Source organism: Miniopterus schreibersii, assembly GCF_964146895.1.
Source record: "Miniopterus schreibersii genome assembly, chromosome: 4".
Taxonomy (NCBI): domain Eukaryota; kingdom Metazoa; phylum Chordata; class Mammalia; order Chiroptera; family Miniopteridae; genus Miniopterus; species Miniopterus schreibersii.
In genome coordinates this window covers 9,151,420-9,223,350 of record NC_138105.1, presented here as the reverse complement: position 1 = coordinate 9,223,350, position 71,931 = coordinate 9,151,420, and the positions used below count along the sequence as shown (strand labels likewise).

Below are 71,931 nucleotides of genomic sequence, written 5' to 3'. Positions count from 1 at the left end.
GTGGGCGTTTTCCCATCTTAAACTGTGATAGTACGAAAACGTAGCTGCAAATATCTACTTAATACCACTGTAATTATTACTGTGATTAAACACATGCCTCTGATTTGACCTGCCAAGAAGCAAAAAAATGCATGATTATAATAGCTTATTGTGTGGTTTTTGAGGATATAGTGGGTGAGGGGATAGCATACCCCCCTCTTTGTTGGTATTTTATGTGTAGAAAACCCACTCAGAGCACAGTCTGTCCCAAAGGTGTCACTTGGGGTCACTGTTAACAGTGGAGGCTGCTTAGGCCAGCTTGGGAGGCAGTGAGGGTTAGCTTCACACATCTCCTTTCTCTGTATCCAGGCTGCCTCCTGTCCCCAAGCAGACCCCAGTCCCTTCCTGTTGAAGCCATTTCTCCGCTGGTCTCTACCTGCCCAGGAAAAGTGGAAATCAGAACAGGTTGGGGCTTTCGAGATACATGGACCTGGTTCAGATTCCTGCCATGTCACTAGTGGTATGACCTGGGCAGGGGACAAGGCAGTAACGACCTGGAGAGGAGTGGTCAGCGCAGCGCACACGGTGCGGCTCGGCCTGTGTGCAACCCCCCTCGTCCTTCCCTCGCCCGTGGCCACCCCAGTTTATCGTGTACGTCCAGTAAGCGCGCTTCCTCTACGGAAACCCTCCTGAACACCGAGTTCAAAACCCCGACGGGCCACAAAGGTCCAAAAGAAAACCCCGGGCAGGGATCTGGCATGTTGAGACAGACAGGACCGCCTGACAGAGATGGAACCAGCCGGGCGGGCCGCCTACCCTTGGCCAAAAGGGGCCGCACAGGGCTTGCTTCTCTCGGGGCTCCTGGTGCTGGTCTGCTGGCACCCACACCTAAACTGTGCATCCCCCGTCTACCCGGCCATTCGCATGCATGTCTTCCCATGGAGTAACAGTGGGGGGTCCTTCCTGGAGCCAGCTCCCCCCATGTGTCGGGCTGCTCCCAGCTCAGGCGGAGTGCTCTCTAGGACGAGGGCCTCGCGCCCCTGCATCTCCTGTCCCTGCTTCGCAGCCCGCAGCCGCTGCTGGGGCTGGCGGTCTCCCTCGCACCTTCTGGCTTTAAGAAACGATCCAGTTCCTCACCTGCTTGCATTTTACCCCACTCTCCTTTTCGAGGAAGCCCCTGTTGCCTGAATGCGTGTTCAGATATTTCCTGTCGTAAGAGTTCAACGAGATAGCGCACTTGAAGGCTCGAGCAGGGTCGGACACGAGCAGTGCTCAGTAAGTATCCCGTGGGAGGAAAACAGTCTTGCTCCACGTGTTAGATCCACGAAGCCGCTATTCCTGAAAACATCATGGAGTAAAACAGCCAGATGCCTCCTGAGTTTCTGCTCTGTCATCTTCCGTCACGGTCCCTCTGAAGAGCTGTCCTCACACATGCTTGGGCTCAGTCTCTGACCCCCTGGCCTGCTCTTAGCTGGTTGCTGACCAACCCCTACCGGTCACACAGGCATTAAATAACTGCGAATAGCTTAGGATCTCTGCTCCTAAGTGGAGAAGCAGGAATAGGTCATCGTTGCTTCACCCCAGAAAGCCCGGGGTTGGGAGTCCCCTCTTCCACCTCCCAGCGCTGCTTATTAGCTCAGTAAACAGTGAGACTGTCAGAAATGACCACACTGATAAGCTGCGAGCAAGATGGAGTGTGGTGGTGTATTTTCTTCGAGGCAAAAATACTGAAATCTGAGTTTAAATCACAAACTCGGACACTTCTGATATTTATGGAGCATTCTAAACAGATCAGACAGAGAGTAGGGATATATAATTATTGCTGTTTTTAGTACAAAAATAAAAACTGAGGAATGAAAGGTTGCTTTAAAGATGTTTTTACTTTGACTTTTAAAAATTTTTATGTCTTTAAAGCAATGCATGCCACTGAGTCAAAAAAATGAGTTTCTCACCAAAGTGTACAAAAGTGAATTAATGAGCCATCAGTTTGCCTTTGGTCTTGAGCCTCATAGAAGTGAATTGAGTAAGCCAGGGAGAGGGTGTTCCGTTCTGAGAGGCTCATTTTAGGATTGTGTCTTTGGATCCTCAGACATGCTGAACTGTTAATCAGAATTTTATCAAACCTGAGCCCCATTTGTTGAAAAATCAGAGATGATGTACTCGTGGCAGTTAATTTCTTCCCATGGAGTGGAAGAGGCCCTGGATTTAATTTCTGATTGCTCTTTCAATATTCCCCACCATTTCAAGAATACTGGAAATATAGTGTAACTCTGATTAGCAGCTTCTTTAGGAATGAAAGTCATTTATCGAAAAAGTTTAAAAAACAGTTCAACTCAAGATTAATCCGCCACTTAGGCACAGTTGCAGAGTCTGCAGGCCTGAATGGGCCTCACACATGTGAGCTAGATGCAGCTGTAATTTTCACATTTTATCTTCTGTTTGTACATTTTCTTGTCTCAAATTTTAAAAAAAATTCATTGCCTGGTTTGATTTCCTCAACTTTCCTGCGGTAAAATCGGGAAGGTTCTGACATCAGTCATTCAAACACAGGCCTTGATTTCCCTTTGCTTTCTAATTCTACACATGTGTTGGCACCTGCAAGCAGGATGGTTTTTGCTGGGGGCGGGCGAGACCCAGGGTATCACATTTGTACTGTTAGGGACCAAGTACAGGGGCCAGGGAGCAAAGCTCTGCCCCTTTGGGATTTGAAGGCTCTTTCCCCCTTCCTCCTAGGTGACCTCCCAAGGCCTTCCCGACTCACCTCCGAGCAGGGGGGGCAGTGGGGTGGGGCAGGAAGGGGTCTGGGGCCACACAGACCTGGGCTTGCGCTGGGTCATGAGACTGGTTTTCTCAGTTGGAAGGAAAACAACCCTTTGTGACTTGAGACATGGGGAATGTATGAAAGGCCTCTGACATGTTACAATAAACATTACACATGATACAGACAGCCCTTCCTGTGACGCATCTATTGCCCCAAGGTCACCAGCTCACATTTTCTGTTTCCCAACACACTTGACGTTAATTTAGTATTTATGCACCTTTTCTGGACCCCTAGAATGCAGTATAACCCAGTAGTATTTTACCCCTAGTAGTTAAATTTCTGATCGATAAATATATCTTTGGGGTTATCTTTTTCATGAATAGAGGCACAAATGTACTCACTATCCTAAAACATCTGTCAATTATCTGAATTCTGCAAACAACAGATCTTGCTGTCCTGAGCCGCAAAAAGATGACAAAGTATCTTTTAGGAAGAGAGATGAGAAGAGGTTCTAGATTGTAGAGCTTAGGGGGATGTCTTTTTTTTGTTTTTTTAAATCCTCACTGGAGGACATTTTTTCCATTGCTCTTCAGAGAGAGTGAGGTGGGGGGAGAGAAGAAACATTGATGTGAGAGAGACACATCTAGTTGCCTCCTGCACTCGCCCAGACCTGGGCAGGGGATCGAGCCTGCAACCGATGTAAGTGCCCTTGACCAGAATCGAACCCAAGACCCTTCAGTCCACGGGTCGATGCTCTGCCCACTGAGCCAAACCAGCCAGGGCGAAGGGATGTTTTAACGACACGTTTGCCCCGATGTAGAGACGCAGGCCAAGGAGCCGAGCTGCCTGCACTTCCAGAGCCAGCTGCCGGCCGGCCCGACTCTGAGCAGGGGCCGGAGCCAGGGCCGGGACCTGCACGGTCCTGTCCACCGCAGGTTCTTTTCCGCTTTAGCTGCTGGAGGAACATTCCAGAGAGATCAAGGGGGAGGTGGCTCTAGTCCCTCTCTGACCCCACCTGTGTTATGTGCTCCCAAGCCCCACACAGACATCCTCCGCCGCCTTGAGGATCCAAGGCCCACTTCTCTGCTTTGAGAAGACGGAGAAGTCGGTGGGGAGCTGCGTGTTTCGCCTCCCCTGGCCCCTGGCGGCCTCGATGACTCGCTCCTTCAGCCAGTGTCACGGCACGTGGGGGGACTCGCGAGCGGGGGCGTGTTCGTCTTGTGCCAGGGCTGGCTCTGCCTGCTTTATTTTTACTCTTACTCCTGGGCTGCCAGGTCTAAACTGCTCCCCCGTTTCTTCTAGGGATTCTGCAGAGAGCACAGCTGCTTCCGAAGGCCGGCGACACTGGGCGTGCTTTTTCCCTTTTTCTGTTCATATTGGGCTGTCGTGTACTGTAAGTCTGACATTTAGCTCAAGAAACAAAAATCTCTTGTAGTTCACGAAAAAATCAAGTGCAGTGAAAGAAACCTATTACTATGAGGTGACCTTTCTCCCCCGTGACCTTATTTCTGTGTGATGTCTGGATTTAATCAGAAAACAAGATCGCTGGACTTGATAAGTTGTTCTCATCCTTGTCCCGACGACAGTGACTGGAAATCGGTGTAATTTTGTGGAACTTGGATCTTCAATCCCATTGAACGAATGGGTTATCATTTATAATTGGGTTATTTAGTAAATCACAGCCTCTAAAAGTAATTTTGTGCATCCATTCTATTAGTCCTAGGATAAACACTTGATAAAGAAATTATAGCTTGACCAAAAGTTTATGAAAAAATGATTGAAAAAAGTTAAAACTCCAGCCATTTTATGCTCTGACTGAATCATTTCTTTACACCGAGGAAGTGCCCACGTCCAGCAGGCGCTGTAAGCCCCTTCGTCCAGCGCGTTGAGGACACGATTCTAAAGGGGCGCCGAGTGGGGACCTCCCGGCCAGCCCAGGCTCCAGTGTCTCCAGGCTCTCGCTTGAACATCACTGGTTCTCATTTTAACTGCTCTCAGTTTACAGGTAGCAGGTGGGTTATTTTATAACTTTCTGTAAACACGAACTCAAAGCTTTGAGTGGAAGAACCACTCAGAGTGAAAATTAAGTACTAATTCTGCTCAGTGGTGCCTCCCAGGCTGCGCAGCGTCTCCATGGAAACCCTCCTTCCCGCAGAGGAGAGGAGAGGAGAGGAGACTGAGCCCCGGTCTGCGTCGTCTGAGGTTCGTTACAGGCGCACGGAATCTTTGAAATCTGACCCCATGTTCAGGAATTAAGTAAAAACTTCTTATAAAATTTTTCAATTAGTTATCACCAGGAAAAAATCCCCCACAGGTGGAACAGGGTTCAGCTGGCTGTGCACCCCGCCTAGACCTGCTCATCTGTGGGTGGTGGGAGGGTGGGCTCGGCCTCGGATACGCCAGCCTGACCCTGGCTTACAACCAGACCCATCAGCAGAATACCCCATTGAGGACAAAGGACATTTCTTTTTTAAATCCTCACCCAAGGATATTTTTTCCATTGCTTTTCAGAGAGAGTGGAAGGTAGGGGCAGGGAGAGAGAGGGGAAAGGGGGGGGAGAGAGAGAGAGACATCGATTCGTTGCCTCCCACACATTCCCCTACTGGGGCCAGGGATTGAGCAGGCAACCAAAGTATGTGACCTTGGCTGGAATCGAACCCAGGACCCTTCAGTCTGCGGGCTGACATTCTCACTGAGCAAACAGGCCAAGGCAAGGATAGAGAACATTTTAACTCACCGGCAGTGAGAATACTGGCAGCTCTGTGACACATTAATTGCTGCGAGCAGGGAAAATTAAAAATGAACTTTTATAAATGTCGGGCTCAGATTAAACACTAAGTTGCCAGCATCCCTGTGTTCACCCAGTTTTGAAATGACTCATTATGTAACCTCGGCACCTCCATTTTTAGTAGGAATGAAACATAAACTCTTCCAAATAGGGAGGAGTCTCTGTTTTTCGACTGAATCCCAGGAGAAAGGAAACTGGTAAAAGACATAAAAAGGGGGGATCGACGAGAGCTTATAGTGAACACATGTTCTCTTTTCCGAGGCAGAACTTACGGGGCAACCAGAGTCACCACTGAAATATTTCAAGCCTCCCTAAAATATTTTGGATGCCCAGATAGTTGAAATGACAAATACACCTGCATTTTGAATTATATAATAACCTCAAGTTTTCATTTCGCTTCATTTTTCAGATCACCACCAAATGTCTTATTGACAAAAAAAAAGAGAAGGGGAAATGAGGGGGGAAATTGCCTATTTATTTGCCTGGCAAGTTCAAGATTAAATTAACAGACAAGTAAAGAAGAGTATTTCCTAGATTAGAATGCCTCCATTGCTACCCCTAAATCTCTTGCCTCTGTCTTTCTCAGGAAGCCATTCTTTCATTAATTTATTGAACAAGTCATTTTGAAGTGTTTATGATCTTTCAGACACTGCTGTAGGTACTGGAGAAACAGGTGTGTAAGACAAAACCCCGGCCCCTCAAGAAGTGAACCTACCAGGGCAGGAAAGGGCGCGTACGCCACCAGGTAGTGATCAGTGCTGTGGAGAAAAACAAGGCAGGACAAGGTGACGGAGTCCCGGCAGGGCTGTTCAGAGAGAGCAGCGCCCCCTGAAGACATGCTGTCCTTGACATCAGTCTTGGCAATGATTTCACGGATTTGACCCCAAAACTAAGGCAGTGAACGCAAGAATAAACGAGTGTGACTACATCAAACTAAAAAGCTGTGTACGGCAAAGGAAACCATTGATACAATGAAATGGCAACCTACGGAATGAGGGAAAATATTTGAAAATCACATCTGGTAAAGGGCTGATGTTCAGAATATATGAAGAACTCCTACAACTCTAGCAAAACCCCCCAAAGAATCGGATTTTAAAATGGACCTGATGATCTGAATAGACATTTTCCCAAAGACATACAGGTGGCCAACAGGTCTGGAAAAGCGCTCAGCATCACGAATCCTCAGGGAAATGCAAATCAGAGCCACAGTGAGACACCTCCTCCCGCCTGTCAGAAGGGCTGTTATCAAAAGACAAGAAATAACAAGTGTTGGCGTGCTGTGGAGGAGAGGGGTCGCTTGTGCTTTCCTGGTGGGAATGTAAGTTGGTGCAGTCACTGTGGAAAAAGGTTCCTCAAAAACTCAGAAATAGATCTTCCATAGAACCCAGCTACCCCACTTCTGGTGATTTACTTGAAGAAAAAAACAACACTCTCTGGAAAAGATACATGCACCCATGTTCACTGCAGCGAGCACTCTTCCCAGTGGCCGAGACGTGGCGACCACCTCCGTGTCCACGGCAGGTGACTGGAGAGAGGAGATGTGGTGTGTAATGTACAATGGAACACTATTTGTTTGCAAAAAAGGAATTCTGCCATTTGCGACACATGGGTGGACCTTGAGGGCATTATGCTAAGTGAAATAAGTCAGACAGAGAAAGATAAATACTATATGATCTCACTTTTATGTAGAATCTTAAAAAAGAACCCACTGAATTCATAGAGGGTTGCCAGAGGTGGGGGGAGGGTAGAGGGTGGGCAAAATGGGTGAAGTTTCCAGTCCAAGTTTCCAGTTATAAGTCCTGGGGCTATGATATAAAAATAAATGAAAGGACGTGCTATTTGAGCAGCAACCTGATAGGAGGAGAGAACCTGGGGCACGTCTGGAGGAAGGATGTTCCTGGCCCTGGAGATGCACCTGGTGTAGTCAGGAAGGGAAAGGAAGCCCTGTGACTGATGCGGAGGGACCAGGGAGCCGGTGGCAGGAGATCAGCTTGGGGGTGGAGGGGGGCCAGGCCCTGTAGGGCCTTAGTGGTTTTTGGTGAGGACTTTGGATTTTGTTTTAGGTCTGATGGGAAAGTTTTGGAGAAATTTGAGGGGGGGGGGGGGGAGATGTGGTCATATTTACATTTGAGATGATCACTTTTTGGAGACTGGAGAAGGGAGAACATGAAGTAGGTGTGCAGAGTCTAGATAAGGTGGTAGCTGGAACGGGACTGGAAGCTGTGACGATGGTGGGAAGTGGCTGGATTTGGGATGGAAGCTGTGTCGATGGTGGGAAGTGGCTGGATTTGGGATGGAAGCTGTGTCGATTGTGGGAAGTGGCTGGATTTGGGATGGAAGCTGTGTCGATGGTGGGAAGTGGCTGGATTTGGGACTGGAAGCTGTGTCGATTGTGGGAAGTGGCTGGATTTGGGACTGGAAGCTGTGTCGATTGTGGGAAGTGGCTGGATTTGGGACTGGAAGCTGTGTCGATTGTGGGAAGTGGCTGGATTTGGGACTGGAAGCTGTGTCGACGGTGGGAAGTGGCTGGATTTGGGACTGGAAGCTGTGTCGATGGTGGGAAGTGGCTGTATTTGGGATGGAAGCTGTGTCGATGGTGGGAAGTGGCTGGATTTGGGAGGTATTTGAGTGTAGAGCCCACAGATGAGTTGTGTAGAGGGTCAAATGGTGGCCCCGATAAAGATACGTCTACCTCCTAACCCCTGTGACCTGTGACTGTGACCTGGTTTGGAGCAGGATCTCTGCAGGTGTATCTGGTTAAGGATCCGTAGATGAGATCACTCTGGATTGCCCAGGTGTGCCCTAAATCCAGTGACGTGAACCTCTAAGGGACAGACGACACAGACACGAGAGGAGACGAGTGTGAGGACAGAGGCAGGAGGCGACACTGGAGATGCAGAGCCACAGCCACGGCCAAGGAGAGAGCTGGGCTCCGCAGGAGCCGGAGAGACGAGGGAGGATTCAGACTTGCGGCCTCCAGACCCGAGATGCGGTGCCTGCTGGTTTAGGCGACCAGGCCTGTGGAGAGGGCCCAGCGGCCTCACAGGCCGGGAAGCAGATGCGGATTCCGCGGCGCTCGGGGGCGAGGCCAGGGCGGCGGCCGCTGCAGGAGCTCCAACCGGACTGCAGGACAGCCGCCCCGCCAGCGTGCACGCGAGGGACCAAGCAGGAGCATGTCCCTGACGCTCAGGAAAGCGTCCGAGAGCGCGCGCAGCAGCCTTGAGAGCCCTGCGGGAACACTGAGTGAGACGGGGACAGGGACTGGACCATTGTCTGCTGAGGTGCAGGCACTTGTGGTCTTGACAACGGACGCTGGTCTCAGTGGTGAGACAGAAAAGCATTTTAGAGACTCCCACGGTCGTCCAGCTGAAGGCGTTGCGGGGCTCAAAGAGACAGGAACATTGAGCGTGGGCTCCCATGTGCTTTGTCCTGCAGCTTTAAAAGGGGGGTGCGCACAGGGGAGGTGGGGTAAAGTTCCTTATCCAGTCTGCGGGCATCGTCGTCATCACTGCCCTTTACTGAATGCTTACTATGTGCTAACCCCTGATTAAATGATAAAAAAATATATGTACGTAATTTTATTATTCCATCAAGTTTGAGCAGTAGGTTTTATTCCCATTTTTGAAAAGAGAAAAAATTATAGTCAGAACCTCTATCATCAAACAATTCCCTATCTAAGATCTGAGGTGCTCTGGGTTACTTTTGGTTAGGACATTGTTACAGGATCTTTTGCTGGAGAGACAGAGACAGAGAGACAGAGAGACAGAGACAGACAGACTTTACTTTCCCCATCTCCATTGGATTTCTGTAACTCCAGAGCAAAGGCATTGAAATTCAAGGTGCGCCTGACATTTGTGCGGCTCTACTTGGCAGGCGGCGCCCTGACAAGATGCTAAAACCCACAAGGAGAAAGTAACGTTTTGGACTGATTATTACGTACCAGACACTGTGCAAGACATTTTACATGTGCGAATATAACCAGTGCTCCGTGGGGCCTGGAGTGTCGGAGTGATTTTGCTCAAGGACCCATGTCTAATAGGCAAGACTGAGATCTGAATCCACTGTGGGCTAGTTGTAAATCCATCCCCTTTACCACAAACTACTTACGCACCCTACACATGGGGACACTGCTTGTTTCCATGGAGAGGGCGCCGACTGGGAAGGGAACGCATCCTGTACAGGCCTCGTCCCACCTTCCTAGCTTACGTACATGCTCCCTTACATGTGCCCTCGATTTAGACAAATGCCTTACATTTTCCTGCCTGTTATGCTTTGCTTACCGTCATTCCCTTTGTTTTAAAATTCTGTTTGTTCTTGAAAACCCAGTGTAAGTGTCAACTCCTGCCCATGGTCTTGTCCTCTCAGCGCTGGCCTCCCTCCACGGTGCGTCACCCTCTTACAGGAGTCATCCTAAGTGCCCAGACTGGCATTGTCTGGTTTTTTTGTTTTTAAATCTCTTTTCTGGTTCATAATGTCCTTCAGAGGCAAAGCCTATTTTCTTGATATTTGTATATTGTCAGTAACGATGTCTTTCATTTAAATGACACTCAATTTGTAGACTCCGTGATTCTGAAAAGAAATTCTGGCTCTTAAGTAACCGTGCACCTTTCTTACGGGGTTGACCAGAGTCAGCTGTTTCAAGAACAGGCGGCACCTAGTGCCTCTCAGGTTTCCATGGCCCAGGAATCCACAATGGATCTTGTTAAAGCGCAGGTTCTGATTCTGCGGGGCTTGAGTCTGCATTTCTAACAAGCTCCGGGGGCGTCAGAGCTGCGGTGCCCAGACCGCAGTGTGAGTGACGAGGGGTTTCATCCCAACGGAGGACAGTAAGTCACCGTTGACAGTCAGGGCGTTGCATTTACCCAACGGCGTGATAAACACCCTCCCTGCAGACAGGCTGAGCGAGCTCCCTTGGCTCCCGAGGCAGCGGGCCGGCCACGGAGGAGGACCGGGTGCTGCAAGCCCGGGACTCCCGCAGGGGCCGCTCTTTCTCTAGGGCCCGGCCCCGGCCCCTCTCATTTCCGCGCCCACCCCATTTTCCTCTTTAGAATAAGAGCAATCAGTTCAGTTTAGAAATTTTTTAAAATCTTGGATTAGGGTTACTCATAAAGTTTTATGAGTAAAAAGGATTTGAAATTTAAAAATTTACAGTGTTCTGTGATAGACACTAAGTAATACATGTTTCTCAGTTTTAATCTTGGAAAAGGCATAAGTGAAGTTTTTAAAAGTTTACCTGAATACTATAATGCTTTTAAGACCATGCTGTTTCGCTAGGTTATCCTGACAAATGACAGCCTTGCTCAGGAAAGGGGCAGGTTTCTTCACCCTGGGGCTTCTAGGAGGGGACTGACCAAGGCATTTTGTGCTGCTCAGTGAAATGCAACAATGTATCTGTACAATGAACAGAAACCCAGACAACATTCAGGGGAAATATATGTCTCTCTCACTTCTGTCTTAATTTCCTCTATTTTAAAAAAATTTCCCTGGGAGGCATCTAACCCAAAGATATTCTGGGAACATAATTTTTCCTGGTTCTTAAATATGAGGTTTTTTCCCTCTCACCAAAGGTTATTTTTTCCACTGCTTTTCAGAGAGTGGAAGGGAGACAGACAGAGAAACATTGGTGTGAGAGACACATCGATTGGTTGCCTCCCACACGCGCCCTGACCGGGTACTGGCGATCCAGCCTGCAACCCAGGTATGTGCCTCTTGGCTGGAATCGAACCCAGGACCCTTCAGCCCACAGGCCGATGCTCTAACCACTGAACCAAAATGGCCAGGGCTTAAATGTAAGAGTTTTAAAATATATTTCCAATATATAAGACTGTTTAAGATAGCACTTAAATATCAAAAATACATAAAGACATAGAATTGTATCATTTCTATCTCAGATTTGTGACTATGAAGGCCTTACTATAAGATAAAACAGGATTAATTATAGATGCCTACATTTGAATCTTCCTTTCTCTCTCCTCTCTCAGACAATAGCCTATAGCCTCAAACTAGGTCACTTGCAGCATAAGTAAGGAAACACGTGCTATAAACTTTATTTTCAAAGGGGAAACAGTTGTCCATGCGCAGTGGAGTTGGCTCTGGAGGTGAGAACCCAGTGAAGGCACGTAGGGGATACATAGAAGGGGGAGTGGGTGTGGGGCTTGGGCTGGGTGAAAAAAGGTGAAGGCATGAAACAAATTTAAAAATTAAAAAGGATTTTTAGGCTTGCTCAACAGCATGCCAATTCTCAACACATAAATTTACCAGAATTATACAAATAGCAACAAGCATTTTTTCTGGAGCTAGAAAAGTTGACTTAGGGGAGAGACGTCAGTGTCCTGGCCGCGTGAGTTGTGCCTCTTATTTTCCCCTTTTATAACCACTAGTCGGACACCCACAGTTGAACAAGAATGGGTCTGTGTGTTAAACAGGACACCCGGAGCCTCCTACTCACGTGTGAGTCTGAAAGGGTGGCCAGACCCTTGGTGGGGGCTGCTGGCCCAGGGAGTCAGGAGCCTGCCCCGCCCCCCTCGCTGTGATGGGGGAAGGGAACCTGCAGAGTGGAAAACTGGATGGATACCTATGGGCAAGAGAGATGTTTAGAGGTCCAGCCTCTGCCTGCAGGGAGAGTCCAGTAGGACAGAGACAAGTTTAGACACATCAGACACAGAGAGGGAAGAGCTCGCCAAGGAGGCCCCCGCCCAAGGCCACACTGCCATGTGCAGGACTTTTGGCAGCCATCTCTCTGGCAGAGAAATAGAAAATGAATGTGGTAAGTGACTGCCTGGCTTCCCAGTTGTGCAAGTTATGGTGGGAGAGACCTGTTTTCTCTCCAGCTGCACCTGGGTTTCTGCAGAGGGGCCTCCCTGACTGAGGGGAAGGAGGGGAGAGGGAAGGAGGCAGATAAGAATATCGAAGGACATAAAGAACACGATTCCTGTTGTCTGTTTCAGGACCTCTGGGAGTGCCCCACAGTAGGAGCCCCTGCTGGGCCCATTGGCACCCCGAAAGCCCCAGGTGCTGAGCCCACATCTCCCCCTTTCTGCTGCCGGGTCTTTGTGTGCATTCCCAAGTATACTCCCAAGAGCAGCTCTGGGAGGAGAAACCACAAACTCAAGCTTTAGAGCTACTTCTGGAGTATAAAAGAAAAGTTTCTAATAGCACGCTGCATTCTAAGAACCAAAAGATGTAAGACCTTAATTAAAGAGGTGCCTGCTACTTCAGGTGCAAAAGCAGAAGCATATACCTCTGAACACCAAAAAAAAATCAAGGGAACATGGTATCAGGAAAAGAAAATGATAATTCTCCAGCAACCGAACTCCAAGGCATGAAATGCTGCGATCTGCCTGGTAAAGAATTCAGAATAGCTGCAGTGAAGAAATTCATTGAGCTACAAGAAAACACAGAGAGGCAAAGTCAGTGAGCTCAGGAATGAAATTAGTGAACAGAAGGTGTTCTTTACCAAAGAGACAAATTATGAAAAGAACCAAACAGAGATTCTGGTGAAGAATTCAGTGAATGAGATGAAGAATTCAATAGAAAACATGGGTAACAGGAAGACCAGATGGAAGAAAGAGCAAGTGACTTGGGGGACAGGAACATAGAAATAATTCAATTAGAAGAGGAGAGAGAACTAAGATTTTTAAAACATGAAGAAACCCTGAGAGCTATTAGAGTCAACCGGAAAGGCAAATATAAGAATAAGTGTTGTACCAGAAGGTGAAGAGAAGGAGAAGGGGGCAGAGAACCTATTTAAAGAAACAATAGCTGAGAACTTTCCAAACCTGGGGAAAGAGACATACAAGTCCGTGTGGCTAATAGTACACCCTAGTATCACAGCACAAAAGACCTTCTCCAAGACACATTATAATAAAACTCAAAAATTAATGATAAAGCATCTTAAAGGCAACCAGGAAAAGGGAAGTACTTACAAAGGAACTCCCAACTGGGCTGTCAGCTTATTTCTCACCAGAAACTACAGTCCAGGGGAGTGAGAAATGACATTCAGAATGTTGAAAGAAACACACAGGCCAAGAATACTTACTCCAGCAAGGCTATCCTTCAGATAGCAAGGAGAAATAGGCTTTCCCAGACAAAAGCCAGGGGAGTCCACCACCACTAGACCTGCTTTGCAAGACATGCTGAGTGGATTTCTTCAAGCTAAAATGAAGAGATGCTAACCAGCGACAAGAAAACACAGGGAAGCACACAACTCTGCGGTAAAGGTGAAACAGAGTTAGACATCAATGCCTCTATATTAGAATGGTGTCAAAAGTAGTAAAAACAAGTACAGCTACTATAATTTGTGAAATATGCAACATAAAGAAAAATGTGATATCAAAACTATAAACAGGGAAGAATAAAAGGGTGGAGCCTTTTATAGGGAAATGAAGAGAAGTTGCTATCAGCATAAAACTGACTTTTCCTATCTGAGATGTTTTATATAAGCCTCATGGTTACCAGAAATCAAAAATCTAGTGTAGATTCACAAAACATAAAAAAGGGGGAGACTAAGCATACCCCCAGGGAAAGATAACCAATTTACAAGGTAGGTGGGAATAGAGGGGAAAAACAGGAGATATAAAACAACTGATAGGCAGACAATAAGATGTGAGTAGCAAGTCCTTACATATCAATAATGGGGGGCGGGGGCTGGGTGAAAGAAAGTGAAGAGATTACCGAAAGAACATCTATGCATAGCCCACAGACACCGACAACAGTGTGGTGCGGGCCAGAGGGAGGGCTGGGGGAGGTGGGAAAGGGGGAGAGGAAGAGGGGGACATCTGTAATAGTGTCAACAAGAAAAATAAAAAATATATATATAAGTATAAAAATATTTTAAAAGTCACTCTAAATGTTAAAGGGTTAAGTTCACCAATCAAAAGTCACAGAGTGGCTGGATGGATTCAAAACAAAACAAAAAAGACCCAACTATATTGCTGCCTACAGGAAACACTCATTTTAGCTCCAAAGACACACATAGGGCTCAGAGTGAAAATATAAAAGTAGGCATTCCAGGCAAGTGGAAAGCAAAAAAAAAAACAACACAAAAAACAGGGCTAGCCATACATCAGACAAAACAGACTAAGCAAAAAATGGTAATAAGAGAAGAAAGGTCATTATATAATGATAAAGGGGTCAATACATCAAAAAGATTTAACAGTTGTCAATTTGCACACACCTAACATTGGAGAATCTAAATATTTTAAGCAAATACTAACAGATATGAATGGAGAAATAGATAATACAAAAATAGTAGGGGACTTTAACATCCCATTGTGAGCAGTGGATAGATCATCTATACAGAAAATCAAGGAAAAGTTGGAATTGAACCATATTTTAGACCAAATGGACTTGGCATTTATATATATGTATATATTGTATATATACGTGTATATATATATATATATATATATACACACACACACACATACATATATATGTACACACACACATACACACATACAAGAACATCCTATCCAACAGCAACAGAACACACTTTCTTCAAGTGCACAGAACACTCCAGGATAGATCAGACGATAGGTGACAAAGCAAGTCTTAGCAAATTTAAGAAGACTGATATCTTTTCTAACCACATTGGTGGAAACTAAAAACCAACAAAAAGAGGAAAGCTGGAAAACCTCTAAATGCATGGAAACTAAAAAGCACACTTCTGAACAGCCAGCATGTCAAAGACGAAATCAAAAGGGGGAAAAAAATTTCTCAGAACAAAGGAAAATGGAAACGACCATGTCAAATCCCATGCGACGCCCAAAAGCAGTTCTGAAGGGGAGCGTTCATAGCGATAGATGCACGTTAAGAACTAGGAAGGATCCCAAATATGCAACCCAACTGTACACCTTAAGGAACTAGGAAAAGAGCAAATTAACACCAAGTTAGCAGAAAGAAGGGGAAAAAATCGGATACAAATGAAAGACCAGAAAAGCAATCGGTCAAAAACTTAAGGGGTGGATTTTTAAAAAGATAAAACTGACAAACGTGTAGTTAGACTAAGAAAAAAAGAGAAAATTCAAAATTAGTAATAAACAGAAGATATTACAACTGATATGACAGGAATACACAGGGCCATAAGAAACTATGTACTGTGAACAATTACATGCCAACGTACTAGGGACTCTAGAAGAAAGAGATGAGTTCCCAGGAACACGTAATATTCCAATACTGAGTTCTGAGGAAATAAAAAAATCCTAACAGACCAATAATGAGCACCGAGATCGACCCTTAACCAACAACCTCCAGACACAGAAAACCCCAGCACCAGCTGGCTTCACTGGCAAATGCTACCCAGCACTTAGAGCATCCATGCCAGTCCTTCTCAAACTTCCAAAAATCTGAAGAGAAGGGACCCCTTCCACTCATTCTGCAGTGCCAGCGCCGCCCTGGCACCAAAGCCAAGGACTCTGCAAAGGAAGGGAACCAGGAGCCCTGATGAACAGACGCAGAGCTCCTAGCAACCGGTTAGCAAACCACACGGAGGGCCTGTGACCGGGATTCTCCGCCAGGAGCGCGTGCCCGGCCGCCTCCGGAGCGGCCTGGCTCCCGGGTGTCGGTCAACGTGTGTCCCGAGCTGGGAGTCCTCATCCTTCCTCAGAAAAAAAGGGGGTTTGAAACCGAACGACGCTTTCCCCGTCGTCACCTAAGGCACGCGTTACCACACGGTCCCTGAAAAGTTCAGGGTTAAGGACGTGGCCCCTCAGCAGAAGGCCACCAGCCTCTGCGGGCACTGAGGGGCAGTGTGGCATCGGGGGCGCCAGCAGGCGAGGCATCAGCTGCCATTCCGGCCGCTGGGCTCGGACCGGCACAGCCAAGAGAACATTCCCACGAGGCTGCAACCTGAAGGCAGGGCGGAGGAAGGGCCGCGCCTGAAGTAGTTTCTTACGGAGCAATGTGGGGGTTCCGACCAAGGGGGGGCCTGTGCTAGCCGCCAGCCCGTGGGAGCAGTGTCGCTGCCAATGGGGCTGGTTCTCAGAGGTCATGTTGGAAATTTGATATGAAAGAAACTTGAAGTCCAGAGGGACTGTTCGGGAAACGGGCAGTGCTCAGGCCCACAAGCTCACGACAGGCCCACAAGCTCACGACAGGCGCCCTGAAGCCCACTCAGGATGGAAGCATCGGCCCGGGCAGCTCGGAGGCCTGTGTGCAGACGGAGCGGCGGACCTGGACCCCCGCGCTGCTCGCCGCCGGCTCCCAGCTCGGCCTCTCACCCCGAGCTCGCGCCCCTTACTGGGTTCAGCAGTTTTACTGTCTGCAAGTAAACCCTAAAGTTTTGACTCTCCCGGCCACAAAGGGGCCTCCTGGGCATCCTCAGTGGTTGGAGGTCTGCAGGCCCCAGGACTGAACACCGGACACTAAGAACACCTACAAAACCAGTAAAATAACTGGAGTAGCAGGAATCAATTGTACTATAACAGAAACCAAGGTCACTTCTTTTCTCTGAGTTTTCCCCAAAAAGGAGCTCAAAAGTCTGGTAATTTTGTGGGTGAGCGTGTGCACACGTGTGCGTGTGCGCACCCACAGGAAGGTTTTAAGGATCTGAAACTGCCATGCCTTGACTGTTCCAGCGTGGACATCATGAAATGTGACTTTTTCTACTGATTTGTTCACCTTGGAGACCCCCTGGCCTGAACCCCAACCAGCGCAGACGTATCTTGGCGAGAGCCAACCCATGGGAAGACTCACTGGCTTGGCTGGCCTGGGGATACGGCTTCAGCCTTCCAGAATGATTTGCTTGGTTGCCCAGCTTGAAGAATGGCAGAGTTAATATTTTGTGTTTAACTTAATTGGATTCTTAATATTTGTAATTTTAAGATTATAATGGAAATTCAAACTTTATATAGAAGTATACAATTTCAAGTAAAAGCTTTTCTTTACCTCTTCCTCATTCCCACATAGGAGCAATAATTGCTAATTTTTATATAAAGCAATTAAAAGTAAACATTAAAATTTAAACAAAAATATACTACAGCTAGAACTGAGAAAAGAAGTGTTTGAAAATTACCGAATTAACTCTGTACTTTGTAAGTAGAAAATCATCTTTAAAAACAAATATATCCAGGCCCTGGCCAGGTAGCTCAGCTGGTTAGTGTCATCCCGATAGGCCAAGGTTGTGGGTTCTACACCTGGTCAGGGCACATGCAAGAATCAACCAATGATGCATAAATAAGTGGAATAGCAAATCAACATTTCTCTCAAATCAATAAATAAAAATTTTAAAAACAAAACAAGAGTATCCATGCATATATAAAGAAAGAAATTAGCATTTGGGAACTCAAATGACGAAATTGGGAGAGGTACTGTCAACTTGTGTTGAGACCCATTTCCAGTAATTACTGCCATTTCTAGTCAGTCAGTCTCTGGGTCTTAATTTCCATAATTTTACATAATAGCAGCTAACACTTGCACAAAGACTATATGAAATAACTGTATCCTGTGAGGCAGGTACTAGTAATTTCTATTCTGTGATGAGGAGAGACAGAGATAGATAACAATCTGCTCAAATGTCACAGTAAATAAGTGGCAGCCGAGATCTGATCCCAGGTGATGGGACTTCACACCCTTTATGACTATGCATGAAAAGGCAGAGAGTGCCTGACAGCCTCCTACCAGAACAGATATGAAGACAAAAAGAACAGTGCGTGTGAAAGCAGTTCCAACACTGAATTCAAACAATTCAGGTACTGCAGAAGATGCTGGGTGGACATACGCAGGAGCTGGAAAATGTCAGTGAGTGCTGGAGAGCAGAGTTTGATCACTGTGTTCCAAAATACCCTTTGAGAATTGAGGCATATTTTTAAAATCCTCACCAGAGGGTATGTAGTAAGGGAGGCAGGGGAGGGGGGGAAGGGGAGAGAGAGAGAGGGAGGAGGGGGGAGAGAGAGACGTGTCAACTGAGAGAGAAACATCAGTTGCCTCCTGTATGTGCCCTGACCGGGAATTGAACCTGCAGCCTTTTGGTGTATGGGATGCTCCAAGTACCTGAGCCACCTGGCCAGGGCAAGGCATATTTTAAAATTAAGCTGATATACATATATTTTAATATAAGTATGTGCATAAAGCCTAGAAGCTAATACATCCACACAAGCTTGCAGTGTGCTTTTAGATACTCACATTTGATAATATTAGCTGCTTTGTAAAATTAAGTGAAACATAAAATTTGGATGAAAACATGCTCTGGTGCAGATATTCTCCACTGTGTTATTTCAGTCCATACAGATGATCATTCTCTAAGAAAAATGGGGATCTGTCCTTTCGGGTGAGGACGGTCGGTTTCTTTGGGATTTGGAAGCAGAGCCACGAGCATGACACAAACAAGAATATGTCCCCTTCCCGTTGTTCCTCCAGTCATTCCCACAGCAAGAAAATGGACAATGGATAAAGATCTAAACGGGACATTTTGCATGTAGACAGTAACATTTAATGGATGGGTTAGGCGATCGAAGTGTCACGCACCTCCAACAGGCCCGACTGCACCCACCTCAGTCCCCTTCGGGATAAACTCGGCTACCATCGCGTGGCCACCCTGAAGCCGGCTCGGGCCCGGGAGTCATGGGCTGTTTCAGTAAGGTACCATGTGTTTTATTAATGCAATCTCCATTTTCTAGGTGACTTTTTTATTGGTTTTTTATCCTCAAGAGAGTGGAAGGGGGGGGAGAAACATCGATGTGAGAGAGACACATTGCTTGGTTGCCTGCCTGCTGCACGTGTCCCAATAGGCTGGGGAATGAACCTGCAACCCAGGTACGTGCCCTTGACGGAGAATTGAACTCTTGACCCTTTGGTGCGTGGGCCGGCACTCTAACCACGGAACCATGCTGGCAGGGCACTGACTTTTAATTCAAATCCACCCTGCAAGTGTAGCTGGAAAGAGAAGAGCAGAGGGAGAAAGGGAGTCCAGTCTGGTGGGGTGGGGCTCCAGGCCAAAAGCTGCTCTGGAAAAGTCCCTAGAAATCCTGGGATCTGTGTGGACTCGGCGTCTAATGACACTGGTATTGCACATGTTAAAAAGCCCTCAGTGGGAGGGTGTCCCTTGCTTATGACACCAGAACCTATGGCGCTGCTTGAGTCCCCTTCCAGCTCTGCAGACAGGCGCACCCCCATGAGGATCCTTAGCCGTTTTCTAAGAGAGGGTGTCAGCAGTGTACTAAACCCACTGAGACAGTCTCTGTAGCCAGGTAACTAGGGCCCTCGAGGGTGGGGGAGCAGGATGTCCCAGCTCCATGAACCCCACAGCTGAGCTGCAGACCCAGGAGAATTTGGGTTTCTGCATCTATTCGGTATAGAAAAACTGTCCCCCTGTGACAGTGAGGCCCTAGTCACACGGATTTTCCTTAGTGGACACTGACCAGGACCCATAATTGAAAAAGTCATCTCCACCCTGAGCATTGTTAACCCCAAAAAACTGAGAGAAGCTTGGGCTCCTGCGATTTGCTGCCTTGGCAGCCTGTGAAACAGCTGAACACAGAACCTCAAGCAAACTGGCAAACCTGCCAGCAAACGCCAGGGGCGCCGAGGGTGGAAGGATGAATCCCAACTGCTCTTGGCTCTTCTAGAAGCCCAAGAGCGTCGACTTACAGCCTGTTTCCCGATATGAGAGTCCTGGGCACATGGCACTCTCGGATGCTTAAACTGCCTCCCTGCCAACCCACCCCCCTCAGAGTGGCTCCTGTGGCAACCTCCTCGGTCAGGCAGGAAGATCCTGGCAAACTTGCTTCAGAGGAAGCCCTGCTGGTCTCCTTCCCTCCACCTCTGAGGCCGGAGCTGGGATGCCAGTGACCAGACAGGGTGCTCCCGCTCAGGGACCGCACAGCATCACAGGACTTCCCGATCCCAGGTGCATCAGAGACCCCCTTATTGAAGACACGTTTCTACAGCAGTGTGAAGGCAACCTTCTGGCTGGCTTACAAATACAGATTTTTTGAGAGAAGGTACTTTGATGCTGTTTTTTTATGAAGAAAGTGCCGAGTGCCCCTAGCAGGTACCTGGCAGAGGCAGGACTCAGTCCTGGGCGCGCTGCATCGGCCGCGCTGTGCTGCCCACTCTGACATCAGTGACTCTGTGGTGGGACCACACGTCTCCTCATCCACGTGACACGAGGTCACAGGCAGGTGACAGGCAGGTGTGGATGGCCCCCACCTGCTCGCCAAGGAGCTGGCCCAGCTCTGACCGATGCCACTGAAGGGTCTTCCCCGCGCGGCGCCTGGCCCTGCCCGCGGAGCCCGCACGGATCGCCGAGAACTTCCCCGCGCTGTCCATCCCCGCGCTGTTCTCCCCTGCACGCGATCACGAGGCAGCGTGCAGTCCGTTTCTTCCCTTCAGAACATGCCGCTTCCTTCCAGACCGCTGCAGGGAATCCTGCTTGCCGCCCGCTCGCCCACCTCGGCACTCTGACCCAACACCGTGTCGCGTGCTGCCTGGTGGCTGTGGCCGCCCTGCAGTCATCAGATTCTCCTGAGCTAACGAGCAACACACACTACTCTCCCTTTGGCCAAAAGAACTATTTGTTCCTCAGACTCTGAGGTGAAACCAGGTTTCCCACTGCGTGACCCTCTAGCGTCTCCTGGAAGGTGCAGCCTCAGTAACTAACACACACGTGCCCTGGGGAGGATCTGTGTAAACCAGCAGCACGCAGGCTCCACGGTCATGGGGGCGTCAGCAACTGTGTGTGACCTCGGTCATCAACCAACCCAGGACAGGACAGCAGGGGTTCACCCACAACTGAGTCGAGAGGACCTGTCCCCTGTGGGTGGGGCTCCCCAGAGTCGCTCAGCCGATCCCTCGCTCCAGCGACTTGGCGATTACTGCTCTGCACGATTTTCACAGTCACCCTCACATACGAGAATCAAAACCAGCAGTATGGACGCGGAGCTGCCACTTCCCACGTTGGGGTCACCGGGCCAACTCTTCCTAGTGGGTTTTGCATCTGCAGTTTGATGAGTGTCATTAGTGGAGAGATCTGACTTACATTAAGATGATCTATTTAAGTAAATGAAACTCCCTAATTAACGTGGGGCAGTTGTTCTTTACAGTAAGGATTCTCAGACTCGGTTCCGACTTAGAATCTCCCGGGGAGCTTTTACACCGGACGCCCATGCTGCACCCAAGTCAGTTACATCACAGGTCCCAGGGGTCCTACGTCGTAAGGTCCCCCATCTGAGCCTGAAGCCGCTGACTCACAGAGGAACACTCACTGTAGTGTGCCTGCTCCATACTCAGTCATTGAGTCCTCCCCACGCCCTATGGCTGTGTCCTTACCGCTGTGTCACAATCCATGGGAATAAGGGACAGAAATGAAGTGACTTTTCCAAGTCACCCTGTTGTATGTGGCAGAGTCAGGATTCCTGCTCCATCAGTTTGGCTCTTAACCCTCATATTATTCTGCCTCTCACTGTGTTTTTGTTTTTAAATGGAATAGTTGAGGCGGGGCAGCTGAAAGTGCTTCACTCACAAACACACCGATAGAACGCAGGTTCCCGAATAATCGCCGCTCTGACCAGTCACTGCTGGATCTAATTTCGATTTTTATTGCTCGCGTCTCTGGACCAAGCTCTTCTCCCAGTGCTTCTGCACCTGAAGTTAAACCACATACTACATACTGGGGACTTGAACTTACAACCATTTAACACCGACAGTGTGCACAGCTATGGAACTCTCGTTCATATAACCACCCTGCCTCTCACTCTCTTAAACAAACAAGCGAATCTCCCCCAAACAAGCCAACAAGCCTCCTCGGGCCTCCCTGCTGCCCACCGCCAGGGACCCTGTGAGAGCCCCCAGCCCTCTCCTTCCAGCAGCTGCTCAGACCCCATGCTGTCTTCCAAAACATTCCTGATTTACCCCCTTTCGGCTTTCTTGACCTCAGCTCAGCAAAGAAACAAGGTGCTCCCGAGTCCACAAGACGTAGAGGGAGAACCTACCTTTGTTCCTGAGGTCTGGCCAGAGGTGGGGGCTCTCCCAGCCGGGCATCTGGCTGCTTCCTCCTGCTTGGACTGTCCACGCTGCCCGGTGATGACCGCCGGCCGGCTGGTGGGGGCCCTCGGGCGGGCCCTGCAGATCCAGCCACTTACCTGCAGCTGCTGACGAGGCCTGGCCGCACCTCCTCAAGGGGCGTCAGCAATCCTGCTGTGAAGTCAGAGAACACAGTCACCATCACAGTCGGACCTTTAGTCAGCTATCAGTTAGGCTGTGGATGCATGTCCGTGAGCACATCCCTCTTAAACGTTAGTTTTAAGAACTGTGTCTGTCTTTCCCTTCTCCTCACTTACCTTCCCATCCCAGCCTCGGAAGCAGGCCAACCTGAGAAAGTGGCCATTTCCAATTCCCTTTCACCCTGTGGGATGTGGGGGTCCATCCACCTGCCCCCCAGGTCTCATGGACACCACAGCTTTTGTGGCCCCAGGCCTGTTGACACACCTCTTGGAATCAAGGTGCAACCTCCCCGATGTTTTCTCCTTTATTACTAACTGCTGAGACTTGCCCCAGGACCTTCTCTGGCCCTGGGTTGTGGGGTGTTTCTGCTCACTGGTCTTTCGTAGCCTGACCTGTCCCAAGTGCCATCTGAGCCCGAGGTCTGGCAGCCTTCGCTCCACTGGAGCTGGGGTTTGTGATGAATTACCTAATATATGCACTTGTTTTTACCAAGCAATGTCTCAGGATGGCTGGCACAGATTGCTCCCTGTTTAAGGGTCCAAGTCCTTCTTAGTAAAACATTGAAAACCCACCTTGACACAGGGCACACCCCAAAGCGGGTGCACAGTCGTTTCTTAGGGCACCACTGGGGCTCCCTCCTCCCAGCTGCTCCGGTCATCTCTGTCCAGCCTCCACGCAGGCTCCTCCCTTCACCCCTGCACTACCCTCTTCACACCCCTCATCCAGCAGATTCCCCACCCCCTCTTCAGGCTGTGGCTGCCTCTGAGCGTCACCTGAATCACCTTTTAATTAAATCAGGATCTGATCTGCACGGGGCCCTGGGCAGGTGAATCTAATGTGCCTGGGAGCCCGAGAACTTCTGACCTGGGAAAATTGGGTTTCTGTTCTCTTTATATGAAGGCTAAGAGTCTCTGCCACCAGGTTTACAATGTCTCTCAGCTATCATTTTATTCCTGGAACATCACACAGTATGTAGCACATTCCGGGAACACTGTTTGAGGAGTAAATGGATGGATGTTCTGATAGTCTTTTTCCTAAGGCTGGAGGCTAAAATATTTCAACAAATACATTCCATGTGTGTTCATATCCAATCATACAAACTTTGGATCTTGACATTCCTGGTTGCTCTATTTTTTAAATTCAGAATATATCTTCCTCATTTATATATATTCCTTGTAGGAAAACCAAAAACTGCTTATAACCAAAAGAAAGTAAGTAATAAAGTCTGTTCTTATGCCACCCGGAAATAACCCGTTTACCCCCTACCATTGGCCCGTGTGCTCCGCACGTGCACCCTCGCATGCGTTCAATTCAAGCATACCTTATTCGCTCGGGAGGCAATAGGCTGTGTGAAACCTTAGTTTTATTAACACAACTTGTGGACAAGTCAGCTAACATTAGGGAGGGTAAAACTGAAGTGTGAACGCTCCCAAAGGCCTCTCTAATTCTCAGCTCCAGAATCACCCTTGTGTGTGAATCCTTAAATAACACTTGTGTTTCGAACGATGAACCTCAGGAGGCTGTGAAATAGGGAAAATTACTCTCCAGTGGCTACGTGTAGGGACAAAAAAAAGTTTAATGGAAATGAGCACGTTTCCTGAGGGTTTCAGAGGTAAGACTCCTAACAGGCTTTTAAACCCATGCTTGCTGTTTCCACCCCAGGAAATCACAACAGCTAAAGTTTATCAACCACTTTTTGTTGGGCATGGTGCTAAACAATTTACTTGATTTTCTTTTAATTGCTTACAATAGAACCATTAACGTCAGGTAGTTACTGAAACGGCAGCCTAGAGGGCAAAGACAGCCAGCTGGGACCCGGGGCAGACAGGTTACCCCGACCACCAGTGCCCCTGTCGGTCCAGCAACATCTGTAAACAATGTGCCTTGCCACAACTTCTCACTAGGAACCTGTGCCGACAACCTCCCTCTCCTTATGAAGTCCCTCTGGAATTGTACTGGTCTTCTACCCCCACCCCCGTGTGTGGTCTGAAACCCACATTTGCCTTCTTGGGGAAATTGACAATTTACCCACATCTAGCCCACACTGTTTCTCTCTGTCTTCTGATTTCCTAAAGATTTTCAGGGGCAGCTCTTCGGCCACGTGTTAAGCTAATTCTCGGGCTGTACAGTTACACAGTCTGTTGCTGAACTAGTCGGAATTGGAAGGGTCCACCTGAACAGCAGACCATGCAGCTGAGCCCCTTAACGTTGGAGTGACAAATCCACTAACTGGTGGATGCACGTGTCCAGGACATGTGATCTCTTATCAATCAACTGCGGAGATGACCTCATTTATCCCAATGTGGAGCCGTATCTGCTATAGCCCCCTGCCCAAAGCCTGACAATGAGGTGGAGGGCTGGTCTTTGTGAGACACAAATGGTGATAACATCCTAAGCTTTCTCCCACTGAGTTGAATCACGGGAAAGCAGCACACCTATGTCTCATTCCTCTGGCTCTTTGTACAGATCATTACACAGAGCTGGACTGGAATGATGCCATCAGCCAGCTCCAGGCTTTCTGTTGTGAGCTGCACGTGCAGAATGCTCACTGCTACTGAACACGTCACGCATTGCGTACTTCGGCAGTTCTTATAGTAAAATGAAGGCGCTAAATTCCTCCTCGAGTCCGAGCCGGAAAGAGCTGGTCTCTGCTGACACACCAGTTTGCTCCCTCTCTGTTCCAGCTCACGAGGACTGCGCTGCTCCTCGATATTTGTCTTTCGGCCCCGACTCCCTAGTTGTCAGGAAGCCGGTAGTTGGATAAGCCACCCCTGGCTGTAACCCAGGTTCGCTGGGACAGAACACCTGCCCCCAGGGCCTTCATTATCAGCCTCCTGCCTCCAGGGCCCCTCCTCCTGTTTGACTTGTCCCACGGGTTTACACTCTTTGCTTTGTAATAAGGACAGCATGGGCTTAAGAGTCTGATGGCCTGGAATTTTGAGAAACAAACTAATGTTTTTAGCTGTGTGACCTGAGTGAGTGTCATATTCTCTCTGCCTCCCCTTTTCCTATATATAGAAAGGACAATGAAAGCACCTGCCTTCCATGTTCACGTGAAAATGAGAGAAAAGAATGCCAGTGACGCATGGTTCGAAGATATCATCATTGCAGTCCTTTCCTTTTTGAAGAAATTGTGGTAAAACATACAGAACATAACATTTACCACCTTCACCATTTTTAAGTGTGCAGTTCAGTGGTAAGTATGTTCACGTGGTTGTGGGGAACTCTGCCCTTGCAGATCCGCAGCTCTGCCCCGGAGACAGCAGCACCCCAGGCCCTGCTCCCTGCAGCCCGGCAGCCACATTCCACTTCTGCCTCCAGAACCTGCGACTCCAGGTGCCTCAGGGCAGTGGAGCTGCTCCGCGTGGGGTTTTGTGAGTGGCTGAGGTCACTGTGTCCTCAGGGCTCATCCACGTTGTGTCCGCAGTTCCTTCCTTTGGAAGGCTGAATAGCGTTCCACGCGTCTAGAGCGCATTTTGCTCATCGGCTCGCCCACCCGGCCGCTGATGGCAAGTGGCCTTTGAGAGGCGCGCGGCCGGGCGCGTGGGTGCCCGTGGGCCCGCGTCCTCCCGTGTCCCGGCCCGCTGCTGTGTTCTCGCTGTGAGACTGCCGCTGGGCTGCGAGGAATTTCAAGTTTAGGGCGTCCCCACCCTCCGCAGGCAGTTTCTGTTTCAGGAGCTCAGGCCGAGAGGTCAGATGGGCCTTAAACAACATCAGCCCCCGTCCTCGCAGCTCAAGTCCTCGCAGCTCAAGTCCCTGACCGCGCGGAGCGGCTCCCGCCTCACCTGGCACGCGGAGCCGACAGCAGTCTTCCCTCACGCTCTGTCACTCCCACCTTGGCCTCGGCTCTTCCCACGCGGGCCACGACTGAAAACAGAATTCCCCCTCCGCCAGGTACTTCCTCCTCCCGGGACAGACTTCTCAGCAAAGCGAAGAAACCGTCTCCCGTACATTATGCTTTTAGGTCGCCTATACCTTCGGCCAGGGTCCAGTCGACCCCCTTCTCTGACAACTTCGTAATCGAAGACTCCGCACCCCAGCAGAGCAGACGCTGGGACACCCCGTACAGCCTCTTCCTTTCCGGTCACGCAAATCTGTCCTCCCACATTCCGGGCCTCAGCCCTGGAGGGTGGGGCGCGCCTCAGCCTGTTCCTTTAGCAAAAGGGGCCCTTTTCCCCTGTGCGCCTCGAGTCATGAATATTGGCCACAAGCATCAGACGCCAACCCGGGTCCCCATCCCCAGAGAGCCATTTCTACATCCGCACCCATCCTGAGCCCGCTCTCTCTGCAACCTCTGTGACCTGGCTGGGCTCACATTTCCAGAACATGCCTTTTCTGTGCACGGATGTGGCCCTTCCCACCCTGCGCTGGGCTATGGATATTTGTGTGCACCTGCCTCTCTGACTAGGTTGGGGGTTGGCAAACTGTCCCTGCAAAGGGTCAGGTAGTAAATATTTTCCGCTGTGAGGGCCACCTGGTCTCTGTCACAGAGATGCTGCTCGGTCACTGGAGCAGGAAGCCACAGGCACTGTGTTAACCAACAGGCAGGGCCATGTTTCTCTCAAACTCTTTATTGTTATAGACACTGAAATTTGAATTCCATAAAATTTCCGTAGGTCATGAAATATATTCTCCTTATGATTGTTTTTCAATCATTTGAAAATGTAAAAACCATTCTTTGCTCACGGGCTGTACAAAAACAAGTGCTGGGCCCTCCCTGGCCAGGCTGTGGTTTGCTGGCCCCTGAGGGCCATTGTGAGCTGCCCAAAGGTGGGGCTGTGCTTGTATATCCTTTTGTACAGGCCTCGGGGTGCTATCGGGTACCGCTTATGGGCAGAGCTGCTGTGTAAAGCTGCCTCTTCTCCAATGACATGATTGTCTATGGAGAAAATCCCAAGAAATTTATTTAAAAACCCCCAAAACCAAGCTTTTCCTAAAACTAATAAGGGAATTTAACCACATGATAGGTTTTAAGATCAGCACACAAAATAAATCACATTTCTACACACTAGCAATGACCACATGGGTCCGAAGATTAGAAATACAGTACCATGCACAAATGCAAAAAAAAATAGTAATACTTAAGTGCAAATCTAACAAAACATATAGGACTCGTATGCTGAAAACTATAAGATGCGGATGAAAGAATTCAAAGAAGATCTAAATAGATTCACAGATTGGAAGACTCAGCATAGGGAAGATGTCCATTCCCATCACAATCCCAGCAAGGCTTTTTGTAGACAGGCATGTGTTTTTTTGTTTTATTTGTTTATTTGTTGTTGTTTTGTAAAACTTATACAAATAGGCCCAGGCTCTAAAATGTCTAATCTTGAAAAAGAGGTGGGAGCAATCTCTCTACTGGGTTTGGGTGACAGTGTTGAAGACCGTGTGGTGTTGGAGGGCAGAAGCACAGGTCAGTGGAGCAGAAAAGAGAGCCCAAGATGTCAAACGTAAAACCATAAAACATTTAGAAAAAGACATAGGAGAAAATTTGGGGAACATCGGACTTGGTGAAAAAGTTAGACTCAAAAGTGTACTTGATAAAAGGAAAAACTGATAAGTAGGACTTCATTGAAATTAAAAACTTTGGTCTATGAGACTGTTAAGAGGATAAATAAGGTAACGGAAGAAAATATTTGCAAGCCACTGATCTGACAAAGGACTGATATCTAGCCTATAAAAGGAACCCTCAAAACTTAAGAGCAAATAAACCAAACGATTCAATTTGAATACAGGCAAAATACATCCAAGACACCCGGGATGGCAAATGAGCACTCCAGATGTGCGACACCATTGCTATGAGGCAAAGGCAAATTAAGATTCAACGGGAGATCACTACACACTTGGAACAGCTGAAACAGAAACAATGGCAACATGAGATGCTGGCAAGGCTGTGGAGAAAATCTCATACATCCCTGGTGGGAATGTAAAACGGTACAGCCGCTCTGCAAAGTGATTTGGCACTTTCTTAAAAACCTAAATATACAAACCATAGACTCGACAACCAAACTTCTTGGTATTTCCCAGAGAAATGAAAACTTATGTCTACTCAAAAAACCTGGACATGATTCTTCATAGCAGCTTTATTTGTAATAGCCTCAAACTGGAAACCCCCAACCTGTCCTGCTATCCGTGAATGGCTACAGTTCATCCTCAGCAAGAAAAGAGGGAACTATGGATACATCTAACGACTTGGATGGACCTGAAGGGCATTATGCTGAGTGGAAAAAAGCCAATATCCAAATGTGATCTACTGTATGGTTCCCTGTACATAACCTGTCAAAAGTAGAGCTGGGGGACAGTTTGGTGAATGGAAGGGGTTGGGGGGCTAGGGAAGGACTGGGGGAGGCAGGAGGGAGGTCTTCCTGGGTTCTACCTTGATTTTGGTGGTGGTTCCAGGAATCTCCACTTGGGATAAAATGACACAGACACCCCTCACCCCCCCACCCCACACACGTGCACCCTGTACCAGGGTCAAGTTCCTGGTTCTACACTGCCCCGCACTTGATGGAATCCGTGGGAGAAACCAGGTGAGGGACACACGGGACCTCTCTGTTAACGATGATTTTTTAACTAACAGGAAGAACTGTGGGTCACATTGTTTCATCAGAGGAGAAAGCCTGCGAAGGTGGAAACGCCCGTAGGGCTCTACCCCGCCCCCCCTCACCGGGAAGGTCGCGGGGCGGAGCGCGGCGGGCGCCTCCCTCGGCCGGGAGGTGCGGGTGCGCGAGGGGCAGCCCCACTTCGCCCGCTGGGAGGTGCGGGCGCGGGGAGGGGGAGCCCCACCTGCGGGCGCGCGGAGGGGGAGCCCCACCTTCAGCCGCTGGGAAGTGCGGGCGCGGGGAGGGGGAGCCCCACCTTCGGCCGCCGGGAGGTGCGGGCGCGCGGCGCGGGCGGGGCGCTGCCCGCAGCGCTTCCCCGCGGCCCGAGCCGCCGGGTCAGCCGGGTGTCCTGCCGGCGCCCCAGCGGACCGCAGGCCGTCTCGGCACGTGGCGGGCGGCGCGATGCGGTCCCTCAACATCACCCCGGAGCAGTTCTCCCGGCTGCTGCGGGACCACAACCTGACCCGCGAGCGGTTCATCGCGCTGTACGGGCTGCGGCCGCTCGTCTCGGTCCCCGAGCTGCCGGCGCGCGCCAAGCTGGCCCTGGTGCTGGCCGGCGGGCTCATCTTCGCGCTCGCGCTCCTGGGCAACGCGCTGGTGGTCTACGTGGTGGCCCGCAGGCGGGCCCTGCGCACCGTCACCAACATCTTCATCTGCTCCCTGGCGCTCAGCGACCTGCTCATCGCCTTCTTCTGCATCCCGGTCACCATGCTCCAGAACGTCTCGGACACCTGGCTGGGGGGTGAGTCCGCCGCCGTCCCGGGGCCCCGCCTTCCATGCACACCCCGCTCCTCAGATCTCCTGACCTTTCTCTCCAGCAAGGAGTCCAGGCCTTTCTTACAACTTCCTCGCCTGAACTCACTCGCAGAAAAGTTTTTCACCCCCTGTGATTCTGTCCGGGTTTCTCTCCTGGTCGGTTACAGAGCCACCGGTCAGGGAGCCGCTTGGGAAAGAAAGATCCAGGGCAGAGAGGGGGAGTGTGCCGCTCTCCAGTCATTTCAGCTCCCCTCCTCATAATCACCAAGGTTTCCTTTTAATTTTTAATAAAAGATAAAGATATTGCAAATAATAAAAACCCCAACATCCCCACATCCGCAACCTCTGGGCTCACTCCCCAAGGTGCCAGTGTGGGTTCCAGGCCATTTTTTGCAGCCCAAGCAAACATATGGACTTAAAACTTTTCTAAAACAAATATAGTGCATTTGCAGAAAAATGGATTAACAGAGCCAGGCAGGGGAGGGGACAGAGAACCTCTGCCTCCCGACAGGAGAGAGAAGTTCCTTTTCTCCTCAGTAGGGGAGCGGAAACGGTGGAGACGACCTTGGAGTCCCTGGATCCCCAGCCCTGCGTGGAGGTGGGAAAACAGACACTGCACTTCCCCGAGCAATCCAGTCCCTCCAGACGCAGCCAGAGAGCCTGTCCTTGTCCCCCGAAGCATCCCCGCCAGTCCCCGTGCTGCACCTGGGAGAGGAAGCCTTGGTGTACCCATATTTTCATGCGTGGGCGTATCCTTGTTGCCACATCAAAATCCTTACCAAGGGGTTGGAGACAGAGGGAGAGCGTGAGAGAAACGGGTCGTTATGCTTCAAGCCCCGCATTCCCACCCCTTTGCTTCTCCCCTTCAGCCTCCTGGAGGGTGTTCCTTGCATCCCACCATCACCAACGTGAGGTTGTCAGTTTCTCTCCCTGGCCTTGCTTTCGCCCCATTAATTCCCACCAGGTTTACTGCAGTGGGTCAGGATGCTGAAATGTTTGATCCCCCTCTCACCTATAATGTAGCTATCTCCCCAAACGCGTGCGGAGCACTGGCTTGAAAGGGAAATGCTATGCGGAGAGTTGCAAATTGACTTATGAGCTAGGCTTTCTCTCTCGCACTCCGTGGAATCATTGCCCGGGAGTATTTTAAAGTTGCCCAGTGCAACTAACTCCATCAAGTTCACGTGCAACCTTTTCATCATCCTACAGAATTTATTATTTTGAGGAAAAGGCACAGGAGCTTTTGTTTCTAAGTGTTTGTGAAGACAGATTTAGGCAGCATACATGTATTGCTGAGTGCCTGTAGCTCCACCTTTAAAACAACATTATTGAGCAAAGTGGGGTTTTCTATTGAGAATCAAAAACCTGGATGCCTACTCTGGCTCTAAGACAGGTTAATTCTATATGTCTGGGCCTCGGCTTTTCAATAAAATGTTCGGGATTCTAGAAGCTGGGAAGAAGGATGTGGCAGACGTTAGTCCCGAGACTCGTGGTGACGCCTGGGGACTGCTCGCAGACCTTCCCACCCGAGGACGTGGGTGGGCACAGCGCCGGCTTTTTTAGGCTTCTTGCTTCATTGGGCCCTCGTTCAGGGAGGGCCTGTCCCTCAGCTTCTAAATGCCTACGGGCAACACACTGCTTATGTATTCACAGGGTCAGTGTGAGGATACAGCGTGTTAGTAAAAGTGCTTTGAAAAAACTAGCTATTCCATGAAAATGCGAAGTAGTAATTCTGTTAAGGAGTGTTTAATTGGAGGTGGCCTATGTTTATCTGGGGCCAGGCTTATAGAATAAATATTCTTATAACCCGAGTAAGCAACACAGAAATTGAAGTTCAGGGAAAGGGGAGAGCTTGCAGAGTTACTGGGGATAGTGAGGCCAAGAAAATGAGGTTTTACTGGGTAGGATGAGATAAAATTACAGAACTCCCAGGATCGAGTAACAAGAGAAAGTCCAAGGTAGGGGAGTTTAAGAGTTGAAAATGAACTCAGCACTTAGTATTTCATGAAGCTATTGGCAAAGCATTGGTTTATTCGGAAATGAGTAAAGCTTGCCTATGCCTTTGTGGGCCTCAGAGAACAGGAAACACCCCGAAATGAACAAAATTAGGACTGGACAGAGGAGGCGCAGGCTGCTGTGGGAGCTGAAGAGTCGGGAAGCCTCGCCAAGGGGGGCTGTTCAAGGTGGCCTGGAGGACGGCTCAGACTGTTTCCACAGAGGAAGGGTGGGGTGTGCTCTAGGGACCAGGATCGACCCCAAGTTCGGAGGAAAGGCGGCGAAGTACTCCGAGAACACCGCGCGAGGCTTTTCAAGAGTTTAGTGTACGTGTGGGAATGAGACAGGGAGGCAGTGCCACTGGGGGGTAGATTGGAAGTTGTATAAACCTGAACTATGACTGCGTCTCAAATGCCCCAGGGGAGGTGGGGAACCAAGCACAGCAGGGGGAAGACCACCAGGGGTGACAGTGGAAGAAGACAGACCCCTCCTCCCCATCCCCGCCCCAGGATTGCTGCTCCTGGTGCAGGGAGGAGGCAGGGGAGCCCAGTATTGTCACATCTTCCTTTATTGTTGTCATTGCTTTTATTATTTTTTCCAGAGAAGCTGAGAATACAGATTTTGATGATGCTGGCATTTAGTTCATTTAAAAAGTAAAATGCACTTGGGTGAAAGAAAACTTTTCTCTGGGTTTTGCCCCAAATAACTCATGGACCTCTAGTTTGTGACTTTCTGCAAAGCCTCTCTCCAGCCTTCTGACCACGGTGGGGCTGGTAATGACCCACTGGGTGGGTTGTTTTTTGTTTTTTTACCACTCATGTCCCTTGCTGGGGACCAACACAGCCCGAATTTTGTCAAGATACCCAGGTGGTTCGCACAAAAGGCAGGGACGCAGAATTCTCAATCGGGGCTCTCACCTGGCTGCACAGAAACCCTCCCCAGAGCCTATGAAGTTGATCTGTAAGCCCTGGCCGGGTGGCTCAGATGGTTGGACAGTTGTCCCATGCACCAAAGGGTGGTTGTTCGATCCTGAGTTGGGGCATGTACAGGAGACAACCAATGGTTCTGACCCGGGAGCCAGCCTGCACTGCACCCGCCCTGCACATATCTGCCCAGGGCCCCATTCAAGGACGCCATGCTGCTGCTTGAACAGGTTACGGCGGAAGATTCCCACTATGGAAACCGGCGGCTATAAATGAAACCTCTAAAAAAACCCCCAAACGGTTGTTTCCAGCAAACCATTGAGCAAAGGCCTCGAGCTTCCCTTTGTACTGCGATGGCACCGTGTGAGGCAAGTGCATCCAAAAACACTGGGTTTTGCCTGGCCGGCGTGGCTCAGCAGTTGAGTGTCAACCTATGATCCAGGAGATCGAGGTTTGATTCCTGGTCAGGGCACATGCCCGACGGGGCGGGGGGGGGCGTGCAGGAGGCAGCCGATCAAAGACTCTGTCATCATTGATGTTTCTCTCTCTCTTTCTCCTTTCCTCTCTCTGAAATCAATAAACACATACTTAAACAAACCAAAATAAAAACACAAAAAAAACCATTGGGTTTCTATCAAATGGCAGTCACCAGAAGGTGGTCCATCGGATGCTCAGCATCCCAGTGGTGCCCGGCACTGGCACAGAGGCGAGCTGCCCGACAATCCCTTTTATGTACCTGTGTTAGCGTCCCGGCATCGGTGACCTCTTATCCACCAGCTGTCACTCCCACTCTCCCAGAACTCTTCCAACATGGGGCGAGCAGGAGTGGGCCTCTTTCCCCCAAGAATAATAAGTGGGATTTGCTTATGACTTTCCTGTTATGACCAGTGTGAGAATGGGGTTGTGTTGCCATAGCAATTAGGAGTCGGGCGCTGGAAGTTCTGACTCCCGTCTGCTCCCTTCTCCGTTTGGTCGGACTCCAGCGGGGAACCTGCCCACTGGGCTCGTGGTCCATGGAACTGACCTGTCCTTCCCGCGGCCTGTTCCTCCTCACTTGGTCTCTTACCCCTTCCTTCACAATATCTAACAGTTCCTTCACATTTGCTGAGTGCACATGTTGTTTTTTCCAGGTAATTTCAGAAAAATCATGTTCTGTTTTATCCAGGTATATGCAATAGAATTTCCCAGGTAAATTCTGACACTTTGCTCTCTTCTGGAGGATTCCATAAATGCCGCGTTTCCTTCTTTCTCTATTTTCTTTATGTCTCTGTCTCCTTATGTTCTGCCTTTGGAAGGTTCTTACCCTTCCTCCTACTTGAGTCTCTCCTCTTTCCTCATTCATTTTTCCACGGCAGCTGTTGTCAGGACTCCCGTTTCTTTGGAGATGATTCTGAAATCAGCATCTAACCATCATTGGAAGCCACAGGCTCTCCCCTGATCTGTGGACACGACACACGGATCTCTTACCAGCATCCCATGTTCTCACCTCTGCCCAGGGCTACCCTATTATTAATGGTCCTGGGAGTCACTCGTATCCAGCATGTCCTGGCTCTCTACTGAGTACATGGGGTCCTGTAGGTGTTGAGAATGGTGTCCTGTGGAAGATCCAGGCCTCACTGAGAGCGGGAAGGGGAAGGGAGTGTTCAAGGAAAGGGTAGGCGATGCCTAGGACTGTTGACGTCGGGGTTCCATATGCACATGGGGAAAGCACAATGGGACTGTTGGGAAGTGGCGGCCTTGGGTCAGGTTGGGGGATGCTCAGGTCCTAGATGTCCAGGACGAGGGACGGTCTGGGAGAACAAGACTCATGGTGATTGAGGTCATGTGAACTTAGCTGGGAAGATTCATTCTGAAGAGCTCCCAGGAGGTGGGAGGTCAGTTCTACCCCAGCCTCATTTACGGGTCTCGGCATTAATGAGGTGAGGAGGGGGTGTCTGAGGGCAAGGGGCAGAGTGACAGCCATGCAGGGCCCACCTCCATCCTGCAGTGGGTGCAGTCTCAGCCCAGGGACAGGATGCTCTGCCACGTGCACACACAGCTCTGTGGCTCTCCCTGCAGTCCTGCTGTGAGCAACGAGAGGGATTTCTAATGGTGGCTGGCAAATGGACTAAAAGCAATTCTAAGAAAGGACTTCCAAAAATACCCTAAGCAATGGCAGCCTCACCGGGGAAATTCACATCCACGCATACTTACTATGTATGAAGACAGATTGCTTGGGTAAGAAAATGTAAAAATCAGTTTTCTATGCAGCTGATGTGAGAATTCCTCTAGAGCAGGGAGTCCCAGTCTTGGTGACACTCGGAATCACCTGGGAGTCTTTTTTTTTTTTTTAATATATATTGACCTCAGAGAGAGGAAGGGAGAGGGAGAGAGAAACATGGAGAAAGTCATCATCGATCGGCTGCCTCCTGCACGCCCCCTACTGGGGATCGAGCCTGCAACCCAGGCACGTGCCCCGAATGGGAATCGAGCAGAGATCTCCTAGGATCCTTGTCGATGCTCAACCCCTGAGCCACGCCTGGCCGGGCGCACCTGGGAGTCTTACATACATGCCTGGTCCCCACCCCGAGATACTCTGATTTAACTGGTCTGAGTGTGATACCTGGCTCTGGGCTTTCAGAAGTTCCCAATGGAAAGGATTCTAGCTTGCAGCCAAGGTGGAGAACCCGGGAGACAAGGCCGACAGAGGCCTGGGCGGTGAGGGCTGAGAGCCATGCATGTGAACGCTCCGACAGCACAGTGCCGCCACCGGTGCGAGTGAAGCGCAGCTGTTACCGTTTATAAAAACAGCAGTTGCGGGCCCGATGCTCGGGACACGCAGAAGCGGGCTGCACACAGTGGAGTCCCGCACGGAACTCGGAGCGTGTTGCACGTGACCAGTCACATCTTTACTGAAGCCCTTCGCCTCGCTGGAGTCCTTCAAGATGGACTTGCAGGGAAGCTAAAATAATGAAAATGTGGGGAAAGGAGACATAGAGAAAGAAGAACTGTTCTAAATTGGCACAGACCACAACAAGGTCTCACCCAGCGCCGAGGGGCCCGGTGGGTGGGCCAGGAGCAGGCGAGGTCCGAGCTCCAGGGCGGCTCCCAGCTCAGGCTCCCGGAGCGCCCACAGGGAGATAAAGGACATTACAGGGCGGGCCCGAGCGAGGGGGGAGAAGAAAGGGCATCGCTGTGTCCGGCACGGAGACTGTTGGCGAGTTTGAGAGATTTCCAGTGGACATGCTGAAATAAGTTTTTAGAGGAAGTTGCTGAACTGCTATTCGGTGGAAAGACCTGAATTCTTTGGGCCGGTTCAGAGCAGAGGGATTAGACTGCAACCTCTTGAGTTCTTTTTTATTACTTGATTAGTGGTTAGAAAATGCCACTTGTAATAATGCTTTTCTCTTTTCAATACCATTTCAGAAACATTAGGGATCCTGGGACAACTTAAATATAGTGAAATTAATGAAAAAACCAATAGTACTGTGGGGCTTTAAAAAAATCTTTTAACAGGAATGATGAAAGCTAGTGGCAAAAAAGTCTCATTAAAGCAGAGAAGTATAAAAAAAATAAAAGAACACAAAGGGGACCTCAAGGACAACAATGGTTTGGAAGAAAAATTAAAATTGTATCATGGGGTTAGCCTTTGGGCAATCTGCCCCAGAATCAGTCATGTGAACACTTTGAGGAGATGCTGTAGGTCCAGAAGAGTACAAAGTAGCAGCAACAGGATTTATAGAAAAGATTCTCTACTTAGGACAACAGCATTTTATAGTTAAGATAAAAACAAGAAGGGATGTAGCAATGTTTGAAAATCTTCATTGTGTGCTCAAGCACAAAAAGAATGCCCCTTTTAAATTTGCTTTTCCAGAACATAGCTTGGCATGTTTTTAACTGGTGGTCAGTTTAGCAGGATTTGTGTTTGAGGCAGAGAAGCCCAACTTAAACTAATTCAAGAAAGGGGGGAATATTCTCCCATGAGGAATGGAAAAGCTCAGGGTTAGTGCTGGCTTCAGGCACAGCTGGATCTAGGTGCTCCCACAATGACTCCAGGGCTTCGCCTTCCTTCCTCTTTCCCCGCTTCATGTCCTCCTATACACAGTTTCCTTCTTGGGCTGTCTTTTGCCAGGTGGTGTGAGAGATGCTCCCAGAGCTACAGGCTCGCATTTTCTTTAAGTCTCCCTATCTCAACTCAGGTGTCTATCGACAGATGAATGGATAAGCAAAATGTGGTAGATATATAATAGAATATTATTCAGCCATAAAAAAGAATAAAGTTCTGACACTGAGCATTATGCTAAGTGAAATAAGCCAGATACAAAAAAGACAAATTTCATATGGTTCCAGTTACTTGAACTATCTAGAATAGGCAAATTCATTGAGAGAAAGTGGATTAGACATTACTAGGTGCTGAAAGGCAAGAGGAATGAGGAGTGGTTTCTTAATGGGTTCAGGTTTCTGTTTGAGGTGATGGCTGTACAATATCGTGAAAGTAATTAATGCCACTGAACTGTATATTTTAAAATGGTTAAAATTGCAAGTTTTGTTATATATTTTACCACAATAAAATAATAAAAATAGAGAAAACTTCCAATCTCAGAAGGTGAGAAAGGATCCTTCCTGGTAGCTACAGAAAATTCTGGAGGATTCTGCCAGCTTGGCATCATTCTGTTACCCATATAACTAATCACTGTGGCCTGAACTGATGGAGAGCTAAAGGGAAGGGTGCTGGGTCACCCCCACCTGGATGACTTGACTGGAGTAGAATCGCTGTAGAGAAATTTGGGGGATGGCTCCACCTTGGCATTCTGGCAACCTTGCCCATTTCCATGTAGGCCACGTGGGCCACATAGGCAGTGCTTCACCAGTGTGGCCTGAGCCTTGGTGAGACCCTGCAGCAGGAGAGAGACACCAGGTGAGGGCCGGCACAAGGCATTTCCATCAGGTCTTGGGGAGACTGGCTGTTCTCCATCTCGCTCTTTCAGTTTCAGGTGAGTGCAGGGCTCTGACTTACAGCCCAACCACTGGCTTTTGTGTAAATCTGTAAAATTGCTCGGCTATAGTTTAAGAGGGGCTCGTCCTCCCTGAGTGATCCGTGGTGCATGCTGTCGGTCATCGGGGCCACTGGGAGTGACATTGTTTCCATGACTGCTGCCCTTTGACTTTCCCATGTTGCTCACACCACTTGCTGGGATCTGGGCAATTCTGGGTACTAGAGCCTTGCTCTGCCCCCGAGAGAAGTGGGAATAGTAGTAAGGACATGAACACCAAACTGTGACACAGAGTTACTATGTGGGAAGCCCATTCTCACCCCCATTTTACAGAGGACCCCGCCTGTGCAGTGTCGCCCACACCGTTCCACCCCTAGGCCTCAGGTACTAGCTTGCAGCCTGGAGGACACATTTCTGAAATGAAGAAGTGGCCGCAGCTCTTCCCCAGAAACCTTCAGGAACGTGGACTCAGCAGCGCTGTCCCCTAACACATGCTCGGCGAAGCCCACACAGCAGTGTGGAAGGGGCTGTCGCGCTTCGCTTTTTAACTGTTTCCCTTCACTGCAATGTCCACCGACAAGAAAGGGTTTTTTTTATGAGGAGGAATTTTATTGGATTGAAATCTAAGTATCCATAGGACCCTGATCCAAGCGGTGATTTCCTTGGTGGGTTCTAAGGAAAACATAGTAACAATCAATTTTAAAAGAACAGTTTTACTTCTTTAAGGAGCCAAGCGATGGAACCTTGGAAATGTGCTCTGGTCTAGTGCTCAAAACAAACTGAGGGCTTAATGAAATAAGACAACACTGTGGGCAAAGTGTAGAGCCTGTGCAAATGTTATGTTACCTGTAAATAGAATCTAGGTAGAAAACACAGATCTTCATTCTCGCTGTCTTTGCACGATGCTAAAACAGCTGGCTAAGTCCTGGAGTACATTATTCAGATGAGATTTTCAGTGCTGAGGAGCTGATGCTGAATTTTATGACTCTGACAACACATAGGAGGTGCCCAGTAAGTATACTTAAATGAATTAATGGACCGCATGTTATTTGTCACTGTCACAACATATGAGGTTTTTAATGAACAGGTTGAATATATATTTTTGATGTGCAGAAGAATGGGATTGTTTTTATCTTTTGCCTATATTGTTGGTTGCAAGGAATGAAGACTCGGGTTTACTTCAAATAATTGGAGCTACGGGAAGGCTATTTTATTGCCACAAAGGAGAAGGGGGTTCTCTTGAATTTAAGGACAGTAACAGGCAGGTCTCAAAGCAGCAGCTGCGTGGAGCTGAGCATGAAGAATTCATGAATGTCCAAAACAGCCTAGTTAATATAAGAAACAAATAAAAATAAAAATTTATTCCAACATCCAGAGAAAACTATGGTCGTTATCTTACTGTGTTACATTTTACCTTTTTCCTGCTTACATTTGTAGCAACACTGAAACCTTTTAGTGTCTGGTATGTGTGGATGTGTGTGTATACAGACGTGTCATTTGTTTACTGCTTGACCTCAGTTCGTTTTCTGTTTCATTTTAAAACATCCATTCCAAGATTACTTAATAATTTACATTATGTTGACACAAATAATTTATTTGGCCATTCTGCTATTTTTACATCCATTTATACTAATTTCAGGTTGTTATATGTTTGGTGAGCAGCTGAGTACAAAAATTACATAAATATTCCAAAAATTGCATTATTTCTGGGGAAGGATGCTTGATTGTGTTTTTTTTTGTTTTTTTTTTTTTTGCCTGATAACTTTCACATTCAAGAATTTTTTTCTAATGTCTAACCTGACTTTCTACATTTATTCCCTAGTATACAAAAAAAAAAATTCCTACTTTATTATTTGGCAGTGATTTATTTTAACATTTTAAACATCTTGCCCCAATGTTTAACATGGGCTCATTTTATTCCTTTTTTTTTTTTTAAGTATAACTATTGCCATTAGTGGAGAGTAAAAAACTAATTCAGTTATTTTTCTAAAGTAGTATTTGTAGCTATTAGAATAATGCAGACTAGGAGAAAATACCAGGAAGGACATAACTTCAATCTCAGTTTTTGGCACAAACATAGTCAGGAGGTTCTTCCAAAGTAACCGAGGGATGCACTCTGGAGAGAACTAGAGAAGTAGCAAATAGTCTATTCCACCCTCAACATATTTAATTTTATTCTTTTGCATGTGGCTTTCCAATTTTCCCAGAGCCATTTCTTTCTTTTTTCCATTGTGTGTTTTTGGCTCCTTTGTCAAAAATTATTTGCCCATATACATGTGGTTTTATTTCTGCGCTCTCAATTCTGTTCCATTGGTCTTTGTGCCTATTTTTCTGTAATACCATGCTGTTTTGATTATCGTAGCTCTGCAGTATAACTTGAAGTTAGGTAGTGTGGTACCTTTGCTTCCTTTTTCCCCCTCAGAATTGCTTAGGCTATTCGCCATCTTTTGTGGCTCCATGCAAATCTGATGACATTGGTATTTTGATAGGGATGCATTAAACCTGTGTATTGCTTTGGGTAATATGGACATTTTAACTAGGTTGACTCTTCCAATCCATGAACATGGGATATTTTTCCATTTTGTTGTGTCTGTTTCAATCTCTTTTAATAATGCTTTGTAGTTTTCAGTGTATAGGTCTTTCACTTCCTTTGTTAAGTTTGTTCCAAAGTATTTTATTCTTTTGGTTGCAACTGTGAAAGGGATTGCTTTTTTCATTTCTTTTTCTGAAGTTTCATTGTTAGTACTCAGGAAGGCAGTGGATTTTTGTACACTGGTTTTGTATCCGGCAACTTTACTATATTTGCTTATTGTTTCTAATGGTTTTTTGATGGAGTCTTTAGGGTTTTCTATGTACAAAATCCTATCATCTGCAAAGAGTGACACTTTTACTTCTTCCTTCCCAATTTGGATGCCTCTTATTTCTTTCTCTTGCTTTACTGCTCTGGCTAGGACCTCCAGAACTATGTTGAGTAAGAGTGGTGACAGTGGGCATCCTTGTCTTTCTCCTGACTTTAGAGGAAAGCTTTTAGTTTTTCACCGGAGTATAATATTGGCTGAGGGTTTGTCATTATATGGTCTTTATTATGTTGAGGTACTTTCCTTCTATACCCATTTTATTGAGTGTCTTAATAAAAAATGGATGTTGTATCTTATCAAATGCTTTTTCTACATCAATTGATAAGATCATGTGATCTTTATCCTTTCTTTTGTTAATGTGGTGTATTACACTGATTGGTTTGCATATGCTGAACCATCCTTGTACCCCGAATGAATCCCACTGGATCGTGATGTATTTTTAAAAAATATATTGTTGTATTTGATTTGCTAATACTTTGTCTAGGATTTTTCCATCTGTATTCATCAAAGATACTGATCTGTAGTTTTCTTTTTTGTGTTGTCCTTGCCAGGTTTTGGTATCAGGATCATGTTGACTTCATAAAATGTGTTAGGAAGTATTGCCTCTTCTTCAATTTTTTGGAAAAGTTTGAATGTTTGGTAGAATTCACTGGTGAAGCCACCTGGTCCTGGACTTTTTTATTTTGGGGGAGGTTTCTGATGGTTGTTTCAATTTCCTCACTGTTGATCAGTCTATTTAGATTTTCCATTTCTTCATGATTCAGTCTAGGGAGGTTATACATTTCGAGGAACTTATCCATTTCTTCTAGGTTGTTGCATTTGGTGGCATATAGTCTTTCATAGTATTCTAGTGTGATCCTTTGTATGTCTGTGATGTCTGTGGTGACTTCTCTTTCATTTCTGATTTTGTTTATGTGCATCTTTTCTTTTTCCTTAGTGAGTCTGGCCAGGGATTTGTCAATTTTGTTAATCTTTTCAAAGAACCAGCTCTTTGTTGCATTATTTTTTTTGTCTAGTCTTTTTGTTTCCTATTCATTCAATTCTGCTCTATTTTTTATTATTTCCTTAAATCTCAAGTAATGAACCTAACATTACATGTTAAAGAACTAGGAAAGAAGAACAAAAGAAACTCACGTTGTTGTATTTTAACCAACCTTGGAACAAATTCTTCAGAGTGGTTATCATCATTAGATATTTTCATGCAATTATAGCTCATTATACCATTTTCTAAATTAATCAAAGAGTAATTTTAATCTTATCTACTGTTCTTCTCACTTGGATCCTTTTGAAAGTCACTGTTACCCTGAGGTGAAAACAAATACTGGCCAAATTATTTTTTATTTTCAAGCTCATTTTTAGAAATAATGAGTCTTATTTCTATTTGAACCATTGAGACCAGCACTGTATGTGATGGGAGGTGAGGGTGGGCATGGGTATAGGACAGTGGACACCATTCACGTCCAGAGCAAAGAGCTCACACTCTGGTAATAAAACTATATCAGCAAGGTAAGAAGGGAAATAAAAGCAATAAATATTAAACCAAAGCATTCATTTCTAATCCACCAGGCAACGGGGAATTACTGCAATTTTTTATGCAAGAGTCAGACATAGTAGAAATGGAAGCAACAATGAAGGCAAACTGTAATAGTAGGATTTGGACTGTGCTATCTTAGCATTGACAACACACACAGAAGGCATTGACCAGCATATTCTACATTTTAGGGAATGTACCTCCCAGAGAAAAGGTAGTAAATGAGAAGAGAAGGCTGTTAAACAGCCTGCTTGGTTATGAGAACAGTTGATCACTAAGTAGCCTAAGAGAAGGGATTGTACTAGAAGAATGTTGGAGGCTCACAGGATCAGTGTGAAGCTGGAGGAACAGGCGGGAGCCAAGGGCGCTCAGAGGTTGGTGCAGTAACTAAGCTGTGGTCTGTTGTTGCTCATGACCTGGTGAGCACTGGACCACATACCTCCAACCTCCTATCAGTCTTCACTGGCTTTTACAACACTGGGAGGATCTGGCCCTGTTTCTGCCTGTCTTCCCCAGGAGCGGCTCCTACCTCACCTGCCCACATGGAGCAGAGTTCATGTACCAGAAAAAATTATGTTGCTATTAGGAAATGCAGGTAGATGGACAGTCAAAATGTGAGAAATAGCCATTCCAGGCAGGCTCTGAGAAACACAACTCTGATTTAAAACCAGAGGATGCCAGAAGGAAAAATGGAAAGGACAGTCCTACACAGGAAATTCTATGATTATCTCAGTTTATTTTTATTATTATTTTTTAATCCTCACCTGAGGATATGTGTTTACTGATTTTTAGAGAGAGGAAGGGGGCAAAGAGAGAGGGACAGGGGAGAGAGAAGGAGAGGAGAGAGGGAGGGGGGGAGAAACACTGATTGGTTGCCTCCCATAAGCACCCTGACCGGGGATGGAACCCGAAGCTATTTGGTGTATGGGACAACACTCAACCAGCTGAGCCACCCAGCCAGGGCTATCCCAGTTTAAAGTTGCCATTTATGGGAAGAAATGTTACAAAAGACATATTCTTGCAAAATACCTTAGACTATGGGAAGGCTAAAGTGTAGAAGGAGCCCACTGAAGAGCCACCAGAAATAGGAGCTAAAAATGAAGGCGGGTCAGTGGTTGACATTTAATAAAGGGCAGAAACAACCAAAGTCTTCAATACCTATTTTGCTTCAGGCTTCTAGACCTTGAAAAATGATCTCTGAATAAAAAGGGCAAAGCAAAGATGGCTAGAATGGAAATAAAGATCAAGATAAATGAGTAGGTAGCAAAAAGCATCTACCTATATTTTAAAAGAACTCAAATCTTCAGTGTAAATTACATGCCAAGACATCGATGAAATTTGGAGATGTGATCAAGAAAACACTGTTAGCAATTTTTTAGCAAGTTGCCTGTAGAAACATCAAAAGGAATGAGCTGGGCAAATACTGTCTGGATTCATAAAAAGGGTAAGATGACAGACGCTAGAACTAGAGCTTGGTGCAAAACCCAGCTGACTATTAAATTGGTGACTTGTGAGCACGTAGATGAGAGAGCTGCCACAGGGCGTGGTGCACTAAGACAGGGGAGGGTGAGGTAATGGAAGGAACTGGAATCCATGCAGGGGCCCATGTCCTCATTCGGTCAGCACACAGCTGTGTGAACCTGAGCAAGTCACTTAACTCCTCTGAGCTGCAGTATTGTCATCTGGGAAATAAGGTCATAGAACTAGATGTCCTTTAATGGGCAGGTGAGCCACAATCTATCAGCTTCCAATGTACCAAATTTACCTCAATCCTTTTAATCTGGCTGCCTGATGATAAAAAAGCTGCTGTTTATTACAAAACATGTCCTGTACTGGGTGCTTATGTCACTGTATGAAGTACTCGAGTTGTACCCACAGGACAGGTGGATATTACTGATCCCTTTTCACAAAGGATGACTTTGAGACTCAGAGCATCTAACAAAGCGACCAGATGAATCATATGGTATCAGGAAATCAGGTGCTCGAGGTCATGCTGTTATTATGGGCAAGATGGATGGCACTACAGTAAGATGGTACTACAGTAATAACTCATTTCTTTGGGATAGTTATGCCGAAGGTGTACTGATAGTGGATCCATGTCTATTTCATGGAAATTTTCTTCTGCTGTTCATTTAACCTCGGCCTGTCCAACTTTTTTTTTTAAACACACAATTTGGTTGAAAGAAGAAATTCTTGTCAATATTTCAAAGAAAGAATGATCCAGATAAAGGATGTATTCACATGTTCATTTATGCAAGTATTGCGCACAAAGCAAGACTGGAAGTAAGCTAGTTTATTCATGCTATGATCAGTATTCAAACAGCAAAATATATTAGTATTGAAAGTAAATTCCTACACTTCACATCTAAACCATCTTGCTGGACAAGAAAGGGCCTTAACTCTGAACGGCGTGAGGATTTGGGGAACTGGAACCAAGGTTGGGGGATGACTGGCTCGTGGGTCACCATTTGGAGCTTCCCAGAAGGACTGGAACGGGAGGACCTAGAACAATGTCTAAATACATTTTCCCTTAGTCACAGGAATCTCAGATTAACAGAAATTGTCTATTATGTGGACCCAGTTCATTTCAAGTTGATTTCAAGTTCAACGGAAACCAACCATTTGAAAATTCTAGCACAAAAGGCGGTGTAAATTTCAGTGATAGTCACAGAAGAGGGTGCTTACACCCAGGGGGACAGGCAAGTCCTACAGTTTCTGCCTTGGCCAGCCCACACCTTGAGCTCGGGGTCCCCTCTGGGCCACTGAGGAACAGCTGGGGCAGCTGGGAAACACTCGGCAATGACAGAAAAGCGTCCTTCAAATACATGAAGAGCTGCTGTTTGGAAAAGCTGCGGGTGAATTCTGAACTCTCTGAAAGCAAAAGTAGAAGTGGCAGAATCACTGAGAAGTGCTTTCCCCATGAGAGCCTCTCTGGAGGGGAACGCAGGCGCCCCAGTGGTCGCGAGCCTCCCAGGCGGGCACCGCGCAGCACGTCTGCTGAGAGCCTCCCGTGCACACTGAGTGCCTGGGACACATCAGTGGAGGAAACAGGCAACAATCTTTGCTCTTGGAGTGTGTACATTCTAGGGTGTGGGCGACTGTCAGTAAACAATAAAGCAAACACGGCAGTCAATTAGAGGGTATGCTGGCAGGTGAAAGAATTGGGGGTAAGAGTAGAATGAAAGGAGGGGCAAAGGGACAGGTGGCAGTTACATATATGGGTGTCAAGCAGGTCAGCTGGACTGAGAAGGTGACATCTGAGCAAAGACTTCAGGGCAGGATATGAGGGGGTTACTTGGGGAAGATCAATCCAAGCAGAAGGAAAAGCCATATGTGTGCCAGCAAGAAGCCTGCCCTGCAGAGTTTGGCAGGGCATTTGTGTGAGGTGAGGAAAGGACTTCCGCGGGCGTACAGCTTGGACGACGGGACTTCTGAGGTCTCAGCAAATGTTCTATGTTCCTGAGCTGATCATCACTCTGACTGTTCAGAGCAATTAATTTGGTAGCAATGAACAAGAGGTATTCACAAGCGGAGATGTCAGGCCAGGCCTCACACACACAGACTGTGGAGACGCCAGACACATAAAATGTTGCAGTGAATTCAAGTATTTAAAAAAAATATTACATCAACCATGTCTGCAGACCAAACTCTGCCCAGGGGTCACCGGCTTGAGACCTTTGCATCAGAGGAAGTGAAATCAGTTGAGGGGGAAACGGTGTCATCCAGGCAGGAAGTCTTGGTCAGGAAGTCAAAGGAGAGAAGAGAGAAGAAATTGTGGGCGTCTTTGAGAATTACTCCTTCATTGGGATTTGAGAGGGAACCAAAAGGGAAAAAGGACCAAAGACTATGCTGTGTGTGGAACCCAGGAGACCACTCACCCTTATGCTCTTTCTGAAGCAAAGGTCACAGCAATTTTTCCTGCCTATTTTCCAAGGCCAGAGACTAGCTGGCCCTGCCATTGCTCTATCACACAACTGCATTCAGCTTAGGAGCTCAGAGTCCAATTAGGGAGAGACAATACCCGCGAATGCGACCTTTCTCGGTTGTGTCAGGCCCATCGTGTAACTGTACACATAAAACTGTTGAACGGAGGCTCAGAATTAATGAATCATGTTACAAAGAGACAGACACAACTTTTCTCCTCTTTCATGTTTCACTGTCTCCTGCTGCAGGTGCATTTGTCTGCAAGATGGTGCCATTCGCCCAGTCCACAGCTGTGGTGACTGAGATCCTTACCATGACCTGCATCGCCGTGGAGCGGCACCATGGGCTTGTGCACCCCTTCCGCATGAAGTGGGGGTACACCAACCGCAGGGCGTTCACCATGCTAGGTGAGGGAGGGCAGGGCCCCCCGACGCCTGCAAGCCCATGTGTAGCCTGGAGGATATTGATCCCTGGGCTCCAGTCCTCTCCCCGCCTACCCCACCCTCACCCATTGCTCCTCTGGGCCTACTCAGCAAGGCCCTCTCTCATTTCAGATGTACTCCTTCAGTTTAGGGCTCAACCCTCCCAGCCGATTTGCGGCTGACCTAAGCTGGCCCATCAGTGGTGTGGCCGCAGGAACAGTCATTAGATTAGGAAGTTGCCATCCTGATGTAAGAGGTCACTAAGATGCCCTTCTTAGGGCAGGTTGATTTTCACGGGGGGCAGGAGAGGTGGTTTTAGATAAGCAGAGAACGGGTGCTGCCCTGGACGCAGTGGAGTCCATGGGGACACTGGGTGCTGGCAACACCTGACAAAGATTCAGCCACTTCACAGTTTGCTTCCTGTGTCAGCAAGGCTGGTGAACAGGGACCTTGTGAGAAATGTCCTAGAGGAAACAACTCTGTTTGATAATTATCACTGAGCCATTTATAAGCCTTAATGCCCCTCGCAGTGGTTGTAGTGTATTCCGGTGAAATAGTTAGAGCTTGTGGAGAGCAGCTAAAGCAGTCATCAAAGAGAGCAATTTTCACTAACTCCTCGCTTGAGAGCAGGGAGCAGAACTTTCTGGGCCGGGAGAGCTCAGCCAGCATGGGATCGCAGGGCAGAAAGGCTCCCGGAGCCCTGTGACGCACGCTCGTCCTAAGCAGTTTGAAATGAACAGACAAACCAGTAGGGACAAAATTGTTAGTTTTACTTAGTTCCAAATTTATGTTGCATCCTTCCCACAAAGAACTCAAAGACCTCTTGGCTTTTAATAATTGAAAACTTGCCACCATCAGAGCATTTAAAAACAACGGGTAGGTGTGGACAGAGGATGAGGTACTTGGTGGAAGGGAGTTATTAAAAAAAGAAAGAGGCATAGAGGGAGGCTCAACCCCTGAAAGGAAGGTTGATGATAGGCAGCCAGGAAGTTCCTTCTCGAAAAAGCCACAGGACTCCTCTCCCAGGGGGCTTCTGTGACACTCTGACACAGCATGTCTGTCTTGCCACCTCCAGCCACCAATGTGTGCCCCTGTGCCACAGCCGGGCAGATGAGAGACTTGCCAGCTCAGCCCTGCTCACAGATCGGAGCAGAACTGTTCACCCAGCCCTAGGTCTCTATCCTAAGCACGACCTAGACCCGGGATTGGCACGGAGCTAAGCCAATTAGACTCAACTCTGCCCCAAATCCCACTAAAGGCTGGAAAAATGACTGGACACAAGGTTACATAATATGAGGAGTGGTGTAGAATGGATGTGTATGGTCATGTGTGCAGAGAGAGACAGAGAGACAGAGACAGACAGACAGACACAGAAAGACAGAGAGAGACACACAGAGAGAGAGTCCAACACAGAGACAGAGACACAGAGACAGACCAACATAGAGACCAACACACACAGACACACAGAGAGACACAGAGAGATAGACAGACACAGAGACAAACACAGAGCGACAGACACACAGAGAGACAGACACAGAGAGAGACGTTTGTGAGCAGGGCTGTCTTGAATCATAAAGTCTCTCTATACTCAGCATGTCAGGTGATGAGTGTCTTTATAATAAACCCCATTGTGGGTTAGGGGAGTCTCAGTTCCTTGAAACCCAAGACAATACAGTATATGGTTTTCCTAATGGTCCTACTCAATATAGAAAGAACAAGCAGAGTTTGAGCTGGGAATTTTTCCTCAAAATTGATGTCGGGGCTCTTGGTTCCCGCTCTGTCCTAGACTGTTGCAATTCTCTTTTGCTCCTTGCTAAGGACACATCATTAAAGCTATTCTCTCAACAGACTCTCTGGTTTCCGATGTTGTGTTTGTTGTATAAATAAGAATGCCCACATTAGGATGATGAAAGTAAATGTACTTTGAATTCTAAGAAGAAATTTTAGAGGGTGACCTATATCACGTTTAAGTTTTACATTCATTCAACAAAAGCATTTTTGCTGATCAAGCACCTACGGAGGGAACTTTCCTGGGAAAATCCAGGTGACCAGTTCTACCTGGAAAGGATGGTGGCCTTCAAAGCTTTGCTAAGAGTATATAACTTTGAGTCAAGTCCTGGAAAAGGAGCGCACAGGTAGACTGGATAGGGTGCCAATCCACGGTGACAGCATGGAGGCAAGGAGGAGCACAATGCCTTCTGGAGTGTGGGGACTGAAACCAACTTTGTGAAGTCTCAGTAGAGGACTCAGGGGTGAAGAACATGAACTGAAATATAAGAGGAAAGAGGGAGGCAAGTGATATTGCGGAGAACCTTGGGGGCTGTGCTGGGGAGTCGGGTTTTGTCTTAGAGGCAATGGAACACTAATAAAGACTTTTAAACATATAAGACATGCTTTAGGAAGACTCTTCCAGTAGCAATTCTGAGGGTAGCAAGAGAGTGGAGGTGACAAGTGAGGAGACCAATGCATGGCTCCAGGGTGGAGGTGATGAGGTGCACTGGGTCTAGGGAGTCTTTATGGTTAGAGAATTAAGCAGGATGCATTTTGCTTAGCTGAGTCGTATTCTGATGGTTGTAACATTTTTACAGGTGTCGTCTGGCTGGTGGCCATCATCGTTGGATACCCCATGTGGCACGTGCAGCGACTTGAGGTAGGTCCAGGGCTGGGATTGTTAATTATACTATGCAAATATTCTCCCACCCTCTTGATTACAGTCATTTTCCTTCATGCAAGAGATTTACAGCAAATTTGCATATCTCAATTATTGCACTGGAGGTTTTTCAAGTGGACTCAATGTTTTAAGATTTTTCCTCCCATTTTATCTAGCTCTTCCTTGATCTTATATCGGTAAGACTTACCAGGGTCACTTTCTCCATTTTCCCGTCAGCTGAACATGGCTTTCCTAGTGTCCTGCGGTGTCTAGTTATGTTGCGAGAGTCCAGTGGTCACTCCCAATATATATATTTTTTATTTTGAAGTCATATAAGAAATTTGTAATCATCTACTTACTAGTTGATTCTCTGTCATAAGTCCTTTCTGACCTGCCTCCGATTCAGTAACAGATTGTAGTTTGAATTGGAAACGTGAGGGGACCATCTCAGCCAGCCTCTCTCCTTCCCCCTCACTTTGTCAGCTGGGCCCAGCCCTGCCTGGGGAGCCACAGTGAGGGCAGCACCGTGCATTTCCAGTGAGTGGCCCGTCCATCTGGGGGATGTCTTGCACTGGGGGGGTGTCCATGCAGACAGTCATCTTCAATCACAGGCCAGGGTCCCACATGGCTCCCTGAGACAATTTTTAAACTGTGTATCCTTTTGTACCTTTTGAAATCAACACAGGCATGCTGTCCATCAGCAAGGATCTACTTAAAACGACATTTATTTATTTTTAAAAATTTCTTTAAAGTACAGTTGGTATTCAATCTAATATTGGTTTTATTAGTTTCAGGTGTACACTAGAGTGATTTGACATTTTTATACCCTGCAATGTGATCACCCCACTAATTCTAGTCATCATCTGTCACCATGCAAACTTATCCAATATTGTTGACTAGGTTCTCCTCCCTCTGTTCACCCATCCCCACCCCCTCCCTTCTGGAAACCCTCCCTTTGGTCTCTGTATCTATGAGTCTGTTTATGTTTTGCTTGTTTTTTGTTTTGTTTTTAGATTCTATCTGTAAGTGAAACCATACAGTACTTGTATTTCTTTGCCTAATATTATTTAACTTGGCAAAATACCCTCCAGATCCATCCATGCTATCACAAATGGCAAGATTTAATTCTTTTTTATGGCTGAGTAGTATTCCATTGTACATATGCACCACATCTTCTTTATCCATTCATCTATCGATGGACACCTAGGTTGCTTACATATCTTGGCTGTTGTAAATAATGCTGCCGTGAACATAGGGGTGCATATAAATAGTGTTCTCATTTCTTTTGAGTAAATACCCAGAAGTGAAATTTCTGGATCATATGGTAATTTTATTTTTAGTATCTTAAGGAACCTCCATCCTGCTTTCCACAGTGGCTACACCAATCTCCATTCCCACCAATAGTGCAGGGGACTCCCTTTTCTCCACATCCTTACCAGCACTTGTTGTTTGTTAACTTTCTGACAATAACCATTCTGGCAGGTGTGAGGTGATACCTCAATGTGGTTTTTATTTGCATCACTCTGATGATTAGTGATGTTGAGCATCTTTTCATATGTCTGTTGGCCATCTGTGTGTCTTCTTTGGAGAAATGTCTGTGTCCTCTGTCCATTTTTCAATCAGATTGTTAATTTTTTTGTTATTGAGTTGTATGAGTTTCTCTTATATTTTGTATATCAACCCCTTGTTGGATATATCATTTGTGAGTATCTTCTCCCAGTCACTAGGTTGTCTTTCCATTTTGTTGATGGCTTCCTTCACTGTGCAAAACTTTTTAGTTTGATGTAGTTTCATTTGATGTTTTATTTTGTTTCTCTTGCTTGAGGGGATGTGTCCAAAAAGATGTTACTCAGGTTGATGTTGGAGAGTTTAATTCCTGTTTTCTTTTAGGAGTTTTATGGTTTCAGGCCTCACATTTAAATCTTTAACCCATTTTGAGTTGTTGTTTTTTGGTATATGGTGTAAGAGAAGGATCCAGTTTCATTTTTTGCATATATCTGGCCAGGAAAATGTGCATGATTTTTGATATAAGGGGTATACTGAATGAGCTGGACTCCACAGGCGAGGGCAGAAAGCAGTTTCATTCTTTCCTTGCTACTTATTAAAAATGCTATGGATGAAGCCTTGAGAAGGCCCTAAAGCTCCTCCAGTCATTCAGATAACAAAATTCCTCTGGTCATGCTCAGCCACAAGAACAGTGTTAGTTTTGTTACTAAAATGTCTAGTCCAGTGTCACAGTCCCATCAGTCTGAATTCTCAGTGAATTTAAACCGTCTCCCTTCCCCCAGCGTGAGCCGTTTCAGGTCCAGAATCCAGCCCTATGGAGAGGGGATATGAGCCCCTTCTCTGCTTCCTCACCTGCTTCTCTTTCTCTCCCCACAGCCAACTGGCTGCCTCTGGCTCCCTGGGAGCTGGGGAGCAGAGTGGGGAGAGATGGGGCAGGTGTCCTCTGAGTGTGACTGTTGCTTGTGACTGAGTCTTTACTTCATGGATGTTTCAAAGAGAACACCACTGAGGTTCCAGCTGCTGTTCCCTACTCTGGCTGGCTGCTCATGGAACCCATCAGCTCCCCCCGACACTCTGTGACCAGCTCCTACTCTGAGGCCTTTTCTCCAGAGGGAAACCCACAATGACGGGCCTTTTTAGAAATAGCCCAACCCCCTTCTCACTTGTGGGGTCCATTTCGTGCCCACAGAATTCAGGGAGATTTGTCCATTTTCTAAATAAAATTATTTTATCACATGCTCAATATATATAGCTCATTTAGTTTGTAGAAAATGCATATGATCTAATTGACAAAGACAGCCGTTGCTGTCGGACAGAGCAGCCAAATTGGATTTGCTTTCTCTCAGGATGAAGTATAAGTTCATTTTCAAAGCAAATAAATGTATTTATATGCATCCAAGGCCTCTTTCTCTTTCCTAAATTCAATTAGAGATGGTGCGTGCAAGTATGGCCAAGGCCTGGACTGCCCCACTTGGTGACACAGAGTACCATCGACCTCCCGTCTCCATCATGGCCTCTTTGCTTTGCTCTCGTGGGCTCCCTCTCAGGACTGATTATCTGACAATTGTCGCGGTGGAAGCAATCAGGTGGTAAAATTAAAAGTCATTGCTTCTGCCCCTTCATGAGAAAATGTGAAAGCACAACATCTCAGCACCTGTTGAAACCCCCTTTTCTAATGTCAAGCTTTACCCCGAACAGAAACAGATTTAATACGGGGAAAGCACACAGCTCTTCTATCGTGGATTGATGGGGCCTGATCATGGTGGCTCCCCTGACATCAGTAATGTGAACAGCGTTTTGGTGCTCCAGAGTGAGGTGTGGGGTGGGTGAGAGGACTTGTGCAGATTGGGAGAAGGGTGGCAATGAGAGAGGAAATAGGAGTATGGACCTGGCAGGACACGCCAGCCTGAGCCAGGCTCTAAGGAAGCGGGGTTTAGAGAAGTGTATGTTTGGAAATAGAAGTCTGACACTGGTTTTCACAAAACCCTTGAGCGTGCTCTCGGAGAGCCTTTGCTGTCCCTGACAGCGCGCACCTGTTCGGGTCGGCCACCTTGTGCTTTGTGGGGACCCGTCAGTAAGCAGTCCCATGGCTGGCCCTGGTGGGGCTATCTGCAAGGAGTCAGATAGGTTTCATTTTAATGTCCTGTTCCCAAGGGAGTTTGGGTCTTGAAATTACGATTCACTGAGTGTTTTCATTCCTAGTTAGTTGTGTTTGTAAATAACACCTAGATCAGAACCTGAAGTTTATCTTTGGTGAGTATACAGAAAAGCTTTTCCTCATTCAATGGGCACTGAGGATTGGTGATAAAATTTGCTGGGAATGGAAGCAGAAATATGTCTAAGACCTAAACATTTTTCATCTGGAAAGGGCTAGAGTGGGTAAAATGACAATCGTTTGGATAAATTCTCTAACTTTTATTCCTATTTTCCAGATACATGACTTTCGAACATACATTAAATGTTTAGTTTATCTCTTTAGCATTTGCTATTTTTATTAATTTTGTTATTAGTAATACACTTGAACTCATGAATGTCAGAAATGGTATTAATAACAGATAATGACTTTCTATAAAATACACCCCTCAAAGACTTAGAATTGAGTCTGAATATTTATAGATTAGCAATAGTTTGGATCCCAGTTTCTCATGCATCTCAGGATCTGAAAGCTATCAGTTGCCTTTCTAAAATCCATTTGAGCCACCTGATCCTTGCAATCTGAAATAGCACTGACAAAATCTGGAAGCTGGTTCTTAGCATCTGGGAGAAGTGCGATGCTGTGTCCAAATTTGTCTCAGCAACTGAGGAAGCGAAGACGTAACGTAAAACTAGCTGGCACGCAGTGCAGAGCATTATTTCTATCCACACTCTGGTCACTGAAGCAAGTGCTCTTGCACCCCACTGAAACCTTATGACTAGAGTAAAAAGTTGAGAAAAATTAAAAGTGAGCAGACTTTGGACCTCAATTTCATTTAAATTAGAAAAGAGAGTATAAAACTGAAGAATTTAAGCAGTGATGTGGGAAAAGACCCACACTTCAGAACAAAACAATCCAAATCGCATGTACCCATGGTAACCACGTAAGGGTCTGGAACATGCTGCATGCCAATAATCCTTGTCTGCTTTCTGTACCATGACGCTTACCACTGGCCCTCCTAACACAATCGCTCTCATTTCAAAGATCAAGTATGACTTCTTATACGAAAAACACCACGTGTGCTGCTTGGAAGAGTGGGCCAGCCCTGTGCACCGGAAAGTGTACACCACCTTCATCCTTGTCACCCTCTTCCTCCTGCCTCTGCTGGTGATGCTCAGCCTATACAGCAAAATCGGCTATGAACTCTGGGTCAATAGGAGAGTGGGGGATAGCTCGGCGCTTCGAACCATCCATGGGAAAGAGGTGTCAAAAATAGGCAGGTCGGTTTAATGAAATTCTCATCTCAGTTCCAGATATTTTTCATTAGCTGTGCTGGACGGGACGGTTAGCAGGGACCTCAGAATCCCTGGGTGATTAGTCCGTGTCATTTGTCATGCACCTGTAGGGCATGAGCTGTCTTTAAACTTTTGAGATTCTATGTGTGGCAGGAAGAAAGAGCAAGCTCACCAGCTCCCAAATCCACCGTTACAGACAGGAACTTTCTTGGAACTTAGACAGTGTTCTATTTTCATCAACATTTCAGTATGACACCCTCTCTGCCACTCACCAGCCCCAGGACGTGGGTAAGTCTCCTTCCTCTCGGCCCTGCCTTCCTCACGTGTCCCAGGAAGCACAAGTTCAGCCCTTTCTGCCTCCCACCCAAGCATAAAGCTGAAAGACGTGAGATGATACTTACGAAAATCCTTTGGAAACCAGAGCATGCTATTTACTTTAATTATTGATATATTTTCTTTTTACCTAAGCTTTATGATTGCATTCATTAGTAGGAAATTTAAAATGCAACTTACTGCTATGGTACTTGTAGTCCATATGGTTCATTTTATATTGTACACTGAATGGCCATTAAAAACAAAAATAAACAAAACCTGTTAAGAAGTCTAGTGGTTTGAGATGTTAGCATTTTTTAATGTGTGCAGCGCCCTCTAGTGCCCAGTTTGTATTAAGACATCCTCCCCCTAGGGGTACATTTTGGCACTTACTGCGGAATCAGCTCTCCCACCTCCTCCAAAGAAAGAGCTACCATGTGGAAATGAGAAATGACTATGACTTTTTATAAATGTAAAGCACTATGCAAATGTGTAGATTTCTTGCATGTGTTTATCTTCTCTACAGGAGTAATGAAGAAAAGTAGTTTGAAATCCTAATCATGTTATTTAGAGATATAATAAAGGTTTAATTATATCCTTAGGGCTTCCCATAGTTCATAAATATTTATATTTTTCTATCATAGGGATGAGCAGTCTTCAATATAAAGTAAGAGCTTAGGCCCTGAAGTCAGACTGCCTAAGTTTACATCCAAATGAGCCCTTATTAGTTTAAATCCCTTACTTGCCTATCTGATTTTGCAGGTTACTTAGCCTTCTCTGTGCCTCAGTTTCTTCATGTGTCAAAAGCTTGTTGGGGAGATTAATGGCATAATCCATGCCAAGCAGCCAGCAGGCAGCTAGACCCCTCATGCGTACATGTCACAAAGATGTTTATAATGTGAGAAATATCGGGGTGAGGGTGATAGCAATGGGAAAGATGATAAACAGCCCACATTTAACCAGTCGTGAACTTCATTAGTATCAGTGAAATTATGGTTGAGAGGTCTAGGCTCAGACTGATTTAATAGCTTTGCTATCAATCTGACACCTCTGCCTGGGAGAGGTTGACCGATACAGTATCTCCTTGTGGGTCCAGGAAGAAGAAGCGGGCTGTCATCATGATGGTGACAGTGGTGGCCCTCTTCGCGTTGTGCTGGGCTCCTTTCCACATCGTGCACATGATGATGGAGTACAGTGAGTGCTTGTCATTCTCATTTGACAGAGTTCTATTTCATTTCCTGCTAGAATGGACAATGGACAATGAATCATTAAAATTTGTTGCTATTCACGTGGGCAATCAAGTATTAAATATTTAATAGGTTTCTTTCATGTTTTCAAACCATTACATGGTAGGTAATTGTTTGACGATGACCAAATCTTTAAAAATTACACTAGATCAAGAAAAGCTTCCGAGATCCTCCCTCCACGCTATGCCTTCTGCTGTTCCTGAGTTACTTAAAAGTTGGGCGAGGTGGGCTAGCCTATGTGTTCCCTGTTTGGAACCCTGACTTGAGCCACACATGAATTCAATACCAAGTGGGGTTACCGCCCCTCCGTGAAGTCTCCGTAATAACCTTAGACTTCACATGCTCCTCAGATGACTGTGCTTCTGTAACACAATGAGCATTTGAAGAGCAACTATTGTTCCCAATTTAATTGTAGCTTGGAATCCGGTTGAAGTGCAGCAGGCCCCCCATATCTGCTGGGCCCCGGGCTTCGCTTGTTAGCCTCAATGCTCTAACAGTGAAGGCCTATCACAGAAGCTGTTTTCCTGCAGACACCCATGGCTCCCCCCAAAATGGCCTTGAGAATTTTCCACACCTTTGATCACTTGTCCAAGTGTGTTGGGTTAAGACAGATGATATGCAGAAATTTTACTTTCGGGTCATTAAAACAAATACGCCTTCTTAAGTACGTCTTTTTATTTCAGGCAATTTTGAACAGGAATATGACGAGGTCACGATCAAGATGGTTTTTGCCACTGTGCAGATAATTGGGTTTGCCAACTCCATCTGCAACCCCATGGTCTATGCGTTTATGAATGAAAACTTCAAAAGCACCTTCTTATCCATCGTTTGTTACTGCACTGTGAGGGAGGCCCTCTCTCCGGCACGAAGACGTGGAAACTTGGTAATGGCCATGACGCAGAAGAGAGCCGTGTTTGGCCAGAGAGAGAACGCGGTGGAGGAGACCAAGGGAGAGGCTTTCAGCGACGGCAACATCGAAGTCAAGATGTGCAACCTGCCAGAGGAGAAGCAGCACCCCAAATGAGCTCCCCGATCTCGTCCTGAACTCCTGAGAATTCTGCTGTGGGCATTCATTTTCACAGTGTCTCCATGATTAATGTCATTCACATCTTAATCTGAAAGTTATTTTGCGCAAAGGTCAAAGACTTTTTTCCTTCATAGAATGAAGAAAAGGAGGAACCTTAAGTCCCTTTTTCATAGAAATTTGACATTATACATGAACACACAATTTTGAAAAATTAGTGACCTGTCCTTGTGGATCATAAAAGTGCATTTTAAAAGCTCTCGTATGCACTGGGCTAGCAGTTTTCCCCCACCCAGTCAATGCCGCGTGGCTGCTTCTGTGATGTTAAATTTATGAGAAAATAAGAGTGGTACCTTCTCCTTGAGTGCGAGTTGACACTGTTCTGTAATTTTAGGGCACTGCTGAACGTGAAACTTGGTAACACCATCTTTTGCAGACCAGGTCTGTTCAATAATCATAATGTTGAAGATGGAGAAGCATCAAAATGACAGATGAGATTTAGAGGCAGACACCTGGGTTTGAGCTTTTTATGGTCCCGCCAGATACCACTGCTGTGCCAGTGAGCATGTCCTTTACCCCCTAAGCCCCACTCCTTCCTGTGGGGATGGCTGCGGAACACGAGTGTGAGCAGGAGGGCGCTTTCACACCACAGGCCTGAGTTCTGAGCGCGGTCACAGAGCCCCTCACTCCCAGGCCTCCCCTCTCTTCCCTTCCCCTCCTGAGACTGGTCCTCAGCCCTGCCCAACTTTCCACTTATACCTATGTTGTAACTGATTCCTCCACTCGAAAGGAGAAAAATTCTCTCCTGAGTGCTATATATTTAGACCAATCTATCTCAAGTATTTATATTTTTAAGCCTTCACTCTCATCAGTGGGATGAAAGACTTCTTGCTACATGACAGGACTGTTAGTGCAGTTAGTAGATGAGAGCATCAACTCCAAGCCCATGGCATTCACCGTGCCCAAGACTGGCCCCCATGAGAGGGCTAGGGCAGACCAGTAGGGCTCCCCACTCGTGTGCCTCCCCTAAATCTCCCTTCAGCTCAACTCTTCAGTTCTTAGTCTCCTTCTCTTCCTTCCAAATGTCAGGGACCCAGGGCCTGCTGCTTCCCCTGCAATACCGGAGATTCCCGCAGCCAGCCGCCACAGGCACAGCCTATGCCTGATGCTTCCTCTGCTTCACTGTCCTGCACGGGCCCCTCCCGCAGGTGCCAGAGAGGAAGGGGAGCGCAAGGCCTCCCAGGGATTTCAGCTTGGTTCACTTGTACAGCCTCAAGGTATGGGAACCAGAGAACTCAGGCCGTTGGCATCATCCAAAAAACAAACATTTTGTTTTATATGCATGTTAATGTAAGTGTGAATTAAAGAAAACAAAGATGAAACAATGTGTGGTGTCAGGAAAAAATGTCCACGTGACACAGGAAAATGAACAAAGTCAGAGGAGAGCTGATGATTCGGTGTGTGTTGAAACAGACTCATTATGGCTTATTTATTTATGTACGCTGTCCTCCCTCGATGCCTAGTTACCCTGTAGCCAAACAATGATTAACACTAACTCATTAAACCTTACAAATGAGTCGGACTCACTGATTTTGGTTACTCTCATTTAACTAGCAAATGTCTGTATGACTCTTCCTAAACTTAATGTACACGCACTCCAAATATAACTTGATATAAAACAAATGAATCAGCACTGTTAGTAACACTAACGATCAGGATGGTAGCCTTAACCATTGTGGAGCCTGACCTAAAACCTTGAGATATTATATAATAATTTGAGTGACTGCAAAACTTCTAGACAGTTTTCCAAAAGTGAGAACTTTTCTTTTTTTGCTCATATTGCATTGATGCTGTTTCAGAAACAAACACAATTATAGCATATTTCTTTTCCATGAAACATAGCTCTGCTCTGTTAGAAAAGTCTGGAAGAGAAAGCTGGTCTAGTCCATTGCTGAGAAATTCCTACCACCAGCCAAAGAAGCGAGTCTTAAGATGGTGGACAAAGCTGGGAGGCCATCGGGAGTTCCCCCTGCATTTGCAAAAGGAGCCCTGGTTATGGCCTTTCTTCCTCTTTCCTGGTGTCACAGTCCCTTCCCTCGAGTCCCTTGAACCCCTTGGTCTTGCACCTAGGGATCTGCTCTTTCCTCCGTTTTCCTCTCTCATTTTATTCCATCAGTTTTCCCTTATCTGGTGCTTGGAATGAGAACTGAAAGGGTCTCTAGATCCAGGAGGTAGGGTAGATGTGAGGAAAGAAAACCACGTATTAGCATTTAGGTAAAATGACGACGAAATCAGTGAAAAGATGTGTATCAGTACTCAAACCCCTGAGCCCTTTATTTGGTGATGGATCATTTTGCCAAAAAAGAGCTCGGTGTCTTCTTTCCCGCTCTACCAAAGCACCGCCCCCACCCCACCCCAGTTCTCTTTCGGTCAGGACCCAGTCTATGTGCCCCAGTTCTACTTCAGACTATTTTAAGTTCCAAACAATTCTAAAAAGGAGGACCTATGCACAGGGCTCATGTGCCTTATTTGAAGACCTATTATAAATTACAAGAATCAAGAGTGTGGCACTGCCCTAAGGAGAAACGTAAATGCACAAGAACAGAGATACCAGAATTAGAAACATACATATATGATCAACTTATTTTGACCAAGGTGGCAATACAATTCAGTGGGGAAAGGAAAACCTTTAACCAAATGGCTCTGGAACAAGTGGACATCCAAGTACCAAAATGGGCCCTTGATCCTTGTACTGCATGTAAAAATAACTCACAATGCATAACAGACTGAAATACAAGAGCTAAATATGCAAAACTCCAAAATGAAACAGGGAAGAAAATTTTTGTACCCTGGATCAGGCGAGGCAAAGATTTCATACGGCATTTAAAAAAGGAAGCCTAAGACAAAGAATTGATAAAATGAGTTCCATTAAAAAAAAACAAAACCCCAAAACCCAGCAAACAAAAAGAGCCTGCATATGAAAGTTCAAAGCAGCTCAATTCAAAATAAGCAAATACTGGGGATCCCAACCGTTTATCAACCGGTGAATGAACAAACTGTGTTAAAGCTATTCAACTGTAAAGTTACTCAGTAACTCAGCAATAAAAAGAATTAGCTGCTGCAACAACAGGGATTAATTTCAAAAGTAGTGTGCTAAGTGAAAGGAGCCAGGCAGAAAGACTCTACACCCTAGGATTCCATTCACAGGGAATTCCAGAAAAGGCAAAACTTCCAGTACAAAAAACAAGCAAGGGCTAAGCTGACGTTTGGAAATTGAATCAGAAGGGCATGAGAGGCTTTTTTCAGTGATAGGAATGTTCCACATCTCAATTCTGGTTACTGGACTTTATATGTTTGTTAAAATTCATTAAGTTGTATACCTTAAAAGGAGGAATTTGTTGTATGAAAATTATACTTCAATTTACAAAAGCACATGAGGGAATTTCATTTTCCAGTGCAAAAATGTCAAGCCCTTATATTGGTTCCTTGACCTGCAGAATAGGATACACAGTAGGAAAGCCTCATGGCAGCCTTGAAACCACCACCACCACTACCAATACCCGAGAGAACGAATCGAAAAAGACACTGCTTCCTAGGGTGCACACAGAGTTTAGTGCGTAAATGATGCACATTCCCCATCAGATCCCCGTTGAATTCACCAGTCGGACCCTGCATGCCTGGCTAGAGAGAACGAATGCCCATGGATGGCTGTGGACGTCAGTGGCAGCTCCAAGTGCTTCTGCTGGGCGGGTTGTGGGACCTGCTAGAGTGGATGCACACACCCTCGGGTCACTACATGCGCTGGGGCCCAGCCATGCACCGTTTCCAATGCCTACTTGAAAGGAGAATCAGGCAGTCTGCACTCACATGGGATGTGCCGCTGCTTTAACCAAGATTATGTGAATCTGTCTATTACTTCACAACACAGCCCACAAGGACATGAACTGTCTAGAGTTCCTCTAGGAAATCACTTTGGTCCATTTTATTTATGACATTGTATCACTTAGATCTGATGAGCACAAATTAAAATAGAATAAAATGGCAAGGATTCTGCTTCCATAATCACGTGTGCCCAAGGGTAGGGGGTAACAGACCAAGCTGAAAAAGATTTAGAGGCTGGCATGTGGGCAAAGTTTTTAGGAATCTTATGTTCTGGGAAAGGCCAGGACCTGACTTTCAAAGTAAATGATAGGTTTTTGTACCTGGCCCCTCTTGTCACTAACAAAGAAGCCCAATACTGCAAAGGCATCTTTGGGTTTGGGAGCATTATATCCTGCTCTGTATACGCTGTTTTGTCCCATCTACTGGTGAAGTGGTAGGCTTCCAGCTGTGAGTAGGTCCTGGGAGCAAAAAGGGCTCTGCTGCAGGTCTTTGTAGCATTAAGAGCAGTGCTGGTATGACCTAGACGATCCAATGGTCTAGACTGTAGTATGACAAGTTCTGTCACCTGGATCATATGACCCATAAAACCCAGCAGCACCAGAAGGACCCGTGTTACATAAAAATGCCCGTGAGCCTCTGGAAAATTGCAGTGAAAGAGTTGCAGCACTCACCCCTCGATTTCCAGAGCAAGCCGGTGTCAACCGCAGCAAACAACCATTAACCACCAAAATGTTGTTCCTGCCATGCTACTGGGCGCTAGGGGAGACCACGTGCCACACCATCCAGCTCCCTTAAACTGTGGCCAAAACTACCTATACTAGCCAGGCACTGACACATACTCCGAGTCATAGGTTGAGTAGTCCCAGACATAGTTCATAATAAAATGGATCAGTCAGAGCAGGTCCAGAGGGCACAGATGAGCCACACAGACAGGTATCAACTCCCTCCCTATCACCCATCACTCTCGCAGCAGTGTCTCCTTGTAGCTTGTGCCCATAGTCTCACATCTGTGTGGGTCATCGGTTACTAAGAGTTGTGTTCCACTCTCCCGCTGCTATTCTGCATGTTTCCACTTCCCCTTTTACATCGGCCTCTGCTGATATGTTAAGGCTACATTACCAGGTACATGCACATTTAGGACTCTATCTTTCTTTGTGATTGGCCATTTTATAATTATGAAATGTTTCTTTTCACTTTCAGTAGCTACAGGGAAGTTTTCAAAGAAAAAAAGCATTATCAATAGACCTTCTTTAAATATATTTAATAAAGTTAAAAATGATGCATACTTGCCCTAGCCAGTTTGCTCAGTGGTTAGAGAGTCGGTCCTCGGACTGAAGTCTTGGTTTCTGTTTCAGCCAAGGGCACGTACCTTGGTTGCAGACTTGATCCCCAGCCCTGGTCGGGGATGAGGGCAGCAACCAATCGATAGGTCTCTCTCACATCAATGTTTCTCTCTTTTCCCCTTTCCACTCTCTCTGACGAGCAATGAAAAAATATCCCCAGGTGAGGATTAAAAAAAAAGATGCGTACTCTCGTTCATCAATACAAACAATACTCGAAAACAGAAACAACATACCTGAGTGCCTAGCAATAGGGATGACCAAATAAATTATGTTACATACATATGATCTTTATTTTCAAAGAATGTTTATTGCCTGTGTGGCAGGTGAAGTAATGCTGATAAAACCCACAAATTTCCTCCTAATTCTCCACCTGATCCTTCCCACTCCTCCAGTAGACTGTAAAAATAAAATTCCTTTCTTTATCCCTCCATAAAGAATTATTTTCACATTCTGGACTCACCAGCAGAACCTTAACAGGATTTTCTGCTCTGTTGCCCTAAAATTCAACCAGGAGCCATTTAATCCCATTATCTGTAAGACCAGCAGCCTCTTTGAATACAATGCTGAGAAGCTGTTGATACGAGTATCAAGCAAGTAAGCGGTTTGCCTACTTCTCAGATGTAGTATTTGTAGGTTTATGAGGCAAACAGGAGTTCCTCAAGATGTTCAAACAGCCCAGCCGGGCGTGGCTCAGTGGTTGAGCATCGACCTAGGATCCAGGCGATCGAGGTTCGATTCCCGGTTGAGGCACAGGCCTGGGTTGTGGGCTCGATCCCCAGTTGGGGGCGTGCAGGAGGCAGCCGATCAATGACTCTCTCATCATTGATGTTTCTATCTCTCTCTCCCTCTCCCTTCCTCTCTCTGAAATCAATAGATATATTTAAAAAAAAAAAAGAAAGAAAAAAAAGATGTTCAAACAAAAACAGGCCCATCCAGGGAAGGAGTGTAGGCCGGCAGTGTGTTGTTCTCATTCTCTTACTCAACAAATGTTTGTAGAGTTCCTACTGTGTGTCAGACCTACACTTCCTCTCTCCATTTCAAGATCAAGAAATTCCCTTCTACTCTGAACCAGATGAGGCTGACAAGGGTCAGATGGGAAATGAGGATAGGGGAAATAAAGTCATAACAATCAGGCAAATCCACAAGCTCTAGAAAACATAGTTTTACTGGCCTAGCTTTCAGGCCTCTTAACTTTCGCTCACCATTGCAGGGCTGTGGTGTGCGCTCTAGTTCTTTCTCTCTAGTCTGAGTACCCCATTTCTACATACTTTTCCGTAGATATCAGTATTTATCTGCATGGTGACATAAACAGCCAGAAGGCATCTGTGGTAGGTTGTTTTATTTTATTCCCATACTGAAAACTCTCATCCTGTGTAATGGCAAAATATTACTCTTGGAACTCGCTCCTTCCCCAACTTAGACTTGGGCGCTGGACTGAATTGTCTGTCCTCCCAGCTCCAGGAGTGTTCCACGAGTAGTGTGCACTGCAGTGATTGGTTCAGGTGTGGGCACATGACCTAGTCCTGGCCAATGAGAGCCAGGCCCAGGACATCTTGGACAGTTTCGGAAAAGAAGAGCTTTGACTTTCTTCCTGGACTCAGGACAAGTGCTGAGGCAGCCGTCTTGCAGAAATGCCACACGGTGACTTAAGAATAAGGTCTCTTCTGAAAAACTGAGGCATGAAAGGGACAAAGAGAAACCAGGCCCTGGATGGAGCTTCTCTGGGAAGCTTCACCAAGGGAAAGGATCTAGGATGCTCAAATATGTGTGCCAGTCAGTTCAGTTCTGCTGAAGCCACTAGCAGTTCTCTCTCTTTATCACTTGCAACTGAAAAAATATAAGCCATTGAACAAATAATGCTGCTTTAAACGTGTGTGCAGGTTTTTACGTGAACATAAGTTTTGAAAAACCACTGAATGACTATGTTACTGAGTGCTTGGAGTTCAGAATGGAAATGGATCCCTGCTATTTTCTGTGTGTTTACCCATTCATTTATTTAATCCACTTATGGAGGGCATGTTCTGTACCTGAAATTCTGTTAGATTCTGAGAATAGTGAGCAAAAAGAAAAAAAAAGGTCCCTGATTAGTGGAGCTTAATGTCTACTGGGGAGGCCAGACACTATTAAAAAGAGACACACATCAAAATCAAGATGGGAAGAATTAGAGAGACTGCAGAGATACTTAGCAGTTAGAATGGACAGGGTTTGCCATTCCTTGACTATGGGAGTGGGTGTGTTGGGGTGGACCCCAGGTTCCCGTGTGATATAAGGCAGATGAAGTTTGGGTTACTGGGACCAAAGGCCCTGGAGGAGAGCATGGAATTCTTCTCTTAGACAAGTTGAGTTGCTCCGTTTTTTTTTTGAAACTTACAAGAGATCTCAAATATCCAGTTGAATATACTGGTTAAAGTATTAAATATTTTCTTTGCTAAAGAGCTTAGGAAATTGCTGTTTAACAATTTCATGCTCAATGTAGCGAGTTGCATTTATACCTTATCTTGCCAACTAATCTGCAGGTTCCTTCAGGGGTAAGGTACCTATATCCCTAAACGTATATGGTGCATAAAGCACAGTATTTTGTGGTGAAGTATTTATTGCTGATGAACTGACATGTTTCCTTATTTAATTCCCATTATTCTCAGCCTGTATTCATAAATAACTGAGTCACATGGCCCAGCAGAAACACAGCAGCTCTAAAGTACGTGCAATACTTAGAGTTAAGACTGTAGCAGAACAAGATTGGAAGGACATAACCATGATGTTGAAACACTGCTTTCCAGGATTATATAATAAGCTCTCTTATTTAACATTTCATGTCTCTTGATCATGAAATTCCTGGAATTTCTGATGGGAGGTCTCAGATGTTCTTTGTATTACTGAAACTGTGTGCTTGCCTGAGTAGGAAGCTGGAAGGGAGGCGAACAAAAGGTCTGAGTCAGAGTGTGAGTGCTGTCGTACACAGTGGGCATGTGGGAAGAACTAGGGGATGGGGAAGCCCTGGTGGATTCACTGGTGATCAGGACTGGGAGTCACTGGGGCCTCTGCCACAGCTGCCCCAGAAAAGCCATCGCCTCGTGGCCACCCTTACCAGCAGCGGAATGCAGGTTGTCACCTACCCTGTTTCATTCACTTCCAGTTGTTACTGCTGGGACACACTCAGGATTCCTAATGTTTTGTTATAATTTATTTTAGTCACCATAACTTGAGCCACTTAAAAATATATGTAAACTTTAAGAGTAATTTTCTCTTAGATGAACACCTCTGTCTCCAGTGATACCTTTATTAAACATGTCCTTTCAGCTTTTATATCTATTTTAGAGAGTTCATTATACTCTTCCTCACATACCTCATGTCTACCTAATGGTTGCCTATTTTGTTTTCTGAGTTACAGTTTACTTCCATTTCCTCTCTCCACCATCAGTACACATCTCTGAGATGAAAAGTACTTCTACTGTCCAAGTATTTTGAAAGAATAGCTACATTTAAAATGTCTGTGACTATGATGATATAATGCCACAGAAACAAATATTTACTTGAAGCCAAAAGGAAAAGAAACACATTATATGACAAAGGTTGAACACTATAATAAAAAAGCTTTAATCTCCACTCAAATCAGCGGGGAAAATAGCCAATTTAGAACCCTGAATGGCGATTTGCAACAATTTTCCTTGTGACTTGAATCTGTTTGTATTATAGTGCAACATAAGAGACTCTTAGACTTGAAAGACAGTTCTGTGTATGGAGAGTCCCAGAACACAGCTGTCTTGATCTTCCTTTGTTCTACCTGAATACCTATGTTCACTGCCCATTCTTTCCCTAAAAATATTTTGCCTCTTAGTCCATCCACGTCCAAGTTTATTTGGATGAAATCTCTTGGAAGTTTTCTCTTTTTTTTTGGTAAGCTTTTATTGGAGTATACCACGCATAAAGAAAACACAAATCATAAGCATAAAGCTTGAAGAATGAAAGTGATTTTAGCATTTTTTTATACTGCTGCCAATAGTGGCTTTATTATAAACTATGCCCCAGGGTTTATCATCAAATGAAATCTCAGCATACCCATTGGAAATCATTGTCAAATAGCATATACTTCAAATTTCCAGATGCCCTTGAGGTCAGACTCACTTGACCTAGCATCAGCCTGGTATCCGAGAGATACTCCTACCACCTCTATGTATCTAACTCAGTAACTGTGACTTTATAATCATTTAAGAGCATAATTGAATCTCAGGAGGAGGCCCTGCTTTGCTGCTGGTGCTGCCTCTTCAGGGAAGTGCAGACAGGACCCAGGAGCACTGACTCCGCCCCCTCCCATCAGTCCATTTCACGTCTATGTCATCAATCTATGGAGGAGGGTTAGGTTGAAAGCAACAGGTTACCCTTTAGTCAGTTTAGGCAAAAAGAGGTTAACTCTGGGGTTACTCCTAACATTTCTGCAGGGGTTGGAGGAGCAGTCTCTGGGCTGTGTTTGCAGAATTATTCTCATAGGTGTGATTTCTGAGACCACATGACTGGAAGCTGCTCTTACAGCCACAATCTGGAAGGTGCTGGACCCCATTTTAATAATCAGGATGCAGGCACTACTGGATTTGATTTGTTCCTTCCAAATTTACTATTTTCTCTATTTCTGTATGCCTTCTTTTTCTCATTTTTAAATAAAATAAACTGTGGACAGCGAAAAATACAAAGCTGCCCTTTACATGTAAAGATGGTACTACCTTACCAAATGCACACAGAAAATACACTGTCTATACTTCAAAAATACTACATTAGTTCCCTCAGTCCCCCAATCTGAGCTCCTCTCCCAGGCATGGGTCATTCTTCACACACTGTCCTGTAGGTGCCGCCATTGCAGCACCGTGGCAGGTCAGTTACAAAAGAATTGGGTCTAAGAGGTCCCAGAAACCTCTGGGACTTTGGCAAAGGGCTGGGTCAGAGCTAAGTATTTTTAAGTTTGGTCTGTGATTAGGTGCTGGCCAGTCGTCTCTACTGTCTGGAAAATAAAAGTAAGAACAAGTTGGAAGTTGCAATCTACAGTGGGTTTGTCACAGAGAAGGCGCAGTGAGAGCCTTCATGTTCAGTGGGGATGCTCTGGACAGCCTGGCTCAGGGCCTGCTCTGCCCCTCTCAGGGCTCACCTGGGCTGGTATATGAATGTGCCACCCGGCTAAAAACTGTCACAGCCCATGGGAAGGGGCTGGGAAAGGAAGGCGTGTCAACAAGGGAGGTGTTTTCCATTTTCATGCCATCAAATCACACACTTCTTGTGTGCAGAACTCTCAGTGTTTCGAGCAGTCTGACAGAGCTGAGTGGCATACAAACCACCACTACAGTCCTAACAGCTCTCTGGGTGACGGGAGCATGCCCTACAGCGCTCATCTTGGTGAAGGACTTCCCTGACCTCCCAGGTGAGGAGCCATTGGGGGCAGAGTCTTTGCTTTGCATGTTTCCCCCCCAATTCTCACTTGTATATGTCCCAACTGATGTAAAACCCAGAATAGAGGCAAAAACTACATGTAAATTCACACAGCTCATAGTTAAAACTGGAACAGTCCCTGCCAGGTCTAGCTTGTCCTTACAGGATTTTATTTATTGCTTTTTAGCATGTTCTAGTCTTCCCATATTAGTGCTTTTGTGATACCTTAAAGACTAAATGAGAAATATCAGGTAAAACTCAGAACCACCATACACTCTAAGAGGGGGTGGGCATTAAAAATAGCCTAGGAAAGTGGTCTGCAGCCCCTAATAAATAGCTCCGAGGTCCAGACCAGCCAAGTCACCTTGAACAGAATGTCCCTGATGCAGGGCCACTGGAAGGGGCAGTGAGAATATCTGCAGTGGTCAAGGCCATGTCTTGCCCTTGGAAGTTGTGGTTCATATTCTGGGTTTAAATTTTTTTTTTTCTTTTAATGTGGCCCTGCCCTCTGCTGGGAAGAGCTTAGGGAAGGGCTGGATAAATTTGCATAAGGAGCCCTGAAACCTTCTGGGAAGGAAAGGGCAGAGAAAGCACCACCCCACCCCCTTCCCAGCAATTTGAAGTTAGGGAAGCAGGCCATAGTGAAGATGGCTGCAACTGGAAGCTGAGGTCACACAAAGACATCTTTGTGTCCTTAAGGGGAAGAGGAATGATGGAAGCCAATGACCCAAAGGTTGCAGCCTGGGCCAATCCTTGCACAAGGCCTGTTCAGGACAGGAAAGCCCTCTGGACTCCACTAGAGTTTAGGGCTTGAGAACAAGACTAGGTTTACAGGCCTAGCATGGGCACCAGGAGGCACAGGCAGGGACCAGGGACTGCAGGATATCCTGTGTTACTGCAGCAGCCACTTGGGAGCCACTGCCTGGTATTTGGAAGTGGAGGTGACTCTCTCCAGGACACAGAAGGCCTGAGGGCAAGTGGAAAGAGCCTTGAGTGATGGCACACAACTGAGAAGCATGAATACATCTATCTGCATCCTGAGCAGATGAATGTGCACACCTAGGTTGCAATCAAACCACAATCGAGATTCAGTGCACGGCCATGCACCTCATCCCGGGCTAGATGCTTTGGGGAGTATAAAGACGTTTAGACCATGGGACAAGGAGTTCCTGCTGAGTATTAGAGAGGTAACTGCAGTTAAAGAGTAGGAGAGTAGGTCGAAGGCACTAATCATGCATAAATAATAACAATGCATATATAGTGCTCACTAGGTACCAGGATCCTGTTCGTAGTGCTTCACATGCAGTAGCTCACTTAAACCTCACAACAATCCTATTTTCCTCAATTCACAGTTAAGGACACTAAGCACAGAGAAGTTAAGTAACTTTCCAAAGGTCACACAGCAGTACGCACAGTCAGCGAGACTCAAACCTGCAGTCCTGCTCCAGGGTCTGTGCTCCTGACTACACTGCACAGCCACTAAGCACGAGGACCATAGCCAGACTGAGGCACTCTACATATATGGACAAAAGGAATTTAACACCTGGAATCAAGGCGACGATTACACTTTACAGAGAAGCAGACAAAGTAAAGCAATGCACTAAGGACATCTTACCAGGTGTGCTGTTCCCGCGATGGCAGGCTGGTGTCTTTAAGCTGCCCCTCCAAGGTAGTGAGGTAGAGAACTTTTATAAAAGCCACCAAGATGGTAAACACTACGTTCTCCTCCAAGGATAACCATAAGAGCTTCCCTCCATTTTCACACATCTAACTTCTTACTCATCTTTATATTCTGTCCTCATGGTTATATCCATTCAGCAAGTATTTAATAAGCACTGGAGATTCAATAATAAATGAGGTACCCTTGCCTGGCCTGTGTTGCTCAGTGGTTGAGCACTGACCCAAGAACCAAGAAGTCACGGGTTCGATTCCGGGTTGGGCACATGCCCAGGTTGTGGGCTCGATCCCCAGTAGGGGGTGTGCAGGAGGCAGCCAATCGATGTTTCTCTCTCATCGATGTTTCTATCTCTCTATCCCTTCCCCGTCCTCTAAAATAAGTAAAAACACATTTAAAAAAATAAGTGAAGTATCCTCCTTGCCTTTGAGGAACTTATAGAGTAAGGGGGATAGTAACAAAAAGTAGCCAAACAGTGTAGAGAGTGCTGTGCTCCAGGGAGTCGTGGGCGCCTAGGGTGGGGAGTGGCTCACTTGGTGGTGGGCATCCAGAAGAGGTGTCTAAGGAGGCAATATTAGGGGAGGGTGTGGAAGACGAAGGAAGCAGCACAAATGTCCTGGCAAGAGAAAGTCTTGATCACCATTTGGAAGCAATGGGCAAAAGAGACAAGAAGGATTTCCACGTTTATGACTTGCTCAGATGAGTGACGGGGATACTGCTATGTGTTAACAAACTGAATCTGAGCTTCTTTGGGAAGCACGAGGTGGTTTTCTGGTTGGCTGTGATTACACTGAGCTGGGGCTGGGAGACCAGGTGGATGGTGGCTCAGTTGCCATGATGGATTTGGGTATCAGCAGCAAAGAGGTGAGAACTGGAGTCACGGGGTGGGCTGGGTGAGGTGAGTCAGGAGAAAACAGTCTGCAGATGGCTAGCAACACTGATCCCAGAGAGTGTCAGGTGGTGGTTCTGACGGAAGCAGATTCAGTGATGTGGAGGTGGTGGAAACTGGATCCAGGCGGGTTGAGAAATGAATCACAGGTCAGGAAAAAAAGACACGAAGAGCAAGAAAACCCTGGCTAGAAATCTGGAGATCCAGGGAGGGTAAGGTAGCTTTTTTTTTTTCCCAATGGGAAAGATAAAAACTGAACCCCAGATGGCTTTTCTTCCCAATGGAAAGATAAAAATTGAACCCCAAAGGAAAATGGAACTTCCGTTAGGCAATCTGAACTCTCGCTTTGAGGTCTTTCTTGGTCTCTGGACCTAACTCTACGGAGAAAGCTTTTCAGGTTTTAGGATGATGGAAAAAAAATTACTGAAACCCTGATCCAAAGGATTACAGGAAATTAATTCTCCTCACTCTTCCCCCTCCCTTGCTGAACCCCTAAGACAGTGAAAAAAAACCTCTTGTGAAGAACAAAGAATTTAGAGGAATCTGACATCTCAATTTTTACTTCCTTTTTGATTCAATAATCTTTCCCCCATTTTGCATAATCCATTTTAGTTTAATGAAACATGTTAAATAATTACTTGGTAAAAAAGCAGAAATTATAATGAATATTTACAGAAAAGAATTTGAGTCAACATTGATAATTGCATTCACATGAAGATATCAGACTGTTGAAAACAATAAATTATATTAAAATGAAGTTTTACAATTTGTTTAATACCATCTTATAAACAAAGACTACACAGTCTTTCAGAGATATTTTTGTTCGTTGCATTATGCATTATGTACAGAAATATATAACCAATGTCTTTTTTTTCCCCCAACAGACTGAGTTTTGTTTAAAAAGTAGCTACTTCCCCATTTAAAGGACTTCACAAAGTGTTGTCCTAGGTGCTGTCTCAGGGCTGTTTTCCATCTGAGGTTTCCTCCTCCTGACAGCCCCTTAAACCTTCCTTCTCTCACCACGTCTGTGTGTTGGCATTAAACCAGCCTGAGCACTTGACCACACACTCACAGGAAACCAAGCACATCGTCCCAACAGTCGCTGCCCTGGGTATCTTTATTTTATGCTTTCAAAGACAGGTGGGGAATAAAAGGCCCTCCTCTCTCTATGAACTTGATTTAATGAGACTTGTTTCTCTCTCTATTTGTGGTCGAGGGTTCAAAGGACTCATTTAGATCTTTAAATTCACTTATGCTCTTTTGCTCAATGTACTTGGTGACAAAATGAAATAATCCAGTAACTTTTTGTGTGTGCCAGGGTCTGTGATAACCCTGAAAACAAGATGAAGGTGACAATATTTTACCATCTGACAGAGGAAGAAAAATGTTTAAAGGAGGAAGCCTACCCGGTGTGCTAAAGATGCTGCCATGAAATTCTGTCCATTGTGGACAGAGCAGTCCTGCTGCCCAGGCCGGGAGTGGTTAGGGAAAGGTTCACAGTGAAGAGAATGAGCACCAATCAGATTTGAGCTCCCAGTCCCGGCCACCTGTCTGTAACAGAGCTGTGCACCCATAGCACCTTCCGAAGACAGCTGTGCCTCCGACTGGAGTAGACTGGCCAGGGGCCCTGCTTGCCCAGAGCGGTGGAAGGTAGACAGCTGCATGCCTCAGTGGCGGTCATTTCTCTTGACCTGCTGTCCACCAGGTGGAGATCGGGGCCTGGGTAGCCACAGTCCACAGCGAGTGGCGTGAGGAGCAGCAGGAAACCGATCCACAGCCTGACATGGAGCTGCCCAGCTAACCTGAAACCCGTGAGCACAAGATAAATGAGGATGGCTCTGATCCAGCACAACTGGGGACTAGTTATTATCTTGCGTGTCACCACTG

At 46.5% G+C, this 71,931-nt stretch overlaps 1 protein-coding gene across 1 annotated transcript; it reads left to right on the top strand.

Moving 5' to 3' along the window:
* The first annotated feature begins 29,578 nt into the window (after positions 1-29,578).
* Positions 29,579-58,416, top strand: QRFPR (pyroglutamylated RFamide peptide receptor). Its single transcript, XM_081136089.1, has 6 exons — positions 29,579-30,032; positions 46,499-46,657; positions 49,261-49,322; positions 54,007-54,242; positions 55,666-55,763; positions 56,500-58,416. The coding sequence occupies exons 1-6, from the start codon at positions 29,693-29,695 to the stop codon at positions 56,838-56,840; spliced, it is 1,236 nt and encodes a 411-aa protein (XP_080992215.1). The 5' UTR covers positions 29,579-29,692; the 3' UTR covers positions 56,841-58,416.
* The last annotated feature ends 13,515 nt before the right edge of the window (positions 58,417-71,931 follow it).

Coding starts and splice junctions, on each gene's coding strand:
- QRFPR (XM_081136089.1), top strand. CDS start 29,693: ATGCGGTCCCTCAACATCACCCCGGAGCAGTTCTCCCGGCTGCTGCGG. Junction 46,658..49,260: donor CAGGGCGTTCACCATGCTAG/GTGAGGGAGGGC, acceptor ACATTTTTACAG/GTGTCGTCTGGCTGGTGGCC. Junction 49,323..54,006: donor GGCACGTGCAGCGACTTGAG/GTAGGTCCAGGG, acceptor CTCATTTCAAAG/ATCAAGTATGACTTCTTATA.